Raw genomic sequence first — 71,404 nt, 5'->3', positions numbered from 1 at the left:
TTTCATTTCTTATTTTGTTTATTTGGGTCCTTTCTCGTTTCTTCTTGGTGAGCCTGGCTAGAGGTTGTCAATTTTGCTTATCTTTTCAAAAAAGAACAGCTCTTGGTTTTATTGATTTTTTAATCTCTTATTTATTTCCTCTCTGGTCTTTATTATTTCCTTCCTTCTGCTGACTTTGGGTTTTGTTTGTTTTTCTTTTTCTAATTCTTTTAGGTGGTAGGTTAGGTTGTTTATTTGAGATTTTTCTTGTTTCTTAAAGAAGGTCTGTGGCACTATGAACTTCCCACTTAGAAATGCTTTTGCTACAGCCCATAGCTTTTGTAAAGTTATGTTTTCATTTTTGTTTGTCTTGAAGTATTTTCTGATTTCTTCTTTGATTTCATCATTGTCCCATTGGTTTTTTAGTAGCATGTTGTTTAGTCTCCATGTGTTTGTTCTTTTCCCGTTTTACTTCCTGTGTTTGATTTCTAGTTTCATACCATTGTGGTCAGAAAAGATGCTTGAAATTTTCTATTCTCTTAAATTTGTTGAGATTTGTTTTGTGACCTAGCACGTGATCTATCCTAGAGAATGTTCCATGCATGCTTGAAAAGAATGTGTATTCTGGGGGTTTTTTCTTTTTGGTTGTAGTGTTCTGTAGATATCAGTTAAGTCCAACCAGTCATTTAGGACCACAGTTGCCTTATTGATTTTCTGTCTGGATGATCTGTCCATTGATGTCAGTGCAGTGTTAAAATCTCCTACGATTATTGTGTCATTGTCAGTTTCTCCCTTTATGTCTCTTAGTGTTTGCTGTGTATATTTAGGTGCTTCTGTATGGGGTACATATATGTTGATGTGTGTAATATCATCTTCTTGTATTGATTCCTTTATCATTACATAATGCCATTCTTTGTCTTTCTTTATGGCCTTTGTTTTAAGTCTACTTTGTCTGATATGAGTATTGTTACCCTCGCTTTTTTGTCATTTCTATTTCCATGAAATGTGTTTTTCCATCCCCTCACTTTCAGTCTGTGTGTGTCTTTCACCCTGAATTGAGTCTCTTGTAGGCAGCATATTGCAGATTCTTGTTTTTTCATCCAGTCTGCCACTCTGTGTCTTTTGATCTGAGCATTTAGTCCATTGACATTTAAAATACTTATTGATAGGTATATACTTATTGCCATTTAAATCTTTGTGTTCCAGTTGTTTTTGTAGTTCTTCTTTGTTCATTTCTTCTTCTTTTTGTTTTTCCTTTTGTGGTTTGATGATATTCTTTTGTAGTATGCTTGAGTTCCTTTCTTTTTGGTTTTTGTGATTCTCTTGTATGTTTCTGATCTGTGGTTACCATGGAGTTCAAGTATATTGACCCATAACTGTATCTACTTGCTTTAAACTGATAGTCATTCAAATTCAAACACATTCTAAAAGATCTACATTTTTATACTCTTCTCCCCACATTTTGTGATTTTGACATCCTATTTTACAACTTCATGCTTATCCTTTTACTGTTTATTGTAGTTATAAACACTTTTACAAATTTTTAATTGTTTTTAAATCTATGTACTGTCTTATTTAAGTGATCTTCAATTCTTACTATATATTTGCCTTTCTTATTGTGGTTTTCCCTTTCCTATAGATCCTTGCTTCTTCTCTATTTAGAGAAGACCCTTCAGTGTTTCTTTTAGGGTAGCTTTAGTATTGTTGAGTTCTTTTAGTTTTTGCTTGTCTGAGAAATTCATTTTCTTTCCTTCTATTCTAAATGATAATCGTGCTGGGTAGAGTATCCTGAGTTGCAGGTTTTTCCCTTTCAAGACTTTGAATATATCATATCACTCCCTTCTGGCCTACTGAGTTTCTGGAGAGAAATCAACTGATAGCCTTATAGGGGTTCCCTTGTAACTGTCTCTTTGTTTTCCTCTTGCTGCTTTTATTTGTTTATTTGCCATGCTGCACGGCTTGTGGGATCTTAGTTCCCAGACCGGGGATTGAACCCAGGCCACAGCAGTGAAGGTGCCAAGTCCTAACCACTGGACCACCAGGGAATTCCCTCTCTTGCTGCTTTTAGAATTCTCTCTTTAACTTTTGCCATTTTAATTATGCTATGTTTTAGTGTGGGTCTATTTGGGTTCATTTTTTGGGGGATCCTCTGTGCTTCCTGTTCCTGGATATCTGTTTCCTTCTTTAGGTTTGGGAAGTTTTCAGCCATAATTTCTTCAAATACATTTTCAATCCCCTTTTCTCTCTCTTCTCATTCTGGAACCCTTATTATGTGTATGTTGGCATGTTTTATATTATCCCATAGATCTTGTATGTTGCTTTCATTGTTTTTTCATTTGTCTTTCTGTCTGCTGTTCTGACTGGGTGATTGCCATTTTTCTGTCTTCCAGATCACTTATTTGTTGTTCTATGTCATTTAGTCTGCTATTCACTGCTTCTAGATTGCTTTTTATCTCGGCAATTGAATTACCTATTTTTTATTGGTTCATCTTTGTAGTTTCTAGTTCCTTGTTACAATGATCTGTGTTTCTATCGATAATCTTTTTAAATTCTGTTAGCATTTTTATTACCACCTTTTTTAACTTGGGTCTGATAGACTGGTGAGCTCCGTTTCATTATTTGTTCTTTCAGGGGATTTCTCTTGCTCTTTTAATTGGGAGTAGTTCCTTTGCCTTTTCATTTTACTTAGTGTTCTCTGTCTCGAAGAATTTAGGAGGAACAGTTACCTACTGTGGTCTCGAATGGGTGTTTTTATGTGGGAGCATTCCTGCATAGACTGTGTGTGTCTCATGTCTTTGGTGGGAGGGCTGGTTTTGATATGGACGCCAACCACGTCTTTCTTCAGGGTGTGCTGGCTGTTATCCCCTTGATAGGGGGTGTGGTTGGCGTGGGGGGAATTAAAGCCTATGCAGGGTGTCCGGCAGGACTTCTTCTCTGCTCTGTAGCTGTTGCTGCCCTGTCAGGGGCAGGGTCTACTCCCCAGTTGTTGGAGTAGAGAACCTGAGGGTCAGGTTCAATCAGGCTCTGTTGTCCTTGAGTGCATGCCCTGGCCCAAATAAGGTAATTGCTGCGGCAAGTGAGGCCCATGTGCTCACGGTAGACCTATGCGCCACCTGTGTAGGCATCTGCGGCTCTGCTCAGAAGCAGCCCAAGGTCACATCCTGTCCCCTGTTTTGTTCGTCCCAGGTCTAGTGCAAGGCTGTGGTGTTGAGTAGGCTGGGGCCGCAGGGTCGGGGCATTGTGGCGCAGGAACTGAGGTGGCTGGGCTTCAGCCTGAGATCTGGGCTGCCTCTGTGGCAGTCTTCTCCCAGGACCTGTGTGTTCCGGATCCAGTGCTAAACTGCAGTGTGGAGTGGGTGGAGGCAGGGTGCTCTGGCTGGGACACTAACTCTGCTTGCTCCTGAGCTTGCTGACAATAGCGGTCGCCTCGCCACCCGGACCGCACCCTAGGCCCCCCAGGCTGTCTGTGCGTAGCTAGATCCACTCATTTCCCAGGGCCTGGTTGGCCCAGATCTTCAAGCTGCGGTGTAGAGTGAGCAGGGCTGGGGTGTTTGCCCCATCAGATCGGGGAGTGTGGCCAGGCGGCAGCCACCAGCGCAAGGCTTTTTCTGCCCTGATTGTTGGAAAGCCGTCATGTGCGCACTCCTCTCAAGTACAGTCTAGGCTTCTCCAGCCCTTCTGTCTGCCCATTGGTCCTCTCAGCAGCCAAGGGGGTGTGTCTCCTCCATGCAGGACCCCAGGCGTGGGATGCCCAGATTGTGGCTCGACCTGCTTGCTCTCCAGGGTGACGGTCCACCCATGTAGACCTTCTCTTCCTTTCTGATCCCTCCCGGGAGTGCAGGTCCCAAACCAGTACCTTTTTTCCATCCTACCCAGTTACGTGGAGATTTTTCTTACAGTTTGGTTGTATAGGAGTTCTTCTGCCAGTTTCCAGTTAGTTTTCTGTGAGAGCTATTCCACATGTAGATGTATTTTTGATGTTTTTGTGGGAGGAGGTGCGCTCCACGTCCTCCTACTCCATCTTGAGCCCCCTCGTAATCTCCCTTTCTTAAAGTCAACCATGCAGTGTGGTACAACCTAATCATTACAATGATAGGTCACCATATTCATAAGTCCCTCCCACACTCAAGGAGAGGGGATTCTACTGACTGAGGAACCCTGGGGGCCATCCCAGAATTCTGCCTATTGCAGGAAGTATACTGGAATAGCATTCTCCCCACTGTAGTGAGGTTTTTCTTGACCACTCATTTTGAGAGTTCTATGCCTATCCAGGGTCTTGGAGAAAAAGACATATACCACTATAAAATCTGCCTAAAGGGATGCTTTTGGGCTGAGACATTATAGCTCTCCTGTTGAGATTGTAGAATGTGTTTGCTCATTATAGCAAAGATTTGTAATATAACTGGGGGTCCTGTTTGTTCATTGCAGATTTTGATAGCCTGAGTTTCTTAAAAGAATCATTCACCAGAAATAAACCAGTCACAAGACGACAAATTCTGTATGATTTTACTTTTTTGAGGTATCTGGAGTAGTCAAATTCATAGAAGCAGAAAGTAGAATGGTGGTTGCCAGGGCCTGGGGGGAGGGGGAATGAGGAGTTATTGTTTGTTTGATGAGTATGTAGTTCCAGTTTTACAAGATGAAAACATTCTGGAGCTCTGTTACATAACAATGTGAATATATTTGACACTACTGAACTGTACACTTATAAAAGGTTATGATAGTAAACTTTACGTTATGTGGAGGGTTTTTTTTAACCATGGTTACAAATAAAAATAAATTTTAAAAAAATCATTCACCAAAGCTTTTTGTGATCTGAAGTATGAAAGAGCTTTTTTTTTTTTTTTTTTTTTTGCGGTACGCGGGCCTCTCACTGTTGTGGCCTCTCCCGTTGCGGAGCACAGGCTCCGGACGCGCAGGCTCAGCGGCCATGGCTCACGGGCCCAGCCGCTCCGCGGCATGTAGGATCTTCCCGGACCGGGGCACGAACCAACGTCCCCTGCATCGGCAGGCGGACTCTCAACCACTGCGCCACCAGGAAAGCCCTGGAAGAGCTCTTAAAAGCAGCCTTGGGATCAGGAAAAGTTACTAGAATGTCATAGTGCTTATGGAGGATTTGTGTTCTCGACATTCATCCTACCCTCCTTTTCTGTGCCTTCCTGTACTGCAGGGTGTGGGAAGCTAGTGTGCCGAGTGTGAATTGGATTCTAGCCGTTTGATACTCTTGTGGGTTACTTGGAGGGTGGGAGTGAGGCTGAGACGACGTTCCATTGACAAGCATGGTCGTAGGGCAAGTAAGTTCCTGCAGTCGTTTTCCAGTGCCCAACACTAACCCCATGCGTGTCAGTTGGCAGTTGTGGCAACAGCATACGAGTCTTCCTGACCCCTGGATCGCAGCTAAAGCATCACGCTCTTGAAACCACCAGTCCCTATACAGCCTTCAACCTTTCTGGCTGAGGTCAAGGTAGAGTAGCTCCCCTGGCAGGCCAGTCGTTCTGTGGTATCATTCTGAGAGTCAGTCCTGGAGGGCCAGCCCAAAGCCTGAACCTCCCATTCTTTTTTTTTTTTTTTTTTTTTTTGCTGGGCCAGGTCTTAGTTGCGGCACACGGGCTCTTAGTTGCATCTAGTTCCCTGACCAGGGATCGAACCCGGGCCGCCTGCATTGGGAGTGCAGAGTCTTAACCACTGGACCACCAGGGAAGTCCCGATCCTCCCATTCTTACAACAATTTTGCAAATACCCAATACCCTGAATTAAATCCCTTTCTGCTTAAAATGGCTGGAGTGATTTCTTTTCCTGCAACTGAACCGTAAGTGTTCGTGATACGTGACGATCAGGCCAGTGGATGTTTTGGAATTTGATCATGCCATCATGTGAAGGTTTGGTGGTACCTGATGGAGGCCTTCTATGTAAATGGGGCTTTGGCGGTTATTCCCATCTGCCCCGCTTTCGCCCTGCTCCCTTACGCTGGGCCTCAAACCCAGCTGGACCTCTGCTGCTGCTGGGCAATGCTTTATTTCTGTCCTTTCCCTTTTGTAGCTACTGGAAAACTTTTTTCCTCTTGTCCATCCGCCTACCTGATTGTAGCAGACTCTAAGGCTCTCCACCCAAGGCGTTTCCCCCCACCTGTTCCCTGCTAACAGAATCCAATTTTGTTTGGGCATTAGGCAAAGATCTCTTAATTTTAGGTAATATGTTTTATGATGGGTTTGTGACACAGTCTTGGCTAATAAGGGGAAGTCTCCTGGGAAGCTTCTGAAGAGAATGTTTCTTCCTGACAAGAGACGAGAGTGAAAGAGTTTTCTCATTGCCTGACTGTCTGTGACTCTCTCTCCTAAAATAAACACTTGATGCCTGGAGCTACGGCAGACATGTTGACACTACAAGGTAGCAAGCATGGGGAGAAAAAGTCAATAACTGAGGATGGCAGGGCAGAGTGGCTGATAGAATCGGTACCTCCATACAATCAATGAACCATGGACACACCTTGAAACTGCCCACCTCCAGACTTCTGCCTGCTAAGCAGTAAAGGCCTTTGGGATATAAGCCACTATTAGTTGGATTTGGGGGTACTTGAAGCCAAAATCCTTCCTAACTGATACCTCCAGCCCCTTCCTGATAACTCTCAGCAGATGCCCTTGCCTTTGAGTTTATAGAGAAAATGAAGTCCCCTTCCGGCCCACCCCCACCCCCTGACATACAAGATTTCTTCCCCTGCTCTTGTCTCATAGCCAAGGGCCTCTTATCTGATCTGAGGCTAATCTCTCCCTTGTGTTGCGGACACCAGCTCCTCTGCAGGGACCTGGGCAGTCGTCTTTCTCTCCTGCATCTTCCATCTCCTGCTCTCCCGTGGCCCCTTTCCAACTGTGGACTTGAGTAAGTACCCAAGGCTGTGTGTACTGGACTGGGTGGACATGTCTCATCCTAACCACCAGGTAACTGCTTCTCAAGGGCCCCTTCCTGGTCCCCTGGGTGAGGCCCCGGAGGTGGGCTTGGAACTGTTCTCTGACCCCAGAGTGAGCGGCTGCCCAGCTCTGGGGATGGACTGTGGGGTACTCAGGCCAATGCCTGCTTGCCACTGCAAGGCGCTTTTTTTCCTTCTGCCTTTTCTCCTGATGTTTATTGAGAGCATATTTTCTTTATCTTTAAGGCTTTTACAGCTTTGTATTTTTGCCTCTGTTGTTATGATTTATGCTACTTTTACTGGCTCTTTACCCTCAGCACATAAACATGTTTAAGTTTTCCACAGCTTAAAAAAATAAAATAAAAAACCCTTCCTTGACCCCGCATTCTCATCGAGTTTCAGCGTCCTCTCTCTCTCTCTCTCTCCCCCCGCCCCCTTCTCTTCGTCGTGAGCTCTTTGGGAATCCTCTGCACGCACGGTGTTTCTTCACATCCCACTCAATCCTTAACTCTCATCTCCAAGACAGGAAACTCAGCCCAGCCTTGCTTAGCACAATGGGGGTTTTATTGGCAGGATGCTAGGAATCTTGCACGACTGTGGGAAGAAAAGAAGGAAAGGGATGCAGCTGGGCCACCAGATCCCCTGGGACATTTTTCTGTGGCCCTCACACTCTCTCTCCTCCCAGCTTCTTTTGGAATGATGTCATTCTTTCCTCCACGTTATGCCCAACTGCTCCAGACCCTTCTACCCCACGGCTCCCTTTAACTCCAGTTTGAAAATCTCAGGGAAGGATTCTGATTGGTCCAACCTGAGTCAGGTATCTTCCCATGGATCAATCAGCCATGGCCCCAGGAGGCAGAGTCCCATAGCTGAGACAAAACCTCAGAGGAGGGGGATTGTGAGGTAGCTTCTCAGCTGGCTTCTCCCTTACCAGCAGCATTTGCTTGAAACTCCTCTCATGCACCTCTTGGTGCCCCACCCACGTGGTACAGGCCTTACCTCTTCATCCCACTGCTGACATCCCGCTTCATGCCTGAAGCCATGAGCTCTGCTCTGCCCGTATATGAAACAGGTCAGCAATGCTGAGAGATTATGGTACCTCTGGCTGGCTCAATCATGACCCTCGGGTGTAGAAACAGCCCAGCTTCCTCGAGAGGGCAAATGTGGGGGCCATAGAGATGTGCCCCCAGGTCCCCTTCAGGGAGGGACTTGTGGCCCCGTTGTCAGCAGAAAACCACCTCTCCCCAAAGGCACCTTCCTGGGGTAGCCGGCATCCAATGATTGGTTATTTCATCCACCGTGGGACAACTCTGACAGGCTCTACACGCTTCCGCATGTCCCATAGGGTCTGTCCAGGTTTGCCAGGCCAGCTTTGCAGTTCAAGCCCTCGCCCGTCCCAGTCCCGCTTTCTCCCCCTCCTTTCACCGATGGCGGTCCTAGGAACTATCTCACATGCCAAACTCCGTTTCGGTTTCTGCCTCCAGAGAACCTAACCTGTGATAGATACCCCTGAGCTATGTGTCTCACACCATCTCCCAGGGGTCCCTGTGGGATTGAGCACCAGTTGCCCACAGTGGGAACCAGCTTGCTGATGTTCCCTTTATTGGCCACCTTCCCTTTCCCATCCCACTTCCCCACTGCCCATAGTCTCTAAATCTCCTAAAATCTACTTGCTCTCAAGTCCTTGTCTCAGGGACAACCCACACTCAGACACCAGGATTATTGTAAAGTTTTTGCTAAACACAAGAATCCCAGCCTTTATCTGCAACGTGTATCACTGTGACCATGAGCTCTTCTTGAAGTGCTTTTCTCCCTCAGCTTGCTGGGTTTCTTGACCCCTTGCTGCCCACTGCTTTGCCCACCCTTCTTCCTCTGGCCACCCCAGAATTACAGCTTGGCTTCCTCCTAACACCCAACACATCCCAAGGGAATTCAGACAGTCCCCTGAAGTCGACCATCACTACACAGGGATGACCCACCCTGTCTGTCTCCTGCCCAGATCTCTCTCTCGAGCTCTGGACTCAGATATCCAACTGCCTCCAGGCCATCTCCACGTGGCTGTCCCACAAGTGCTTCAAATCAACATGGCAGAAGTAAATTCATCACCTTTTTAAAAGCCAGCTTCCCCTCCTTACATTCCCCTTTTCATCAAAAAACATCACTGTTTTTTTGTCCCCAAAGCCAGCTATCTGGGAGTCACCCAACCTCCTACCCATCTTCCCACTGCCCCATTAGCACTTGTCCTGGTGCCAACCAACCTCCCACCTTCAGTCAGTCTCCCCATTCCCAGGCTCTGCCCTCCATTAGCATGTGACCTCGAATAACTCATCAAATCTCTCTTAGCCTCAGTTTCTACATCTGTAAAATGGGCTATTGATACTAGTACCTATTCTTTTAGAGTTGCTGCGAGGTTTAAAAGGTATTGCACGTACAAAATGCTTAGAAAAGTATATGGCACATAGTAAATACTCGATGAGTGTTAGCTTTTTATTATTGTTTTTGTTTATCCTTCTAAAGGCCTCATCAGTTTTCATCTTGTACTGTAGCCACTTACATGCCATCTTGAAATACCCTATCGGTTTGCGAGATTCTTGGGGGCAGTGCTATATCTTATTCATCTATCTATCTGTCTATGACCAATTTCCCTCTCCTCCTACTTCCTGTCAGCCACACTTCCCCTCATATCTGGTAGTGTTGGAGCAGCTAGGGGAATTTATTCTTATATCCAGCTAAGAGGAAGTTGAGTGGGGGGATGTATTTAATTAGGGTTCAGTGGGATATTTTGTGTGTACAGTCGATCTTTGAACAACATGAGTTTGAACTGCAAGGATCCACTTATACACAGATTCTTTTCATGCTCCTACATTTGCTATCTGAGGTTGGTTGAATCTGCACATGTGGAATCCACAGATAGGGAGGGCCGACTCTGGGACTAGAGCGTACATGGATTTTAATATCCTCTGCTGGCCCTGGAACCAATCCTCAGAGAATGCCTTGGGCCGGCTGTATTTTTAAGATATCACTAGCCATCCCAGTGTAAGAATAGCTTCCAGAGACAGTCTCACCACTCGCTGGATTGACTCCCCAGGTGATGTAACATGAAGACTCAGGCCCAGAGGTTGTATCTCAATGTAAACGTGTCCTATGGTTCGCAGAACCAGAAGCATACAGGTAGTGGCGGAGAAACAAGGTTCAAAAGGCGTGGAATCAGAAGCTACTCTGTGGAAAACTCTTCCAATCATCAGACGAAAAATTCTAAGCAGGGGCAAGTTCGTTCTTATCCCTAGATAAAAGAAATTCTCTCCTGTCGGGAAAATATTCAGCAAGGCAATGGATACAATGACGAATGTACCATATATTCCTTTTTCCTTTCTCATGGAATATATGCGGAAGAGAATTTATCAGAATTCTTGCAGGGGACAACCCTATAGCAGTACAACAAGCAGCGAGTAGGTCTTTGTGTGAAGTCGCATGTTTTATCCACCCCAGTGATTTGGCCCACATCTTAGAGTATCTGATGCCTCTTGTTCTGATGAAGCCTGGCAATTCCAGATGAAACGTCAGGCAAAATTGCCGCTGACACAGCAAAATACCCTAAAGAAACGTATTTATCAATGAGTCAATTTTTATCCCAGAAGAGTAATTCGATTACATAATTATGGAGCCCAATACAATGTAGTGGCAATTTAAGAAGGCATTTGAATTGTTCTTGTGTGTCCTAAATTTCAGATTAACTTTATGTATTTTTTCAGAATTATTGATCAAACCCCAAATCGATCAACAAGTATGCAGCCCAAAACTGTCAGATAAAAAGTACTACAGGGCTTGCCTGGTGGCGCAGTGGTCGAGAGTCCGCCTGCCGATGCGGGGGACACGGGTTCGTGCCCCGGTCCGGGAAGATCCCACATGCCGCGGAGCGGCTGGGCCCGTGAGCCATGGCCGCTGAGCCTGCGCGTCCGGAGCCTGTGCTCCGCAGCGGGAGAGGCCGCAACAGTGAGAGGCCCGCGTACCGCAAAGCAAAAAAAAAAAAAAAGAACTACAGAGGTGTATTAGGCAGTTAATAAAAATATTATGTTACACTGTCTGGGTTTTGTGAGGTTTAGGTGGTAGTCTACTCTTTAAAATGCAGAATTTCCTGTGATTTCTTGTCATACCTAATTTTGTACCTGTCATCTTATATACTTTTACTTAAAGAGGGATCCCAGGATTGTGAGTGTCAGGCCTCACAAAGCCTGGGTCATCTTCTGGTTTCACCCCACGACCTTACACATGTGTGTACCATCACCCCTGTTCTGGTACCCACCACACACCACGGGCATTTCCACAGCCAGGCATGCTGGGAGGTATCTTTTGACAGAGGGAAGAACGAGCCAAGTAAAAAGGGCTTTGGTTCTATCATGTAATAGAGCTGGGACTTGAAAACCACAGAGGTGAAACGGTGGGGCAAATTCAATCAGCCAACTCCCACTTTGGGGACTGAGGCACGGGAATGTTTGGCAAATAGAAAAACGGGCGGGGCGGGGTGAGGGAGAGACCCAGAAGAGGCTGCGGTTCTGGGCTTGACCACAAGATGGAGGTAAAAGAGTGGTCCCTCCATTCAGTCAAAAACTCATTAAGAGCTAATCAAGGTAAAGTGGGTCTTTCGTGTTCCCTACCTGTGCCTTCTCACCTTTGCCAAGCCTCACTGAACTTACTATTTTTCCATTCTTTTTGGTTAAAGTCGTCACAAATCTGCGTTTTTGTTTGTTAACTCAACTGTAGCCTGCACATCGTCTTCTAGACATCTTCCCCTGCTTCTTATGGTTAAGGATTATGTTCTTATTAACTGTTATTAGAAGAATTTTCTGACTCAGAAGTTTCAGGACTTAAAGCTATAGTCTTAGTTCAATAATTGCCTGATTATTTGCTGCTATGCTTGGAACTTTCATTACCTGGCTTCTAATTTGCATGCACTTCTCCACACCCCCAAGTCGGGGCTCTGAACAGAGCGCTATCTGCAACACCAGCCCTCATTCCCGTCTGTCTGAGAGAGATATGGTTCCATCTATTTTTTACTGGGGCCCTGTGAAGGCTGAATGACTCCTATGTTAACCATAAAAAAACCCGGAGCAACTTGCCTAAGAAAGACAATGATAGAAATAGAGTCAGGCTTCCTGGATCCAATTCTGCATTTTCCAAGCTGGCGGTGGCCGCTATCAGCCCCTTCCCCTGTAAGATTTTGGCAGTCCTCTAGCCCTTTAGGCCAACACCATTAGCTCAGAACACATCACACAGAAAGCATGGGACAGTGACCAGAATTCACCACCTTCTTGATTTCTTTTGAGAGCTTTGCCGTTGCTGAGGGCTCTTGACCCAAACGTGTACTTGGCGTATTGGTGAGGGCTCTTGCTGGAAAACGATGCTAACGATGAGAGGGTGAAGAGTACAACTGAAGAGCCGCCATGCTGTCATCCTGAGTGCCCAGATGTGTGCGCTTCTCCAGTAGTTGAGGCTACAGTGTTTGTCTTTGATGAGTCGTAAGCTTTCCTTATAGTGACGACGCTGCTGGCTGAGATTGGAGATGACATCTGTGTGAGAGGACACAGCAGATCTGACTGGCCCAGAGCCACAGCAGCTCTCGGCGGCACCTTTAGTAAATCCCCTCGTTCCTTGACTGCCCCAGGATTGACAGATCCCGTGGGACAACAGGCGCTTTTTCAAAGCAGGTGGAGGGAGCAGGATCAGAAACATCCTGGCAGGTTTCCCCTGCAAAGTGCCTTTCTGGCTCTAGATCGTGGTGGTTCTGTTTTGCCTCGTAGAAGTAGCCCGCTCTGGACAGCAGCTTGGTTCTCTGGTTGGGCAGAACAGGTGAACCAGCTCTAGACAAGGAATTAGGGGACCTATGTTCAGATGCCAGCTGTGTGACTGCGGCATCCCCCTTCAGGAATGAAGGACTTCTTCCTCCCAGCTGAGAGAGCCCCTCCAGCCAAGGCCACACTTTTCCCAGGTAGCCTAGCTCCAATGACTGATTGCCAAGGGGGCACGAAGGCTCAGCCCTCTCGCCCCACCTTCAGAAGGCGCCAAGTCTCATTCTATCTTTCAAACCCCCTGTAGAGTCGCCTAAGGCTTCCCTGAAGCCTGCATCGCAGCTCAATTTCTCCGTCTGGCCGCTCTTGCCTTCTCCCCTCCCTTCCTCAGGGCTAGATCCCAAGGGCTCTCCCTAGTAAACCTCCTGCACATGAAACTCCATCTCTGAGTCCTCCTCGTGGGGAACCCAGCATGAGGCAGTGACCTTGGGGAAGGCAAACACCCTTTCTGTACTGTGTTAGGAGGTTATCCGAAAACCCCGGAGCTATGTTCAGTGCCACTCCCAGGGTTCCCTTGGTGGTCATTTTCGCAGCTGCCCGCTACAGCTCCCACCAGCTCTTGGCAACTAGACCCACCAAAGAACCCAAAGTTTCAGAAGCCTGAGAACCCGAGCACATATGGAAGCGGCTGCTCATCGAGGCAGGTTAGCGGGCAATGCTGGGATCCTGTAGCTCTCAGCCCCAATTCAAAAAGCGCTGCTGGGCTTCCCTGGTGGCGCAGTGGTTGAGAGTCCGCCTGCCGATGCAGGGGACGCGGGTTCGTGCCCCGGTCCGGGAAGATCCCACATGCCGCGGAGCGGCTGGGCCCGTGAGCCATGGCCGCTGACCCTGCGCGTCCAGAGCCTGTGCTCCGCGGTGGGAGAGGCCACGGCGGTGAGACGCCCGCGTACCGCAAAAAAAAAAAAAAAAGCGCTACTATATGATATAACTAAGGGATAATTTCCCCATTTTGTCCCTCCAACCTGGAGACAGGCCTGGGAGGTTCTCCACTCTCATTGGAGGTTGTCCATGTTGACCTTTGCTCTCTTTCTTCCTCTAGGGCGCCCTGCCCAATAGAAATCAAATTCAAGTTACATCGGGAATCTTCCATTTTCTAGGAGCCACACACACAAAAGGAAAAAGAAACAGACAAAACTGATTGCAGTCATATACTTAAGCCAATATATCCAAAAGATCATTTCAACATATAATCAATCCAAAAATAATTATTGAGGTATTTTTAGTCCTTCTTGTTCATACTGAAGTCTTTGAACTTTGGTGCCTATGTGACATAGCACCTCTCAGTTTGGACCGGTCACATTGTAAGCATCCGGTAGCCACGGTGGTGACAGTATTGGTCACAGATTATAAGTGACGGGGGTTGCAGAAGAAGGCGGATGAGGATCTGGGATTTCGAAACTGAGCGCTTCTGCTTCTAAGGCTGATGAGTTTCTGAACTCGAAGGTTCTTACTGGCCTTCACTTCTTATTGCTCCATAAATTAGGGATCATGCTATATCTGCCTCCTAATGTAGGGGTGAGACTTTATTTAACAAGCTAGCATCCCTAAAGCACCTGGCATGCCTGTACATTATTCAGAAACAATGGGCTTCTTATGGCCCCCTCAACCTCCGCCTGCAATTAGCAATACCAGCCAGGACGGACACTCGTGTTTGAAAGCAATAATACGTAAGACATCTTTATTTTGAGTTTCATTTGTGCACCTCATACAAAGTTTTGACCAGTTTTCTAATCCCAATCAGGAAAAGAAGCATTTGGAGAGAGGTAAAAATGTAAAACGTTTAATTAGCTGCCAAGGATTGAAACTCTTGATTCAGAGCCCGAAATGGCTAATAAGGTTTTATTGTTGCTATTACTTAGAGGTTTTATAGAACTATAGGCTTGCAGAGAGCTTTTCAATCACTTGAGAGAATCTAAGTTTGTTAACAGTGAGATGAAAAAACGTTCTATTCATCAGGAGAGACAACATACATAATATCTTAAGTATTTAAGAATTACGACCCTGCTATGAGAACTCCTGAAATTACTTCTACGTGGGTGCAAGAGATTCTCGTTAGAGGTACAGGACATTAATGCAGATACCAATGTTATTACCCTGCTGAGTCTGCAAGGGTGAACTTTTGCAAGTCAGGAAATAGAGATGTTTCTAGAACAAACATTAGCTGGCTCTAGTTACACATAGGGAGTTTTTTGCCCACGCGTGATTTTTGAACATTTTTCTAAAGGAGCTCTTAAGGTTTTATGGGTGATTATATTATAAAATCGTACATAGTTCCAATATGGCCTAATTTATGATTGCTCTGAGTCACCAAAATCTCCCAGGATTCCACTGTTGAGGCTGCTGCAGTTGGAGACAAATTTGCACCAATTCCTCTATAAACGTTATCAGTGGGGCAGCCTGGGCTGGAAAGTATGTGAAAAATGGATCTCCCCGTCCTGTGTGTACCGAAGGCAAATTCAGGCCCTCTAGACTTTTGACTATATCAGTGAGCTTCTTCTACAGCAACGCCACCTAACAACTCAAAGCTCAGTACTTAATGCAACCAGATGGCTGGCTAGGTAGCTCTGCTGATCTCAGCCGGACTCACTCATGGCTAGCTGGAGGCTGATCGCGGCTGGCTGGCCTCAGTTCCTCTCCACTCCACATGTTTCTCATGGTCCAGCAGGCTAGCTCGGGCATATTGTCATGGAGATGACACATACCCAAGAGAGAGCAAGCTCCAATGGATGGGCCATTTTGAGCCTCTGTGACATGCCTGCTAACAGCCCATTGGCCTAAGCCAGTCACATGGCTGAGCCCAGCACCCAGAGATGGGGTAGATCCAGCCACCCACTGTGGGAAGGCACGGCAAAGTCACATGGCCAAGGGCCTGGAGGAAAGGAGGGGTGAGGATTGTGGCCGTGTGAGCTACCACAGATGAGAATGGATTCGAATCATTTTCTTGGAAAGAGAAGGCCAAAACAGTAAATGGCGCCAATGTATACCTCCATTTTGAGAGGAAAGGTTTTCAACTGGCAATACCAAGCTATGCCAACCTACTCCCCATCCCTACCTCTTGGAACAGGCCTAGGCCAGAGGCCATGGGAAATTTTTGACTAAGCTCTAACGGGTAACTTGCTTTCAAGTGTACTTCTTCCTAGAGGACACATAGGTGAGTAGCCCTCAGCACCCCGTGCCTGTTTCCTTATGGTCACTTGCACTTCCGGCCCCAAGCACTGTGCAGAATTCCACGTCAGAACGCAAGAGAACGGGAGTTACAGGCCCCTGCGGCCCTGCGTTGACCAGGTTTGGGTGGTCGCCACACATGCTGAGGAGAGACCCTGCTCTCTGCCATTAGGCGGGGCGTCAGCTGGCCCCGTGCCAGGCTAGCGTTCATGCCCATCTGTCAGGGTGGCACCTGGCCCTCTTCTAGAAACAGATGGTTTCAATTGATCTTTCCTTGCCAGTCTTTCCTGCATGAACACTCCAAACGTGCCCTGCTTTATCCTGGAACTTAATGGGATCCTCACATGCTCTAGTTTCCTGTATCGTTTCCCTGGGAGCCAAATTGTTTTTCTTTTTTTCAATCTCTTTTTTTTTCCTTCAGTTTTTACTTTTCTGCAATAGTAGGATTATAAATGGATTTGTATATACAGAGGGGAAAATCAATAACCTGTATTTTCTGGGACAAAATGTAACCTCGCAGCAAAGCACCGACAATTGTAAAAAACTCATTTGTTTTTCCATTTCACTGATCTTGACACACACAGCTCACCTCGTATTCCTAGGCCGAACTGACTTGGCCTCCCTGGATGTCAGAGGCTTGGCCTGACAAAACCTTTTGACATGAGACAGAAAATATGCAGGCGCATACCCGCCACACCCTCAGGCTGACAATTTAGTGGCCCAAGGACAACACGGGATTTAAATTTGATTTTGTTTTTAAAGGAAAGGCGTGAGTTAGGGCAGCTAAATATTACAGATCTTCCAAAGGCAAGATTGCATCTTGGCCCTGAGGCTCTAGCCTGGGAGGGGACACTTGCCCCTGGTGACCTGGCCCAAGGGCAGCAGGGAACTTCCCCCAGTGCTTTGGCCTTCTGATCTCGCCTGCAACCCAGCCCGCAGACGTTTAGCTTTAGCCAGTGGAGCTGCCCAGCCACACCCAGCAATGTACAAATCACAGCCGTGGTCGGGTGCTTCTCCTGCCACATGCCTGAGATGCCACCATTTGGGTTAAATAAAAGGGGGCGGAAGGCCTTTTAAGCAAACACTTCAGTATGCATGGAACAGCTGTAGTCAATAGAAGTAGAGTGCAAGCCACAGAGATAACTCAAAATCTTCTAGTACAGCGATCCCCAACCTTTTTGGTACCAGGGACCAGTTTAGTGGAAGACAATTTTTCCACGGAAGGGACGGGGTGGTGGGGTGTTTCAGGCGGTAATGCGAGCGATGGGGAGCGGCTGTAGATACAGATGAAGCTTTGCTCGCTCGCCTGCCGCTCACCTCCTGCTGTGCGGCCTGGTTCCTAACAGGCCATTACCGGTCTGCGGCCCAGGGGTTGGGGAGCCCTGTTCTAGTAGACACATTGAAAAGAAAGAAGAAACAGGTAAAATGAATTTTAATAAGATATTTATTTAGCCCAGTATATCAAAATATCATTTCAACATCTAATCCGTAGGAACAGTTGTTTATGAGACATTTTACATTCTATGTTGTGTTTTAAGTCTTCGAAATCTAGGGTGTATGTTACACTGATAGCACATCTCAATTCGAAATAGCTGCATTTCACATGCTCAGTAGTCACATGTGGCTGGTGGCCACCATATTGGGCAGTGCAGGTTAACAGTTAATTCTCAGAAGAGAATTAAGGGACTGGGGGATAGAGACGGCCACCTTACTTTCACCCGTAAACCCTTTTGCACTGCTTGAATGACGTGCCAAGTATGTGGACCACATATTTTTTTAAAAAGACAGCATACCCTGATATTTTTTTGATTGATAACTCAATGTCGGCAAGCAAAAGGAAAAAAAGACACATTCCTACACAGTTGGTGGGACTGTAAGCCCATACCACTGTTCTTGGGGGGAATGGTTAGGGTCAATGTTAGGGTTTCCAGAGAAACAGAACCAATAGGAGGAGAATATATATATATATATATTCATTCGATAGTCATTGAAATTACATTTAAATGTGTTTTTATCATATCAGCACTGTGCTAATTGCTTTTAATCTTCACAGAAACCTCAGGGTAGAAAGTGTTGGGGATTCCGTTTTACAACATGGAAACTAGCTAAGGCTCTGAGAGGTTCAGAAACTGGGGGCTAGTAAGAGGTGGGACTTGAGTTGGAACTGATTCTCTCTGACTTCAAAGGTAGTGGACAAAGATAGGGAGAATGAACACACAGGGGCCAGTAAAAGAGATTTACTATAAGGAACTGGCTCACATGATTCTGAGGCCGAGAAGTCCCATGGTGTAAGCCCCAATCCCACGGTAGAAGACCGATGTTTCAGCTCACATCAGGCAGAGAGCCAGGCTCTCCCTTCCTCTCTTTTTTTTTTTTTTGTTCTACTCAGGCCCTCAATGGAGTGGATGAGGCCCACCCACATTGCAGGGAGAGATGGGTCCTGCTTTACTCAGTCTACCAATTCAAATGCCAGTCTTATTTGGAAACACCGTCACAGAAACACCCAGAAACATTGTTTAACCAAATATCCAGGCCCTTCCAGGGCCCAGTCAAGTTGACACATGAGATGAACCATCACATCTACTTCTAGAAATGTATCCTAAAGAAATGACTGGCCAAGAGGGCCCCTGTATTATGGGCCAGGATGTACATCTCAGCGTCTGAGTTCTTACTGGAACGTTGAAAACATCCTGAATGTTGTAAACAGATGTGCAGTGAAATTGCACCCTCTGGAGGAGGTGACTTCTAAAGACAGGCAATGAGAGAAAATCACCAATAGACAAAATCGCCCTTGAAAATAACTTGGACGGCAACATACTGGAATCTCAACGCTAAATCCTCCACAGCAAGGTCCCTGTTTCTCGTGGTGAGTTCCTGCTATAGTAGTTCGCTAGCGTGTCGGGGCCATACAGTGTGAAAAAGAGGTACCCTCGACACTAGTATCACTTAACAAGATTGGAGAGGCACATTTGAATTGAAAGCAACTGAGGAAATAGATTTGTGGCTTCCATGTGAAGTTCATTCTTTGAGTGAACTCGTGGACCAAATCGTCTCTATTTTTTTTATACTATATGATTCTATTTATATAAACTTTGAAAATAGGCAAAACTATATCAATGGCATTAGAAATCAGGAGATTGGTTACTCCCAGAAGCATTAGGGGAGGAGACTTCTGGGGTGCTGGTAATTTTCTGTTAATCTTCGCCTCTGTTATTGGAACCGTTTTCTCTTGCTCTGGGAAGGTATAGCGTTCAGCTGACATACTTTAAAGGGGTCTAGGTGACTCTGTTGCATATTGACGTGAAAATATAAAGAATGAAGTATGTAAGGGGATGCCCCCAAATGTCATGTTTTTATCTCTAGGTGTCAGGATAGCAAATTACTTTTGTCTTTTTCTTCTCATGCGTGCGTGTGCACGCATGTACGTAATACACTTATCTGTATTTTTACCTTTTTCTCCGATGGCCAGACTGAAGGTGAATTTCGTATGAGTTCGTAATAGAAAAATAATAATTTTGTAAGCCAGTGCTAGCCCACCACGGGGTGATCACCCAGGCCAGAAGAGTCGCAGGCCCCTCTGGAGTCCCCTGCCCTCTAGGACCTCCTAAGAGGAGGCCGTGATGTGCTCTGCTTGAAGCGCAAGGTGACATTCTCGTGGCTGCCACATTCAAAGGGATTGGGGATGCTTAGAGCCGGCGCTGGTGCTTACAGATGCCCCCGATCCTGCTGGGCCCCCTGAGGAACAGAGCTCCCCTGCCCTAACTCCAGACCACTACTGCCTGGGGCTCAAAAGAAATTAGAAATGTCTCTTGCAGAGACGGCTCCCCACCCCGGGGACCCAGCTTCCCTGTCCCCTCCCTTCAGGCTGTGGTGGCGCTTTGGCGGCCACCTTGTAGCTTGTCAGCCACTGTGGAATGTCACACCCCCAAGTGAGCTCGCGCAGCTGAACCAGCAGCCTTAGCACAGCAGGAGGGACTCAGGCAACCACAGGGCATGTTACCGGAGGAACACGCGTAGCCTGGCAGCCCTCACTTAGGTACAGGTTTAAAGCATGAGACGATCCCCTTGCAGGAGCTGGCTGTCATTTCCCGCCAGCGGGCTCCAGCCTCGAAACATGGTAATGAGAGTCACTCCCAGGTCCTGGCGGCTCCTTGCCCCGCCCCGAACAGGACCAGGACGGCGAGGCAGTGTCTCATCTAATCTGCGTAATCAACCTCCAAGCAGGCAGTGCCACAGCTACATGGAAGATGAAGGAAGCCAGGCGAGGGGGGGTAAATTAACTCACCTAAGTGTTGGGCATTGGGTTCCCAGGAAGGAGACGCTGAGGCAGAGGTGAGCACATGGGATGTTTGTTAAGTCTCCTGGAAAAGGAGGAGAAGGAAGCCGGGGAGGGAGGCCAGAGGCCGAAGTCAGCTGTGATGCAGGCCCCGTGGCAGCCTCAGCCACCCCCACGGGAAGCTCTGGAGCGAGAATGGCCCTTCAGAGTTGCCCCAAGATGGCCGGACTTTTCTACTCCAGCAGCCGTCAGTCAGTGGATGGGGACCGCCCCAGCAGGCCGTGAAAGGCTGAGGGCTGTCTGCCAATAGCGCTGCAGATACAGCTGGGGTGACACATCCTTCCTTGAAGGGGGACCTGGACCCCTTCACATCACCGTGCCCACCACACCAAGGCCACCCAGCTAATGGGGGACAGAGCTGCCACTGAAAGCAAGCGATCCGATATCTGCCGTTTCTGCCCGGCTACTGAGCTAAATGGCCTCCTCTGGGCTCACACAGCCCTGGTCCTCTGCCTGGACTGGGTCTTCTCTTAGACCTTCTAGAAAAGAGTGAGCCCCTTCTGGAATTTAGGTAACAAGGCTGTTCTAGCAGCTCCTGCCTCCCCCGCCTCCACCCCTTCCAACCACTCCGTTACTAAGGCCATGGGATCTTTCCATTTTTTCCCCAGCTAAGTCAGACAGTGCAAGGTCCTATCCATTTGGGGCCATTCTGCCCTCTGCCGTCCCCATCACCACCTGCAGCCCCGCTACATTCTTTAGCAGTTTTCAGATGGGCTGTAATTATCCAAAGGAATTCTATCAAAACCTAAGGAGATTCTCAAGGGAAACGAAGAGCGTTTGAAGTGCATAGTGACCCTAGAAAGTGTGGTTTCCTCATCTTGTGATAGCTTACCAGGCATCAGGAAGCCAAAGCAAAATCCTGCTTCACCGTCTTCCCTTTTCCCGTCTCAGATTTTTACTCACCCCCCCTTCCCCCCCCTTCCCCCTAAACCCCCAGCCACACTAGGGCAGAGGCTACTAAGCTACTCAGTCCTGTAGCCCATCTGGAGGTGAGTGACACAGAGGACAGCCCACATAGGTAAGGCCCAGACAACCACACTCTCTCCCGCCCCTCCTTGGGGAAGGGCTGCTCTTTGCTCTGGAGAGAGCAGGATTCTGGGATCCAGACACACACACAGCAGTGTTTCGGGAACGGTGGTCTTGCTGGCTAGAGGCTGGACAGAGAGGAGTGGCTGGGGGAGAACACTCATGTAGGAGCTGATGGACAAAGGGCACAGGAGAAGAGGCAGAAATGGATCCCAGGTGGAGAGTGATGATAACAGCCATTGTCAGAATCCCACTCTGTCCAGCCTGGTGTTTTCGTTTGCTAGGGCTGCTGTAACAAAGGACTACACGCTGAGTGACTTGAACAGCAGAAATGTATTGTCTCACCATTCTGGAGGCCAGAAGTCCAAGATCAAGGTGTTGGCAGGGCTGGTTCCTTCTGAGGGTGAGAGGGAGAATCTGTTCCAGGCCTCTCCCCTAGCTTCTGGTGCTTTGCTGACGGTCTTTGACGTTCCTTGGTTTGTAGAAACATCACCTCCCTCTCTGCCTTCATTTTCACATGGCCAGCTGCCTATAATGCATGTTTCCATGTCCAAATTTCCCCTTTCTTTAAGGACACCAGTCATATTCTTTTTTTTTAATAAGTTTCTTTTCTTTTTAAATTTATTTTGGTTGTTTTAGGTCTTCGTTGTTACGCCTGGGCCTTCTCTAGTTGCGGCGAGCGGGGGCTACTCTTCGTTGCGATACGTGGGCTTCTCATTGCAGTGGCTTCTCTTGTGGAACACGGGCTCCAGGTGTGTGGGCTTCAGTAGTTGCAGCACATGGGCTCAGTTGTTGTGGCACGCTGGGCCCTAGAGCACACAGGCTTCAGTAGTTGTGGCACAAGGGCTCTAGAGCGCAGGCTCAGTAGTTGTGGCACACGGGCTTAGTTGCTCCACGGCACGTGGGATCTTCCCGGACCAGGGATCAAACCTGTGTCCCCTGCATTGACAGGCAGATTCTTAACCACTGCGCCACCAGGGAAGTCCCCACCAGTCATATTTGATTAAGGCCCACCCTAGTGACCTCATTTTAACCTGATTACTTCTATAAAGATTCTATCTCCAAATAAGGTCACATTCTGAGGTTCTGGAGGTTAGGACACCAATATATCTTTTGGGGTGAGGGGGACACAATTCAAACCATAACACTTTCATTTATTTATTTGTTTGTTTGTTTATATATATATATTTGGCTGTGCCAGGTCTTAGTTGCGGCACGGGGGATCTTCGTTATGGCATGTGGAATCTTTACTTGAGGCATTCAGGAACTAGTTCCTTGACTAGGGTTCGAACCTGGGCCCCCTGTATTGGGAGCATGGACTCTTAACCACTGGACCACCAGGGAAGTCCCCACAACACTTCCTAATTCCAAACTTAGGGACTTCCCTGGTGGTCCAGTGGTAAGGAGTCCGCTTTACAATGCAGGGGACGCAGGTTTGATCCCTGGTCAGGGAACTAAGATCCCACATGCTGCAGGGCAACTAAAGCCCACGTGCCACAGCTACTGAGCTCGCGTGCCTCAGCTAGAGCCCGCGTGCCACAACTAGAGCCCACGTGCCGCAAACTACAGAGCCCTCACGCTCCGGAACACATGCGCCACAACTACAGAGCCCACGCACCCTAGAGCCGGTGCACCACAACCAAAGAAGAAAAAACCCGCATGCCACAACTAGCGAGAAGCCCGCACACCACAATGAAGAGCCCGCGCACCGCAATAAAAGATCCCACGTGCTGCAACTAACACCCAACACAGCCAAAAATAAGTAAAATAAATAAATAAATGGTAAATAAATCTTAAAAAATAAATTCCAAACTTAGACTGAGCATCTCTGGGTTTTGTCTGCACAGCATGCCTGGCCATCTTCTTCTGGTAACAGCATTTCTCTTCCTTATGAGTGAACCCTTCCTTTCCATGCGGCTGCCAATGATGTGACTTTGTCCTCTCATTACAGGAATGGACATATGACCCAAGCTGGCCAATCAGCAGAATCTCTCTCTCCTTCTCTGTCTTTCTATGTTTTGTAATTTTTTTTGTTTTTGCCACACCATGTGGCATGTGGGATCTTATTTCCCTGACCAGGGATCGAACCCATGCCCCCTGCAGTGGAAGCATGGAGTCCTAACTACTGGACCTCCAGGGAATTCCCTGTTTTGTAATTATTTAAGTGAGTTAGGAGAGAGAGAGAGGGAGAGAGAAAGAGAAAGAGAAAGAAAGAGAAATTGGGGATGTTCCTAAAAATTAACCCAGGCTCAGTCTGTTCATTGTATTTGCTCTTTCAGAGAAGTCCTCCTGATAACATGCCTGAACTGTGACAAACCTAAGGCTGCTGTGGCTAAGGAAACAGTCTGGCTTTGAAGCTTGAACCCCAACCTCCTCATTAGCTAGCTGGGGGACTGAGGAGTTTTCCATGTCTCAGTTTCCTCATGTATAAAACATGGTGACAACAATGCTATCTATCTCAGAGTATTCTGGCAAAGATCACATATGTGAGAATATTTTGCATGAAGCAAATTTCTATACAAATGTTTGTCATTGTTAGAAAGGTAGAAATCTAGGACTAGGGGAGCCAAAGAATAAGAATTTGTTAGTGTTTAATCAGTCCTGACTTAGAGCGCTGGCATCGCACTTGCCTGCCACCCCTCTCCCCTCGGTCTTGCAGTTGGGCAGGGCCCACTGAGTTGTGAGCTGAAATTGACAGGTGTCACTTCCCAGCCCAGAGTCCATGTGTGAGAGACTACACAAGGGCATGAATACAGTGGGGTGAGGTTCATTAGGCATCACCAAATGGCAGTCTACCACAATGGTCAAACAGTCATTCATGCATTCATTCATTCGTTCATCAAATCCTTTTTGAGCACCTTGCTTGAGCCCAGCACTGTGCTAGGCCCTGGGGATGAAAAGACAAATAAGCAGGGTCATTATCCTCAAGGTGCTTGCTCCAGATGTCAAAGGGGAGGTAGGTGCAAGCAAATAATTGCAATATAGTGTGTTCATTCCTTTAAGAGAGAGGAGCACTGTCTGGAGGAGGCCAGAGAGGGCTTCCTGGAAGAAGTGACATATGAGCTAGCTCTTAAAAGGCAAGTAAGTGATTACCAGGCAGACAGGGTGCTGAAGAGTTTTTCAGGCAGAGGAAGCCACATCTCCAAGGACACCAAAGGTTGTAGAGGTTGTGGAGAGAGGTTCAGAGTGGCTGGAGCATAGGGTGTGTGCAATGTGAGTGCCCGTCTGAGGCGTTTTGATTTGATGCCAAAGCCTGGGGAACCAAAGGAGGTTTTCCAACAGAGAAGCAGCATGAGACAAAGTCTTTCTAGGAGAATGACTCTCGTGGGAGGGTGGAAGATGAAGCAGCAGGGGAAAGATTGGAGGCAGGCCAAGGAGAAGGCCACTGCATGAGTCCTAGAAAGGGATGATGAGGCTCAAACCAAGGTATGGGTGTGAGGATTGAGGGAAGAGACCAGATTCAAGCAGAATTCTGGGATATAAGAAATTAGATATTGAGATGGGAGATATTAGATATTAGATATTAGATATTGAGATGACTAATTCTGGATGATTGGTCTGAGTTCTTTAGACAGAGGTCTGGTGTGAAGAATACCAGTCTATCGGGCCTCCGTAGCTTGATGGGAATTTGTTTATTCTAATTCTCTGCTTCCCAAACAGTTCTCTGGTCTGTAGTTTGGTCTACTGAGGAGATAGACCCCTCCTGCAACCCCAGAAGAATGTCCTATGCAGATCAAAGGTTTGTGTTCAGGACCCAGAGAGGAATATCTAGTCAAAAACAGAGCTTTCTCTTAACCTCCAGTTCTGCTGCTAAGAAATTAGGTCTCAATTTCACTTTTTGGCTGATGCCGTTCCTTCTGAAACAGATGGGTGCATTTTCTCCTCCACATATAAGATTGTATATGGGGTGTGAGGGAAAGAGCAAAGGGGAAGGTAACACCAGGCTTTGGGTTTGAGCAACTAGAAAAATGGAATTGCCATTTATCGAGATGGGGAAGCCTGAGGGAGGAGCAGATTGGGGAAGGTAGGAATTTAGTTTTGGATGTGCTATAGTTGAGATGCTATTAGGCATGCAAGTGAGAAAGCAGTTGAAGTTATTAATACAAACTTGCAAGACATTACCCAGAATGCAGCAAAGAAAGAAGAAAAATATGAAAGAGGGGTTACTAGATATGGAGGACAGAATGAGGCAGTCTCATAAATGTTTGATTGGAGTCTCAGAAGGAAAAAAATAGAAGAAAGGCAATATTTGAGGGGATAACAGTTGACAATTTTCCAAAATTAATGGAAGATATGAATCTTCAGATCCAGAGGGCCCAACAAATTCAAATAGGATAAAAAGAAATCCACATTGAGACATATTACAGTGAAACTGTAGAACCAAAAAAAAACCAAAAAAAACCCAAAAAGATTCTAAAAGTGGCCTGGGTGGAGGGGAGGACAATTACCTATAAAAAAAACGACAATTGGAATATCAGCATAGTTTCCAACAGCAATAGTAGAAACCAGAAGACTGTAAAATGCTCCTTTAAAAAAAAATGTATATAGGGGCTTCCCTGATGGCACAGTGGTTAAGAATCCACCTGCCAATGCAGGGGACACGGGTTCGAGCCCTGGTCCGGGAAGATCCCACATGCCGTGGAACAACTAAGCCCGTGCACCACAACTACTGAGCCTGCACTCTAGAGCCTGCGAGCCACAACTACAGAGCCCATGTGCCGCAACTACTGAAGCCCGCATGCCTAGAACCCGTGCTCTGCAACAAGAGAAGCCACCGCAGTGAGAAGCCCGTGCACTACAATGAAGAGTAGCCCCTGCTCGCCTCAACTAGAGAAAGCCCACATGCAGCAATAAAGACCCAACGCAGCCAAAAAAAATGAATAAATAAAATAAATAAATTTTTAAAAATATTTTAAAAATTAAAATTTTATATATATATATCACATACCATGTAATTCATTCTTTCAAAGTGTGCAATTAAATGGTTTTTGTATATTCATAAAATTGTGCAACCATCACCACTAATTCCAGAACATTTTCATCACCTTAAAAAGAAACGCACTGGGGGCTTCCCTGGTGGCGCAGTGGTTGAGAGTCCGCCTGTTAATGCAGGGGACACGGGTTCGTGCCCTGGTCCGGGAGGATCCCACATGCCGCGGAGCGGCTGGGCCCGTGAGCCATGGCCGCTGAGCCTGCGCGTCCGGAGCCTGTGCTCCAAAACGGGAGAGGCCACAACAGTGAGAGGCCCGTGTACCGCAAAAAAAAAGAAAAAGAAACCCATTGAGAATTCCCTGGCGGTCCAGTGGTTAAGACTCCATGCTTCCAATGCAAGGGGTCAGGGTTCAATCCCTGGTTGGGGAACTAAGATCCCATATGCTGCACTGTCCAGCCAAAAAATTTAAAAAAAAAACAAAAAAAGCTCACTGCCCATTGGTAGTCACTCCCTATTCCCCTCTCCCCACAGCTCCTGGCAAGCACTAACGTACTTTCTATCTCTATATATTTGCCTATTCTGAACGTTTCATATGTATGGAATCATACAATATGTGGTCCTTGGGGACTGGCTTCTTTAACTTAGCATAATATTTTAAAGGTTCATCCACATTGTAACATGTATCAGCGCCTCATTCCTTTTTATGGCCAAATAATATTCCATTGCACGGATATTCTACATTTTATTTATCCACTTGTCCGTTGGTGGACATTTGAATTGTTTCTACCTTTTGGCTGTTAGGAATAATGCTGCTATAAACGTTCATGTGCAAGTTTTTGTGTGGACATATGTTTTCATTTCTCTTGGGAATCTACCCAGGAGTGGAATTGCTGGGTCACAGAGTAACTCTTGTTTAACATTTTGGGGAGCTGCCAAACTGTTTTCCAAAGCAGCTACACCATTTTCCATTCCCACTAGCAATGTATAAGAGTTCTAATTTGTGTTCACTTCAGCAGCACACACACTGAAATTGGAATGATTCAGAGATTAGCATGACCCCTGTGCAAGGACGACATGAAAATTCATGAAATATTCCTTTTTTTTTTTGACCACACAGCTTGTGGAATCTTAGTTCCCCAACCAGGGACTGAGCCCAGGCCCTTGGCAGGAAAGTGCAGAGTCCTAACCACTGGACCACCAGGGAATTCCCTATTCTATATTTTTAAAAAAGAGTTCCAATTTCTCCATATCCTTGTCAACACTTGTTTTTTTAATATTTATTTATTCACTTATTTATTTTGGCTGCACTGGGTCACTTGCGGCACGCGGGATCTTTGTTGCAGCATGCAGAATCTTCAGTTGCGGCATGCGGACTCTTAACTGTGGCATGCATGCAGGAGCTAGTTCCCCAACCAGGGATTGAATCCGGGCCCCCTGCATTGGGAGCATGGAGTCTTACCCACTGGACCCACAGGGAAATCCAACACTTATTATTATCTTTTTAAATTATAGCCATGCTTGTGGGTGTGAAGTAATATTTCATTGTGGCTTTGACCTGCATTTCCCTCATGGCTAATGACGTTGAGCACCTTTTCATGTGTTTATTGATCATTTGTATATATTCTTTGGAGTTGTGTCTCTCTAAATACTTTGCCTGTTTTTTTTTAACGTTTTTATTGGAGTATAATTGCTTTACAATGTGTGTTCGTTTCTGCTTTATAACAAAGTGAATCAGTTATACATATACATATATCCCCATATCTCCTCCCTCTTGCGTGTCCCTCCCTCCCACCCTCCCTATCCCACCCTTCTAGCTGGTCACAAAGCACCGAGCTGATCTCCCTGTGCTATGTGACTGCTTCCCAATAGCTATCTGTTTTACCTTTGGTAGTGTATATATGGACATATATACACTACCACTCTCTCACTTTGTCCCAGCTTACCCTTACCCCTCTCCGTGTCCTCAAGTCCATTCTCTAGTAGGTCTGTGTCTTTATTCCTGTCTTGCCCCTAGGTTCTTCATGACCATTTTTTTTATTCCATATATATGTGTTAGGTTTTTTTTTAACATCTTTATCGGGGTATAATTGCTTTACAATGGTGTGTTGGTTTCTGCTTTATAACAAAGTGAGTCAGTTATACATGTACATATGTTCCCATATCTCTTCCCTCTTGCGTCTCCCTCTCTCCCACCCTCCCTATCCCACCCCTCCAGGCGGTCACAAAGCACCTAGCTGATATCCCTGTGCTATGCACTTTGCCTGTTTTTAATCAGGTTGTCTTTTTATTGAGTTGTAAGAGTTCTTTATAGATTCTTGATACTAGACCCATATGAGGTATATGTTTTTCAAATATTTTATCCCATTCTACAGGATTTTTCACTTCACTGATGGTGTTCTTTGAAGCACAAAAGTTTCTAACTTTAGTGAAGTCCGATTTACCTATTTTTTCTTTTGCTACTCATGCTTTTGCTTTCATATCAAAGAATCCATCACCAAGTCCAAGGTCATGCAGAATTACCACTATATTTTTTTTCTAAGAGCTTTATAGCTTTAATTCTTCCAGTTAGTCTTTTGATTCATTTTGAGAGAATTTTTGTATATGGTGTGAGGTAGCGGTCCAACTTCATTCTTTTGCGTGTGGGTATACAGTTGTTCCAGCACCATTTGTTGAAAAGATGCTTCTTTCCCCATTGAATTTTCTTTGTACCGAATGCTGTCTTTAAAGTGCTGAGAGAAAATAACCATCAACTTGGAATATTATGCCAAGATAAATTATAATTCCAGAAGAAAGGTGAAAAAATGATACTTTTAGAAAACAAAAACGGAGACGTTTTACCAGCAACTGACCTTCACTTAAGGAACTCCTTAAGGGATGTACTTCTGCAGGAAGGAAGGAAGGTCTGAGACTCGAGAAGGAATATTTTAGCAGCAGCATCTGTCATGCTAGAAGAGCAACCCACATCCGCAGCCACGGCATCCTGAAACCCACCAGACAGTCACCCCCAGAGCCAGGTTCTCTGTGGCAAGATTCAGGCTCTCTTTTTGTGCTGCACGTATTCCTGGGTAATAACAGAAAACTCGAATGACCCCTGGCTAGCACGCTAAGGGATCACAAGGAGGGTGGCTTGCAGAGGAAGCCTGCCAAAGCCCAGCTAGCAAATTGCTTATCTCCAGGGACGCGAGAGAAACAGATCAATCAGAACCCACAATCAGAGATGAGTGGTGGGTGGTCTGTCCATCTGTGAAAGTACACCCTGTGAGCCCTGTGAGTTGTAAGGAGATGGCATCTCTCCCTTCTCCAAGCTGCCCTGGGATGCTTGGAATCAAGCCCCGTTTCCACTTCTAGGTGGTAAAGCCCTAATCAGGCACAAACCCTGTGTCTGTCACTCCCTCTCCTCCCGTCCCTTCCTCCCACCTTACTGTTTTCTTCCTCGTTTATAATGCAACACTAGATCTACTCTGATCACAGACTGAGTCACCTTTCTAAAATATTTCCTACACAATCCAGTGGTATTTAATACCAGTAGAACGGACCTTATGTGCTCTGATCACAAATCAGACAACCATGTGAGATTTCCAGAATTCGGTTGAATATCATTTTAATATCCGGAAGTATTGAGTGGTCCTGATACCATGAAAGAATGCAGAATTCCTGTAAAGTTCAAAGGTCTTTACACCTAGGCAGGAAAATATGAACGTACCTTTTAAGAGTTCAAGAAACAAAGACTCTAGTGGGGTACTCAGCCTAGGGGGGTGCTTGCTGAATTAGGTGAGAAAACGGAAGAATTAGGTAATGTCAGGGACCCATGACCACCCCTTGGAGTTATAGAATCATTGACATAGCAGCTCTAAATGTCAGTGCAGATTCTTTTTGCAACCTCAAACATGCTGAGAAGATGATATAATGGTTTCCTTAGTGGATGTGAGAGGAATTGCCCTGCTCTCTGCCTTGCCAGAGCTCATGTGTGGCCAAAATTTCTGGTCAAAAGTAACTTAATTTCACTGGGATGATAACCTTGTTCCTTAGCGGATAACATCTTTTGACCCAGCAAAGATTTCTAATTAACTTTAGAAATGTTTAAAAGTAGCCCATATTTTCTTATAAAGAATCTTGGCAAATCAGGCATTTTCTGTACTTGTAATGTTTAAGAAGATTTAGCCTATTCAAGTAAAAGCCATGTGATTCTAACTTAAAATATGTAACTGAGGTAGACTTAGAATTTTAAGTTGAAATTGTACAGTCTTTGTATGGTACTAGAATATCCGGGAAATTTTTAAGTTCATTGGCTTTGAAAGTTTAATTTGTTTAATTTGATTTATGTTATTTAATACATCTAAAAGAGTCATGTACCACAGTGTTCATTGCAGCACTATTTACAATAGCCAGGACATGGAAGCAACCTAAGTGTCTATTGATAGATGAATGGATAAAGAAGATGTGGCACATGTATACAATGGAATATTACTCAGCCATAAAAAGAGATGAAATTGAGTTATTTGTAGTGAGGCGGATGGACCTAGAGTCTGTCATACAGAGTGAAGTAAGTCAGAAAGAGAAAAACAAATACCGTATGCTAACACATATATATGGAATCTAAAAAAAGTATATGATTCTGAAGAACCTAGGGGCAGGACAGAAATAAAGATGCAGATGTAGAGAATGGACTTGAGGACATGGGGAGGGGGAAGGGTAAGCTGGGACGAAGTGAGAGAGTAGCATTGACATATATACACTACCAAATGTAAAATAGATAGCTAGTGGGAAGCAGCCGCATAGCACAGGGAGATCAGTTCGGTGCTGTGTGACCACCTAGAGGGGTGGGATAGGGAGGGTGGGAGGGAGACGCAAGAGCGAGGGTATATGTATACATACAGCTGATCCACTTTGCTATACAGCAGAAACTAACACAATATTGTAAAGCAATTATGCCAGTAAAAATGTTTAAAAAATCTATTAATATTTGAGAATGTTCTGTTCATTCATACAGGTGAAGTACTTTAAAAGGAAAAAGAATATATTAAGTTTTGATGCAAGTCTCAAGGGGCAGGTTATGACTATCATTATTGGTCTCTTACCCCAGAGCCATTCTCTTACAAAATCCAGATTTTTTTCATTTATGGAAGGCTTTTCGACTCAGGAAAAGCTGGGCCCCTCCCCATCCCAGGAGTGGAGCTGGGGGTGAATCCTGGCTAATTGCAGTAATTCCATTCCCCTTGCCTGGCATTGGTTCAGGAAAGGAAGTGTGATGCAATTTTGACCAAAGATTAAGATGGAGAAGTCTGCTGGGAGGCTTTCCTTTCAAAGAGGAGCACAAAGAAAGAGATAAGACTCCTCCCTTCTGGCCTTGGAATGTTGTGTGAGGATGTGATGCCTGGAGCTGATACAACCATTTTGTGAGCATGAGGGGAGGCACTGACAACTGAGGATGACAGAGTGGAAATGTGGAAAGAGGCTTGGTCGCTGAGCCTCCAAATTAACCAACCATCATAGAGTATTTAAAAAATACTTCTCCTTACTTGTTTTTTAAAGTTTTCATTCAGTCCGTGTTTTAGTAACTCCTCTTCCTGTTTTAAGGATTCCCCTTCAGTTACCATTAATCTTGCATCTTCCCCTTCCTACATAAACATTTGCTTATTCTTGCTGATTTAGGTGAGGGAAAGGATATTTTCAAATCTCCAAAAGAGTATTTGGGCTGTTCTTTTTTTTTTTAAATTGAAGTATAGTTGATTTACAATGTTGTGTTAGGACCTATTTGTTCTTGTTACTTTCTAATTTTATTGTATTTTATGGTCAGATAATATGGCTTATATGATATCTTTTGGGAAATATATTCAGATTTTCTTTGAAAGCTAAGTCTCAGTTAATTTTTATAAATTTTCCACAGTTGTTTCAATAGAATATGTATTCTCTGTTGGGCACAATGCTTTATCTATGTCTATTAATTGTTGAGGCTGGGGACATCTTGAAGGCTTCTTTGCTTATATGTCCAATACCTGAACTGGGAAGACTTAGCACACCTGGCAGCTGGTACGGCTATGATCCTCGGGCATCCCTCTATCCCTATATGGTCTCTCTGCGTGGTGGTTTCAGGGTAACCGACTTCTTATATGGGGGCTCAGGACTCTAAAGACATGTGTTCCAAAAGGGATAGAATTAGGCAGAAGTCTTACAGGCTTTCGTGATCTAGCCTCAAAAGTCACGCAGCATCACTTCTGCCAAATTCTATTCATTAGAATCGAATCTCTAAGGCCAGCCCATGTTAAAAGAGAGGGGAATTAGATTCCATCTCTTAATGTGTCCAAGGATTTGTAAACCTATTTTAAAACCACACCACACCAGCCTAACATGTCTAAAGAGCAGAAAAGACGTGGACGTGTGTTTCTGGCCCCATCTCCAGCCCCTCGGCTTTTGTTTGTAATCTCGACTTGCCAGCATCTCCCAGGCTTCCGTGTCACTTCTTTTTTTTTTTAGTTTATTTATTTATATTTGGCTGCATTGGGTCTTCGTTGCTGCGTGTGGGCTTTCTCTAGTTGTGGTGAGCGGGGGCTACTCTTCGTTGCAGTGTGCGGGCTTCTCACTGCAGTGTCTTCTCTTGTTGCAGAGCATGGGCTCTAGGAGCACGAGCTTCAGTAGTTGTGGCACGAGGGCTCAGTAGTTGTGGCACGAGGGCTCAGTAGTTGTGGCTAGCGGGCTCTAGGGCGCAGGCTCAGTAGTTGTGGCGCACGGGCTTAGTTGCTCTGCGGCATGTGGGATCTTCCCGGACCAGGGCTCGAACCTGTGTCCCCTGCATTGGCAGGTGGATTCTTAACCACTGCGCCACCAGGGAAGTCCCCATGTCACTTCTGTAGCCAACTCTGCCCTCATTCCAAACTGTTGCCTCTCTATTGTCATGCTTGTACTGTGTAACCTTCCTACTTACCCCCCTTTTGCTGAGCCCTGTTAACCCCCAGAACCATGAGGAATAATATTAAAATGATTGTTATTTTTTTTTTTAACTGAGGCTCAGAGAGCTGAGCATTCTTTTCTTTTTTTAAAAATTTACTTATTTGGTTACGCCAAGTCTTAGTTGCAGCAGGCGGGCTCCTTAGTTGCGGCTCGCCAGCTCCTTAGTTGCGGCATGCACGTGGGACCTAGTTCTCTGACCAGGGATCGAACCCAGGCCCCCTGCATTGGGAGCACGGAGCCTTAACCAGTGCGCCACAGGGAAGTCCCAATTGTTATTTTAAGTCACTAAGTTTTGAGATGATTTGATAGGCAGCAGTAGGTCACAGAAAACCACTGTCTTATTTTGAAGGCTGGTTTCCTAGCACAAAGGTTAGAGGAGGGACGCTATCCTGGTCATTCGGAAGGGATGAGGTCCCAAGTGACTCCACCCCCTGTGAGGCTGTACATTCATTCCTTCAGCTGCAACATTTTGGCCAAGACTAAGAAAGCTTATGTTTGTGAAAGTATTTTCATGAGCCCAACACCTTTCTTGATGCTTACTGTAAAACTTAAGAATGAACAGACTTCTGCCTGGAAGCTTTGAAGTTGAGTCTCTTTTTTTAAATTGTGGTAGGAACACTTAACATGAGATATACAATGCTGTACAGCAGAGTTCTAGAACTTCATCTTTTTTTCTTTTTTTTTTTTAAGCTGTGCTGCGTGGCTTACGGGATCTTAGTTCCCCAACCAGGGATCGAACCCGGGCCCTCGGCAGTAAAAACGCCGAGTCCTAACCACTGGACTGCCAGTGAATTCCCTAGAACTTGTTCATCTTGTGTGACTGAAACTTTATATCCATTGATGGACAACTCTCTACCTCCCCCTCCTCCCAGAACTGAGTCTTAATTGAATTAATTTTTTAAATTAATAAAGCATAGGAAAAAGATATCCCCATTTTATGTTTAACAAGTATCTAATCTCAACAGTAAAGTAGCCAAATGTATAAACTTCACATTTCTCATTAAGAAATTCTTGAAGTTTGAGACTATAGAAGACCAAAAAGTATATGCTAAATAATACATTTTCACAATGAATTCTTCCGGATGCCCACTATTATTGCCAATAAGAGCCCAAAATAAATGTAAGTTAAACCACAAAAAAGGATGGCAAATTTTAACTAATTTCAAAGCTTTCTTTGAAGACTGAAGACATTAGAAAATATCGAATATGTTTTTAAAATTTTTTTAATTGAAGTATAGTTGATTTACAATGTTGTGTTTCAGGTGTACTGCAAAGCGATTCAATTGTACATATATATACATACGTATTCTTTTTCAGATTTTTATCCATTATAAGTTATTACAAGTATTGTAGATAATTCCCTGTGCTATTCGAATACATCTTTAAAAATAAGACAAATTACAAGATGATAGATTTGGTAATAATCCTGTCTCTCACTTGCCTTTATTCACCCAGGCATTCATATTTAATACATACTCTTTGAGTGCCTAATATTAATAATAATCAACATTTTTTTTTTTTGGCGGTATGCGGGCCTCTCACTGTTGTGGCCTCTCCCGTTGCGGAGCACAGGCTCTGGACGCGCAGGCTCAGCGGCCATGGCTCACCGGCCCAGCCGCTCCGCGGCATGTGGGATCTTCCCGGACCGGGGCACGAACCCGTGTCTCCTGCATTTGCAGGCGGACTCTCAACCACTGCGCCACCAGGGAAACCCAATAATCAACATTTTTGAGCCTTTTTATATATCAGGCATTATACTAAAACTCTGTATAGCATCTTGTTCTAATCCTTTTAACAGCCCGTGGGGTAGATTATTTTTATTCCTGTTGCACAGATGAGGAAACTGAGGCAGAGAGAAGCTAGGTAACTTGCCCAGTTACTAAATGGTTGGGCCCAGATGGGAGCTCTGGCCGTGTGCCCAGGACTCTTCCTTTAAACCTCTATCCTCTGCTGCCTCCATGTGCCCAGCGAGAAACTCAGGCGCTGAGCTGGAGAGCTGTTTAAACAAGCTCTTCACTTCAGGGAGCTGAGGAGATCAAAAAGTTCAACGTAGCCCAGGAACAAACAGTATAGATGCAAACTTGGTAGGACAGGTTTTACCAGTTTGGGGTTAAATAAGTTCACATGGCCTTTGTTTTTTTAACATTTTTTTTTAACATTTAACATTTTCAAACTTACACAAAAGGAGAGAGATTAGCAAGCACAATGAACCCCCAAGTACCCATCACCCAGCGTGATTAGTATCCATTTACGGCCAATCTTGCTTCATCTATACCCCACCCACTTTTTCCTTCCCCCACCTCCTCCCTACTGAATTTTTTTTGGCTTTATATATAAGCTATTGTATTTATTTTTTTAAGTTTATTATTTTTGGTCATGCTGTGTGGCTTGTGGAATCTTGGTTCCCCGACCAGGGATTGAACCGGGGTCCTCGGCAGTGAAAGTGCGGAATCCTAACCACTGGACTGCCAGGGAGTTCCCTAACCCATTTTACTTTTTAAAAAATTGAAGTATAGTTGATTTACAATGTCAGGTGTACAGCAAAGTGATTCAGATATATATATATATATACTTTTTCAGATTCTTTTCCCTTATAGGATCCTACTGAATTTTTTGAAGCAAATCCCAGCCATCATATTCTTTTATCCACAAATACTTCAAATCCACAAATACCTATCTTTTAAAGAGAAAGAATCCTTGTGAACATAACCGCAATACCAATATCACTCCCAAAATAACTAACAATGATACCTTATGATCATTCAGTCTGTAGGGGAGGAAAATCATTTTCCCTCTACCCTTCTGGGTTCTTGACTGAGGAACCCCCCTGTAATAAAAGGCAGATTAACAGGAGAAAAACACAGAGAAGTTTAGTAATATGCATACCTCCTGTGTACATAGGAGAGCCCCAGGAAAACTGAGTAACTCCCCAAAATGGCCCAAGACACCACCTTAAATCCCATCTCCAGCTAAAGACAAAGGCAGATGCTGAGGGGAGTCAGTTATGGGAGATTATCAGGAAAAGCACAGTCAGCAAGGGGAAGGGGACTTCCCTGGTGGTCCAGTGGTTAAGAATCCGCCTTCCAATGCAGGGAAGCAGGTTCCATCCCTGGTTGGGGAACTAAGATCCCACATGCAGTGGGGCAACTAAACCCACGTGAGAAAATTTCTTTCTAAAACTAGAGAGAAACCTGCAAAGAAGAGACCCGTGCGCCGCAACGAAGACCTAGCGCAGCCAAAAAAAAAAAAAAAGAAAAGAAAACAAGGGGAAGGTTGTTACCCGGATTTAGGTCCTTACCTTCTCCTTTGATAAGAGTTTGTAAAAATTTAGGCCATCCTTCTCTTGCTGGTACAGAGAAGGAGACACCCTTATACATGGGCATTTCCCTTATAAATATCTCTTACAAAAAGGTGACTTCTACTCTGTTTTCAGAGTTTTTCCTGTGACTGCTCTTTCTTAAAAATAATCAGTCTAGGGGCTTCCCTGGTGGCGCAGTGGTTGAGAGTCCGCCTGCCGATGCAGGGGACACGGGTTCGTGCCCCGGTCCGGGAAGATCCCACATGCCGCGGAGCGGCTGGGCCCGTGAGCCATGGCCGCTGGGCCTGCGCGTCCGGAGCCTGTGCTCCGCAACGGGAGAGGCCACAACAGTGAGAGGTCCGCGTACCGCAAAAAAAAAAAAATAATAATCAGTCTAAAATAATTTTTATGCCAAAGAGACATATTTTGGGGTGACAACTTCTGCTCCCCTTCAAGTCACTGATATATTCAAATTAACTGCTTGAGTGTTCACATACCCAGATTAATAAAAAGCCCAGTTTCTCTCTTGGGGCCCCTCTCCTGATAAATTGTCCAAGATGCCAGTCTGGTGCCGTCCTAGCCATGCTTCAATACCTGGAGGAGAAAGAACTAGAGAAATCTGAGCAGTCCCCCAGCAGGCACCATCTTTACTGCCATGGCTGCCCCTGAGTTTTGCTGATGAAAACCAGTGGTCTGGTTCAGTCCAACCACCCTAATTCACTGCGAGTCCAGCTCTTGTCCAGGCCGCAGTGGCTCTCCAAGGAAGGCCAACCCCCTCCCTTGGGGGGACCCTGGGATAAGATGCCAAGAACTGGATCCCATCATATGGCTCTTCACTTGCCCCTGACACACTCGGCCCTTGTTTCCACAACAGACCTGGGGGCCTGCAGGCCCAGCCCCACCCCTGACCAGAATCTACCTTCCCATGTCCCCTCCCCAGCCAGCCAGCCCCCCGCCCGGACCCTCTGAACCCATCAGAGAAGGAAGATTGCTCAAAAGTGAAGGACTCAAGCCAGTTCCCTATAATCTCAGGAATCTCTTGAGTGCCACACAGATTTGCTCTGGGATGGTCTCTGCATACCAAGGCCTCCTGGGAGAGGCCATATCCAGCCACAAAGAAAGGTCTTGTTATACCCCTCCCCTGAGCTATCTGTCACCACGCATCTACATAGCTAGGAGAGGTGGCTTGAGGACCCCTTGGAACCAAAGTCAACACCAAAGTGACCTGCTGCCTCCCCCTACACAGCCCGTGTTGTTTCACCTTCCTTTTGTTTGCTTTTTACTTTTCGTCTTGTTCATTTATTTTTCAAACAGCTCATACGTTTGCATGGTTCAAAATTCAAAAGCTATCAAAGGATATATAAGAGAAAGTCTTCATTCCACCCCTGTTCTCAGCCACCCAGATCCTCTGCCCAAAAGCAACCAATTTTATCAGTTTCTTGTGTTTCCTTCAGAAATATTTGTATGTCCATACAAGCCAATCTCTGTGTGTGTGTGTGTGTGTGTGTGTGTGTGTGTGTGTGTGTGTGTGTGTGTATATATTCCCCTCCTTTTTACATAAATGGTAGCATACAATACACAGTGTTCTGCTCCTTGATTTTTTTTTCACTTAACAGGATATCTTTTCCTTTTTTTTTTTCTTTTCACCTAACAGGATATCTTTACAATCAATCCATAGGGCTTTCTGGTCTTATTACAGCTGCAGAGTATTCCAAAGCATGAATGTACTGTAACTTATTTAACCGAAAGTCTTCTAATTGGTAGACTTTCAGGCTATTTGCAATCTTTTAAAATTACAAATAAAGCTGTACTGGATAAACTTATAAACAGGACCCAGACAGCTTTTAACAAGCAACTTCTCTTACCTGGAAACAAATTAAAATCCCAACCAAGGAAGCGCCTTGCTGTATAAGGTAAAGAATGATAAACTGCTCTGGAGGATCAGAAAAGATAGAACGTACTTTTGGCTGCCTTGGGCCAGGGGAGAAAAGGTTTGTGGAGTGGGAGGACGAACTCTGCAGGAGGGGAGATTACAGATGAATTCATTTTGAAAGAACTAAGTCCCATTGAACTGTGTATAGAATGTATGGTATAGAGGGGGGAGAGTTGTTATTTCAATTAAAAAAAAAAACTCCTCTAACTTAAAAACTCCTGTATTAGCATGGCGTTATAGGAATGTAAATATCAGGTACTCCAAAATAAATTACAGACATAATGCAAAATCTGACCCAGTTCTTAGGAACACAGACTATAAAACACTATAACAAAGGCCAAAATCCATAGCGAATCTCCATTGTCTCAGAAAACAGAATTTAAAGAAGTCCTTCCCTATTCATTCGTGTTATCACCGGTAAATGAGAATAATTATCTTCCTGCCCTTTGTCATTAATATATGCTTGCCACTTCTTGGCGAATGTCTCTGGTTTGCTTTTTGGTTGGTGGGTGAAAGGTGAGTGGAATGCAGTTAAGGTAGCAGATTTTCCCACAAACAGGCAGTGCAGACATAATATCTTTCCACACTGCACTTGATGCTCTGAATTATTAATTAGGACGTTAAATATATAGCTCAGTGCATGAGGTTATATTTAACTCCATATACTGACGATCTGAGCTTTGCACCTTCCTGGGTTTGAAAATTAGATTCTGTAACAACAGGATTTCTTATGTTTGTTCAGAAAATCATACCTGTAACAAGGGTGGGGAGTCACTTTAAGCAGACCCAGAGAGGTGAAAAGTCAATTGAGGTCCTGGATGGAATCCCCAAACAGGAACTGGGAAAAGAACAACGTCCATTATTAGCTCCTTGGCACTTTACTCCCAGGTTCCATCTTCCAGAAAATTCTGTTTCAAAGCATTAGAAAAGACCTGGGCTTCGATCAACCAGACCCAGGTTCTGATTTGGATTCTGCCAAAACCGAAGATACAAAAATAGGGGGTTAGATCAATAAATATGGGTGCATCCCCTCAATGAAATAGTATGCAATTATTATGTTAAAAAAATGTATGCAAACATTTTGTGAAGTGGATGGCACTGCAATGTTTAATGTAAAGGCAAAACATTAGAAGCATTGTAAATGTCTGTTGAAATGGGTTTGGAAAAATAAATTATGATCCATAATGTTGTGAACTGACCAAGGTCAATTTGGTCAGGTAGTCTTACGAGGCTCTCTTGTAACTGCCATTAGTCCAAGGTAGGTGAGGCCTACCTATTCCCCACCTAGCCACCAGGTTGTAACAAGAGCAGGTCTCAGGCCCAGATCAGCCAGGTGGAAATTAACAAGCAGGCCTAAGCAACAGTGGTACAACCTCTTCTGTGTACCCAAAGGAGTCCCAGCTCGGTCCTTGCATGCAAAATTCATTTAAGGTGGAGGCTACAGCACTCTAGAAGCAGGATTCTATTAGCCTTGAAGGCAGCATCAGGCGACCAGAATATCCAGATTCATGGTTGGACAAAGGCCCCCCTAGAGATCTAGCCAGACATGCCCCTGAGCACAAGCTACATGCCTGCCTAGATTCAACTGCCCTGTCTGTGCAAGTTCGGAGAGTGTCTCTAAAATAGTTCAGGCAAGCCATATACCTTGAATACTTCTCAGTTCAACAATAAGAGCCCATTGGGAATATCCATTGTACAGATTCACTTGAACAATCACTCTGCTAATTAGCAAAATCTAGTGTTGATGGGAGGTAAAAATAGATGAAGCTCGTGGAGGGTGACTTTTCTGATTAAGGTTGGCCGCCGCTCCTGGAGTGGGAATTCCTGTAAAGAGCAGCTCACTGGCCCTGAAAGCATAGCTTAAACTAAATAACACACTGCCCGTCCTTAAAGTAAATTAGAGACATCGTAACACAGACAACAGAATACTATGCACCAATTAAAAAGAGTATGACACATTGCTTCCTGCTACAGCAAGATAGCTAAACCATTTTAAAGTAAAATAAGCAAGAATATATAACATGATTTTTATTTTTTAAATTTATTTATTTATTTATTTTTGCGGTACGCTGGCCTCTCACTGTTGTGGCCTCTCCCTTTGCGGAGCACAGGCTCCGGACGCGCAGGCTCAGCGGCCATGGCTCACGGGCCCAGCCGCTCCGCGGCATGTGGGATCTTCCCGGACCGGGGCACGAACCCGCGTCCCCTGCATCGGCAGGCGGACTCTCAACCACTGCGCCACCAGGGAAGCCCTGATTTTTATTTTTATAAAAAAATAAAATCATATATATGATTAAATAGGTATAAAGGAAAGTCTAAACAGATATAAAATTTATTGTTACCCCTAGAGAATAATTAGCAGGAAGAGGAGGGGGGACCTTCCATTGTTTCTTTATGCATTTCTGCGTTTTGAATTTTTTATGAGTATGTATTACTTTGATAACATGAATTTTAAAACTTAAAGCTTGTTAGAAAAGGATGTTGGGGAAGAATAATTATGTGGAGAAATGTTTGTAATATATTCTTGGCTAAAATACATTAGATAGTGTTATATTAGATATGGCAGCCACTGTCTCCTCATCTGTGTGCAACCCCCCTGTTGGGGATTGTGTTTTCCAAAGATGGTCACGCCAATAAATATGCCAACGCACAAGCTCTTCTTCCGGTGTGACTTTGACAGGCCTCCGTTGACAGGTGGGGGTGGGGGTGCTGCGTTCCCTCCCCTTGAACCTGGGCACACCTTTCTTGCTTTTTTTTAATTAAAGTGTTAACAATTTTTTAGTTTTTCTTACTGTTTTATTTATTTATTTGTTTATTTATTTATGGCTGCGTTGGGTCTTCATTGCTGTGCGCGGGCTTTCTCTAGTTGTGGCGAGCGGGGGCTACTCTTCGTTGCGGTGCACGGGCTTCTCATTGCGGTGGCTTCTCTTGTTGCGGAGCATGGGCTCTAGGCGCGTGGGCTTCAGTAGTTGTGGCTCGTGGGCTCTAGAGCGCTGGCTCGGTAGTTGTGGCGCACGGGCTTATTTGGGCACCCGTGTGGGATCCTCCCGGACCAGGGCTCGAACCCACGACCCCTGCATTGGCAGGTGAACTCGTAACCACTGTGCCACCAGGGAAGTCCCTCTTTTTTTTTAAATTTTATTTTATATTATAGTTGATTTACAATGTTGTGTTAGTTTTAGGTGTACAGCAAAGTGATTCAGTTACACATATACATATGTCTGTTCTTTTTCAGATTCTTTTCCCATATAGGTTACTACAGAATATTCAGTAGAGTTCCCTGTGCTATACAGTAGATCCTTGTTGATTAACTATTTTACATATAGTAGTGTGTATATGTTAATCCCAAATTCCTAATTTATCCCTCCCCCCACCTTTCCCCTTTGGTAACCATAAATTTGTTTTCAGAGTCTGTGAGTCTGTTTCTGTTTTGTAAATAAGTTCATTTGTACCATTTTTTTAGATTCCACATATAAGTCATATCATATGATATTTGTTTTTCTCTGTCTGACTTACTTCACTTAATATGATAATCTCTAGGTCCACCCATGTTGCTGCAAGTGGCATTATTTCATTCTTTTTCATGGCTGAGTAATATTCCATTGTATATATGTACCACATCTTGTTTATCCGTTCCTCTGTTAATGGACATTTAGGTTGCTTCCATGTCCTGGCTATTGTAAATAGTGCTGCAGTGAACGCTGGGGTGCATGTATCGTTTCTAAATATATATATGCCCAGGAGAGGGATTGCTGGATCATATGGTAGTCTATTTTTAGTTTTTTAAGGAATCTCCATACTGTTCTCCATAGTGCTGTACCAATTTACATTCCCACCAACAGTGTAGGAGGGTCCCCTTTTCTCCACACCCTCTGCAGCATTTATTGTGTGTAGACATTTTGATGATGGCCATTCTGACCAGTGTGAGGTGATATCTCATTGTAGTTTTGATTTGCATTTCTCTAGTAAATAGTGATGTCGAGCATCTTTTCATGTGCTTTTTGGCCATCTGGGCAGATCTTTCTGTCTTCCTTGACCAAGCAAGTGATGTGATGAGCAAGTGAGCAAGGAAGTGATTGGTGCTCACTGACCTTCCAAGGCCCGGTCATAAAATGCAAAATGGCTGCCACCTGGCTTTCTCTCCCGCTTGGGACACACGCTTGAGCCTTTGGTGTCCTGAGCCATCATGTAAGACATCTGGTTACCCTGAAGCCACCATGCTGGAATGATCATGTAGACATCTTTTCATGTGGAATGATCATATAGACATCTTTTCATGTGGAAAGATCACGTATCAATAGAAATAGAGAGAGGAAGATACCCAGTATGCCCATCTGTGCCAACTCCCAGCTGTTTGAGTCTTCCCAGTTCAGGTGTCAGACACATGAGTGCAGAAGCCTTCAGAATGACCACACCTCCAGCCACCATCTGACGGCAGTGGCATGAGAGATCCCCAAGCCAGGACACCACCTAGCTGAGCTGCTCCCAAATTCCCGACGCAGAGAAACCCTAAGAGATTATAAAAGCTAATGATTTGAAGCCACTAAATTTGGGGGCTATTTGTGATGCAGCAGTAGATAACTATGACACCCCCTGAGAGAACCTGCCACTTCCTCAGTCTGGGAGGGGAAGCCCTAGGAATCCATTGGCTCCATATGGCCCTACACATACCACCAGTGACAGGACCCCTGGAGGCTGCCTTACCCCGGCGGGCCTTCTCTGTTTTTCTCTTCCGGAAATTTGCAACGTGAACACCAACATTGAGCCTCCTAGCTTGAAGGCACTAGGAACTTCAGCTTCAGTTTGTAGCCTGTGTCCCAATCTTCAGAGGACAGAAGAAGGAATCAAACACTTAGAGAAAAGCAGGAAAGAGAGAGACCTCGTAGCCTTAAAAAAGGAACCTCCTTTCCTGTTTTTCTGTCTTACTTCTGATGCTCTTCCTTGGTTCTTCCTTGAGACACCTTTATAACCATCATCATCTTCCCCTTTATTATTATGGCTAAGGATGACTGAATGCTCACACGCCAAGTTCTAAGTGCTATATGCATATTAACTTTTTTTTTAATTTTTAAAAATTATATATTTATTATTTATTTATTTTTGGCTGCATTGGGTCTTCGTTGCTGCGCAGGGCTTTCTGTGGTTGCAATGAGCCGGGGCTACTCTTCGTTGCGGTGCACGGGCTTCTCGTTGCGGTGGCTTCTCTTGTTGCAGAGCACAGGCTGTAGGCGCGCGGGCTTCAGTAGTTGTGGCACGCAGGCTCAGTAGTTGTGGCGCATGGGCTTAGTTGCTCCGTGGCATGTGGGATCTTCCCGGACCAGGGATTGAACCCATGTCCCCTGCATTGGCAGGCGGATTCTTAACCACTGCACCACCAGGGAAGCCCTATGCATATTAACTTCAATCGTCGCATGACCTATGGGGTTGACACCACAATTATCCACATTTACAGATGAGGAAACTGAGCCCTGAAAGGTCAAGTCACTCGTCCAAGATCACAGTCAGTTGGATAACAGGAACTCTTTATCCAACACTGTTGTTATATACCCTTACATCCTACCAATAAAGACTCCCTGTTTTTGTTAAGGTCACTTGCAAACAAATCACTTCTGATCAAGCCAAATATGTATGGAAGTGTTCCGGTTTGGTAAAACTTGATACAAATAGACTTAACAGGAGTCCAGAGGGAAGGATGCAGTGGTTGCAGGAGACAACGCGATAGCTCCAGATACAGGTGCAGGTCAGAACTGCAGGTCACTGGGGCTTCCAGGCTTGAGATTCAGCTGCTGGTTGAGATGCAGAGCACTGCGGCTGTGCAGGAGTGAAGTCAGGGTGGGGCTGCAGACCGAGACCATCCATGCTCAGGCCAAGGCAAATTTAGAAGACGATGGAAGGAAATGAATCAAAACTCCAGTTGGATTAGGTTAAAACTGAGGGAATCTGATTAAAGTATGGGCTTTAGTTCATCATAATGTGTTAATATTGGTTCAGTAGTTGTGACAAATATACACCAAACTAACATAAGAGGTTAACAATAGGGGAAACTGGGTGTGGGGTATGTGGGAACTCTCTGTGCTATCTTTGCAACTTTTCTGTACACCTCAAACTATTCTCAAATTTAAAATGTACTCAAACGAGCAAACCATCTGTAACTAGAAGGCCGAACCGGGCACCAAGAGACAGTCTGACAGTGAACAAAAGCGGAAGCAAAGGCCAGAGCAGGAGTCTGAACACCGGGTGGGTTAGGAACACGAGGCTGAGTCTGACCTGCCCTTCTCTCCCCAGCCCTGGGCATGCCATCCAGCGTGCACTGGTACTCAGGACGCTCAAAATGTGTGTGTGTGGGGGGGGGGATGGGGGGTGCATGCCTGAGGGCAGTGACGGTGCAAAGCCAGGCTCCCACGCTCCCCTCTCGGCTCTCACTAATCTCACTAACAACCGGGAGTGGGTCAGTGCAGGACGCCCCCACAGGCTGCTGTGTGCAGGGTTCCTGGTGTTGCCCTCTGAGGTTGAGGGAGGGTATCTGGAGACTGGACATTTTTCATTCATAACTCACCACGTTCATAAGGAAGGGGAAGTAGCTGCCAGAGGTGATGGGAGAAGAGGGAGCACAGTTGGTTTCCTGATGCTGGTAATGGATCGGTAATGACCAATGCACACTCCTGAGTCTAGACTCTTTCCCATTATGGGCAGCAGGATGGATGCCCAACAGCGGACTGGAGCTAGGGAGGGCGGGGAGGGGGGAGATAGGGGCTTGAAGACTTTTGCTGGAAGCTTTAAATAGTTATGGGGGTGGGGGAGGGAGAGAGGAGGCAGTGACTGGGTCAGGAGAAAGGATGATTGGGCAGGTTTTGGGGGCCCAGCTGAGAGCCAATCCCCAGAGGTAGGGAAATTTCCACAGCAACAGTCAGCAGCCCATTACAGGAAGAGAAGGCAAGCAGCCACATGATTCTGGGGTCTGGGTTGTGTCCAGTAGTTCCAAGAGAAGTCCTGAGAGGCAGGGAAATCAGGGCGTAGTGAAGAGAAAGAGTGAGGGGTAGTCCATGGGCCCAAAGCGGAATGAGCATGGCAGAAAAGATAGAAGGGGAGGGACTTCCGCGCTTCCACTGCAGGGGGCACGGGTTCGATCCCTGGTCAGGGAACTAAGATACTGCATGCTGTGCAGTGTGGCCAAAAAAAAAAAAAAAAAAAGACAGAAGGGGAGTCAGTGGGGGAAATAGAGGACCAAGGACCTGATCAGGTGACCAAGCATCCCAGCCAGCTCCTGTCAGCTTCAGAAGCTGTCTTGAAAACAGTTGTTGCCAAAGTATGGTCTTACCTTGTTCTTGCCTTTTGTAATTATCTGGAAAATGAACTTACTGTGATCACTTCACTAGCAGAAGATTCCCTTATACACTTTGTGTATGACTAGAAGCCATCATTTGTTAATTTGTTCATTCATTCATTCATCCATTCATATATCCAATGTTGAATGTTTACAATGCGCTCTGTCAACACTGGGCCCTGCTAACTTGGAGCCAAACCATATGAAAAGAAGCTTTTTCCCCTTTCCCCCTTCATATGGGATGTAAATTCTCAGGTTATTTATTCAGGGTTCATCTCCAAGTTAGCAGGACCCAGTGTTCACAGAGCACACTGCAAACACCCAACACTGGATATATGAATGAATGAGTGAATGAAAAAATTAAACAACTTCTATTCATGTTAGTTTAAATATACTCATCTACTAGGTACAATCTGAGAATACTCTTAAAATATTTTAGGTGTAATTTGCCTACTGTAAAATGCACGGATCTTAAGTGAACAGCTTGTTGTGTTTTCATCTATGTATATCTCCCATGTAACCACAGTCGAGATCAAGATACAGAATATTTCTATCACCCCAGAAAGTTCCCTTGTGCCCCTTCTCAGTCTCTCTCCCTCACCCTCAGATTACGAACATTCTGACTTCTGTCATCGTAAGTTCAGAGGACATGGTGCTTTGGGTTAGGTTTTTCAGGGGGGTTTGGAGAGAAACTAACCCAGTCACTGAAGTCAGTATCCAGTGGCTCAGTGAAATGAAATGCCCACTAAAACTTGGAAATAAGATTGCGCTCTGTCTCAGTCAGAGTTTAATCAGGAAAACAAATATGGCGAAGACCATGGAAGGGGGTTGGAAGCTCTTACGAATGGAGAGGTATGGTATGTGCAGTCAAACCCAAAGGGGGCTTATTACAGTGCCCTGTCAGTCTGACACAATTATCTAGTCTGCCCAGTGGGTGTGTTCCAGCTGCGGAGATGGGTACAACAGAGCCTGATTCGTTAACTATTTGCTGTGGCTTCATACTCACCAAGTTGATTTTGAGTAACTAGGATTCCTGTGTCACTTGCATTTTTGGAGAGAAAACACTGACCAGGTTGTCATGAATATGCAGACTACCACATACTTATATATGTCAAAATGCTATTTGTAACTTTAAGAACTTACGACTTTATTGTTTTGGGTCAATGTCACAGTGTCAGATTCCCTCTGGGACACTGACAGAACTGTTGTTCTCAGGCTGGGGGGCTGAAGCCTGGATTTTGCCCTGTGGTGAATTCCCGCAGTAGATACCATCTCTAAGATCTCTTGTAAGACAGCAGTTAACATGCCAACCGTAACTCTGGCCTTTCTTTGGAAACTTCCACCCTCATTGAACACATGTTGTGTAAACACAAGAATCTCCAAACGTAAGTTGAAATCGCATACAAATAATTCCTACCAAGTCAAAGGGAGATACGACTCCTCAAGATTCAAACGAGCAAACTAGATTTTAAAAACCTTTTTTATTGTAAAATATAAGACACAAACATACAACATCAATGTTCAAAATGTGGATAATAATGAAATGAACGCTAGTGTAACAACAGCCATCTAAGTCATTAAGAAATGACCAGCATCCCCAGATCTTCATGTCCCTTTTAGATGTATCCCCCTCTCTCTGCCGCCCCATAGGTAACTTCTATGACATTTTTATGGTAATCATTTCCTGGCCTTTCTTTATACTTTGACCACCAATGCTGCGTCTCTAAACAGCATACTTTCTTTTTGTGTGGTTTTGAACTTTATATAAATGGAATCATACTGTTCATTTCTTATTTCTATATAATATAATACAATATAAATATAAATGTGATATATAATACATAATCTGTTATTTATATTTATTCCTTTTCATTATGATATAATATGCCATTGTATGAAACATACAATACCACAATTTATTATCTAGCCTACTGTTAATGGATATTTCAATTGCTTCCAGTTTGGGGCTATTATGAACTGTGTTGTTATGAACATTCTTGTACGTGTATTCTGCCACATGTAAGTGCATATTCCTATAGTATTTCTTCCAAGGAATGGAACTGCTGGGTCACAGGGTATGTATATCTTCAGCTCTAATAGACAAGGCAATGTTTTCAAAAATCGTTGTACCAATTTATACTCCCACCAGCATGTTATGAGAGTTTCAGTTGATTCGCATCCTTGCCTACACTTGGCATGGTCAGACTTTTAGGCTTTTGCCAATCTAGTGGTGTGTCGTGGTATCTCGTGGTTTCAAATTTGCGTTTCCCGAACTACTAATGAAGTTGAGCATCTTTTTATATAGTTGCTGATCTTTCCTATTTCCTCTTCTGCAAAGTATCTATTCAAGTCAGTTGCCCATTTTTCTATCAGGTGGTGTCTTATTGATTTGTAGGAGTGATTTCCACTTTCTGGATATAATTGATCTTTTCCCATTTTGTGACTTGTATTTTCACTTACCTTATGGGTTTTTTTTAATCGACTTTATTTTTTAGAACGTTTTAGATTTAAAGAAAAATTGAGAAGATACTACAGAGAGTTCCCATATACCTCACACTCAGCTTTCCCTGTTAACAACAACTTACATTAGTACGGCACACATGTCAAAATTAATGAACCAATATTGATACATTATTCTTGACTAGAATCCATACTTTATTCAGATTTCCTTTTTCTGTTGCAGGATCCCGTCCCAGATCCCACATTACATTTAGTTGTCATGTCTACTTAGGCTCCTCTTGGCTGTGACAGTTCCTCAGACTTGCCTTGTTTTTGATGACCCTGATAGTTTTGAGGCACACCGGTCAGATATCTTGTAGGATGTCCCTCAATTGGGAGTTGTCTGATGTTTTTCTCATGATTAGACTGGGGTTATGGATTTGGGGAGGAAGGTCACAGAGATTGAGTGCCATTCTCATCCCATCATGTCAAGAGTATGTACTGTCAACATGGTTTGTCACTGTGGATGTTGACCTTGATCACCAGGCTGCAGCAGTGTTTGTCAGCTTCTCCTCTGTAAAGTTATTCTCTCCTTCTCTCTCACTTTTCCATTCTGTATATTGTGTCTTTTGAAAAGAAATCCTTAATTTTAATTTAGGAGCCCTCCACTGGGCTCCCTGATGGCTGATTTGCAGGGACCAGACCATCTCACAGTGGTCTCTCTGGGATCACTCAGAACTTACTGCTGGAATTAATAAGGGGTGGAGGGGGCAGAGTTGGGGAAGCAAACTATATTACATATTCTTTCAAATCTTCTATCTGGACCTCTCCTTTGGGAACTCAAGAACCAGGAATTTGACATTTTTGTTTTCTGGTTCTTCTCCAAGAGTCCTCCCCTCAGGGCAATGGATGGCTGGAGTCTTGGCTATTTGGCCTGGGAGGAGAGGTGTGGCAAGAGTCGGGGAGGAGGTTCTTTTAGGCTAACACATGGGTCATTACTTCAAATATTATCCTGCCACACACATATCCACCTTGAAATGCTTCAATGGAAAAGTTAACTGCACATCACCGGTTGTTTACTGAGCGCTAAAGATTGAATCAGAAGGGCTGTGTTCATAAAGCAGAACTGCTGACGATTCAGAAGGTGACCTTGAGTACGCATGCCCACCCCCAGGTTTCAATCTCTCAGTCTATGAAACAAGGAGAAAGCTTCCTACCGCGTTTATCCTGCTGCATTTCAAGGCTATAAGGAGCAGCAATGCCCCTTTGAGACCTCAGATGAAAAGGGGTCTTAGGTTTAAAGGACAAGCTGTTCACCCTTAGCTCAAAAATGGATGTTATTTCTCAAGACATAGAGTATGAAAGATTGTGAGATTTTGAGGTTTTCTTGGGCGGGGGGGAAGAGGCAGGATTTATTTTATGTTCCAGTCTATTTATAATATTTTTAGTCTACTTCAAATTAATAGAAATAAGAATGTCCTAGAACTCTTTCAAGAACAGAAAAATTCACTCCTTTCCCTGTTTCTTAGGCTGGATGAAATTGCAGGAGTTGTGCTCCACTTTTAGCTGATTATTTAGACAAACGTTTTCAGGGCCTTGGTCTAGAACCTGTTCTACAATACATAGCAAGAGGTACAAAGAATGAAATTTTAGTTGATGTGAAGAGAAATGATTCCATCGTGCTTGAAAATGAATTTTTAAAAAATGATTAAATTCTTATATTGATATCTATTTTTTTCAAGCCAGTCATTTTAGAGTTGTTTTGAACTTAGCTGCTTTAGATAGTTTTGGTAATCTAATAATTTCACATTCCTAATGAAAAAATATCCCTTCCCCCTTCAGATTTCTTTAAAATCACATTTGTGCAAATTCTCCTCCGAAAGAACGCCAATTCGAGAGTCCAAGGGTTTTCTGAAATTGAGCGAGGAAATCCAGATTCCATTCCCTAAACTGAGAGTGGCTTTGGTAAGCGTAGGCGTTCTAGACAGTTCAAACCTGAGTATTTTCCTAGGATACCTGAGAAACTGCTGGGGTCACTGCTTTCAACCCACTCTCCTTTTTTTCTCCCTCTATTAATCCCAAGAAGAAAATGGAGATTGGAAACTGAGGAAATAGTAGGGCATTTCCCCCCCAACAGTTTCGTCTCGCATTTGTGCACTGAACGGTGCTCAGACACCTTTCAGTGGCTCCCCATTTCCTACCAACTGAAGCGTGGTTCTTTTATGTAACATTCAACATCCTCAATAAACATGTCCCTAATTGAAATTTTTAGCACTTTGTGCCCCTCTTCTTTGGTTAAACTAAACATTTAATGCTTAACCTGATGGGTTTTCTCCCTGTCATAGCTTAGTTTTTGCTACCTGAAAGAACCTCCCCATCTCCTATCCTTGCGTACTGAAACCACATCCATCTTTCAAGGTCATTGGCTGGGACATCGTTTTCTGACCACAGATGATACACTGTCATTTCTTGCTTCATATCATAGGTTTAATAATAATAATAATAAAACCCCGTAAGATGTGAGAAGGGAGGATCCTGGTCAAATTATTATGTCTAGCCTTCGCCTAACACTGAGTGAATGGATGAAGGAAGTAATTAATGTAATTAACTCCTGGTAGATCAGAAAATCTTAGATAGGGTTGCCAGATTTAGCAAATCAAAATGCAGGACGCCCAGTTACATTTGAATTTCAGATAAACAACGGATACTTTTTTTTAGTATAAGTATGTCCCATGGAATATTCACGACATGTTTATGCTAAAAAGTATCGTTGTTTATCTGAAATTCAAACGTAACTGGGCGTCCTGTAGTTTATCTAGCACCCCTACTTGGAGTGCAGGGGTTTCCCGAAGCGCCTGGCTTCCTCCCAGCAGGTGCTCAGCATCTGTGTAATTGTCATAGCGAAACCCAAACCAGCCCTGCAGCTTCCACAGCTGCACCCGTAGCGGGGCGAGGCCACGCGACCGGGACAGACAGACACCCTGGTTGGAGACCGTCGCTCGAGACTGGCGAAAGGGTCCGCACCCGGGAGGCAGCCCCACCCTGTGGGCTCTCTGGACCCCTCGACAGGTTTCGTCATCCCCCCAGCCCCCGACCACCCGCCCTACCCTCCATCCCGTGACCGTTCGTCACGGGCCGGGAGAGGAACTCCCCGGCTCTTTGATCGCTGCCTGCCATTGGCAGGGCCTTCCATCCATCACGTTAGGCTCCGCCCATGACGCTAACGTTTCCCGGGCTTCGTCTCTTCCGCAGGCCGCGGCGTAGCTGGCGATTGGTGGAGAAGGCTGCGGCCGTCCCAGAGGAGGCGAGGACGGGGCGGGCTTAGGGGGTCGGGGCGAGCCCGAGCTCGTCAACCACTCGTGCGGCGGTGGTCGCTGGCGTCCCGCCGGCCAGCTCTGTGTCGCCCTGCACTGCTGCGGCCGCCGCGGAACCATGGCTGTGCTCGTCGTGCTCTTGTCCTTCTTGGTGGCGGGTAAGGCCCCGGGCCGCGGGACTCGGGGGCGGCCGCGGGTGGGCGGCAGTGGGGCGGATGCCGCAGTGCGGGCAGCTGGCGATGGCCTCGGCCCAGCCGCCTCCTTCTCCGCCTTCTGTCCGGGCCGGCCTGTGGCGGCGCGGCCTGGCGGGCTTGCTGGGGCCGGGCGGGGCTGGGCTGCGTGGGGGCACCTGAGCCGGCCTCCACCCTTTGCCTCTTCAAGAAAGGCGCGTCCGCCTGTCTTGCTCCAGCCTCTTCCGGCTCGGGAGGCGCTTCGGAGGACGGGGATGCATTTCTCAGTCAACTGTTGAACTGCAGCCCTCTGCGAAGAAGTGAAGGCAGACTTCTCAGTTGCCATTAGCTGCTGCTTTTCTTTGCATTTTTCTGGTGTCTTCATTTCTAGCGGTTATCATCAGTAATTGGTGAAATCTTCCCACTCCCCCCAGTGTTTCAGGATACGGAAGTTGGCGGTGGAGTAATTGTTTTTGTATGATTATTTCTCAAGGAGAATTTAAAGTTCCTCTCAGTAGTTTGCAATAGTTCCCAATTTTAAGGATTTGGAAACTAAGATGTGAGTCACGTTCTTAGGGTCACATGTCAAAAAATGGTAGTTTTCTCCGTGGAACCTAGGTTCCCTAGCATTCAACAAGGGGAATGCAAGTCAGCTCATAATTGGCCTCTTACCGTGCATCATGTAATTCGGTTAATTTTACACCAATCCTTAGAAGAGGATATCACCCTCGTTTTACAGAGTGGTCAAGCCTAGATAAATTACCCAAACAGCACACAAGTAGTAAGCCGCAAAGCTGGAATTGAACTCAGATCACCTGGTTCCAAAGTGTGGGCCTTTCCCATTATACATGTCGTGGTACAGGTGTGAGAATGTGGGAATGATGGGGGCAGGGACTGGGGGCACAGTGGTGAACAAGAGGCCGAGTTGAGAACAGTTTGGAGGAATGGGTCCCTGTTCCCCAGTGTGTCGATTCAAAAGCTAGACGTTAAAAATCTGTAGGATGCCTGTGCCGCTGCTCTGTGAGGTGCCGAGATGCCCCACTTTGGGAATGGTGGTTTAATTCTACATGAAGGTACAGACCTTTGATGTTTTTGAAACCTGCAGGTTTTCTCCATCCTTGGAGGTGCCCAGTGTTGTGTGTTGATGATAGTTACACTTACTTTAGTGACCCCCAGATTTTAAGGTTGTGTTGTACCTTTCGTCTCTGGCTCTGTCAAGGTCGTTCTGATCTATCTACTCAATTTCTTCGGGGGAATTTTTTAAGTTTTTAAATTCCGTTTTTGAAATTTAAAGATCTTCCTTCTGATACTGTGATTTAACTGAACATCTCGCTGAAATTCCATGTTTTAATGTTATGATTGATATTATTTTGATTCAGTGAGGTTTAGGGGTTTTTGTTAGGTTTTGGTCTGAGGCAAAATAATTGCTTCTGTATATGGTTTGAACCTGCTTTCCTAACTATAATAGTCTAGTTCATACAGATCAAGAATCTGATCCTGTCAGCTTCTGCACTGCATGCTCTTGTCAGATGAGGTGAAATTACTATTTTCCACAATGACTAAATGTGATTTAATGGAAAACATCTTTAAGAGATCTGACTTCTCTATTTGAGAAAAATATATATAAGTCCTTTACAATGGTGTTACCAAACCAGAGACCAGGGGAAGGGATCTAGGGTTATGAATACCAGGTCATGAGGAGTATTTGAAAACAATTCAGATGTTTAGCTTGGAGAGAAAAGGCCAAGGGTGAACACATGGAATTTGAAGGGATGTCACGTTGAAGAGGGATTCAGTTTGGTCACTGATGCCCCAGAGGTCAAAAGTAGGACCTGTTTATTTTTTCACTTGTTGATTCCATCCCCATTCATAGATGACAGCATAGTATGGTGGGGAGTTCCCAAAGAGGGGAAGGATTCTTAACCTCTCTCTCAGACTGGGGAGGCGGGGGGAAATTTCCCTCGGCAGGGTGCCTCACCGGCAAATGTGTGAAAGGTTGGGGTGGGAAGAAAAGCACAGAGGTGTGAGAGCAAAAGAGCGAATAGTTTGGTGGAGCTGAAACGCATAGGGGTTAAGTTGGGGAGATCCCAAAAGGAAGGGTGGTGAAGTGCTTTGGGTGTTACATTTTGGATTTTGTTTCAAAGGCTCCGGGCATCGAGTGAAGGTGGCTGAGCTGCAGGGTGAATGTTCAGATCTGTAGTTTGAAAAGGTGCTGGGAAGGCTGGATCTGAGAGTGGCATGACAGGTCATAAGGCGGCCAGTTCTGTCAAGCCTCGGGAGGGCCTGAAGTGGGGAGGGCCTGATGAGGACCCTGGGCATGGAGGGGAAAGGGTTGTGAGATAAGAAGAAGAACAAAAGATGGACAGAATTCATTGGTTGATTAGCTGTGGTGCTGAGGAAGGATTTAAAGATGACTAATTCAAGCAGCTGGGTGGAAGGTGGTGTCATCCTTTGATACAGAGAATGTAGGAGGCGTGTATGGAAAAATGGTGAATTCAGTTCTGAACCTGTTGAGTTTGAAGGACCCGTGGGACTTAGAAGGAAACGCTCAGCTGACTGTGGGGTATGCAGGCCTAAGGTTCAAGGGAAATCTAAGCTGAATATAAAAATCTGGGAGCCATTAGTGTGTTTTTGGTGCTTGCAGTCTTAAGGAGTAGATGGGCTCAGCCAGGGGGAGACTCCATTGTAGAACAGTGTAGAATAGAAAGCAGTGAGGGTCAGAAATGGAGCTGCAGATCTCCAAAGTGGAGTGTGCCCAGTGATATTGGGATGCCAGAAGAATGTACTGGAAATTCCATTTGTCTTTTATTTTCTCTCTCTTTCTTTTTTTTTATAGTAATGGTCAGATATTTTTGTAGACTGTCCCTCAATTTGGGCTTGTCTGCTATTTTCTCATGATTAAATTGGGAAGAATACTAAGGTGTGTCATCCTTTTAAAAAATTTCTATTTATTTTGTGTGTTCTGTAATATATTATGAATATATATTTTATACTAGAAATGTATACTTTATAAGTAAATATATGTATATTGGGAATACTTTCAAACTTTATACTGAAAGGGTTGAAATCTCAAAAGTTTGGACGTCACTGCTTTAAAGGATGGGAAGGGGAAGAAACTGAGGAGAAAAGTAGCCGGAGGGATTGGAAGGAAAACCAGGGGCCCGGGCTTATGGAGGCCAAGGCAGGAGAGTTTCAAGGAAGGGGTTGTCAGTATCAGTTGCTTTGGGAAGTTACATACATTGAGGGCTGAAAATTGTCTTTGGGATTTGGTGAGTCATTTCAGTGGCATGGTGGGGTCAGAAGCTGTGGGTTAGGTAGCAAACAGGAGATGAAGAAGTAGCAGAGCCAGTGATGGCTGACAACTCTTCCAGGATTCTTCGTCTGAAGGGAAGCAGAAGTAGGTGGAGGCTGGTAGGACCAAAGGAAGGGTTTTGTGGTTTGGATTTTAGAATGGGAGCACCCTACGCGTATTTTTATGCTGAAGCGAAAGAGCCAGTTGAGAGGGGAAACGGCTAGTGCAACATGTGGCTTCATTCATTCAATCAACAAGTATCTATTGAGCACCGGTGTGCCAGGCACCGTTTCAGCCCTGGGGATATTGTGTGAACAAGATAGACTGAAACCTCTGCCCTCGTGGAGCTCTTTTGTACAGGGCCAGCTTCGTATGCCCCAAACCATATAGCCACCTAACTCCTGATACATCCTCTCTTCCAGAATACAGACTTAATAAACCCTGAATGAATAATTCAGTAGGTGAATGAATGAAGGTCCCTTGAAGGCTGAACTGTGGGATATTTTCAACCGGAGGAGGGACATCCCTGCCAGCACCTGGAAGGAGAGGAGATAAGGATAGGGGCTTGTGCAGATAAACCTGTGATGGGGAGAGGAAGCAGGAAGCTGGAGGAATTCCTGTGCTTTCTCTTGAAGCTGGAGATGAGGTTATCTGGTGAGACTGAGTTGGGAGTGATAAAACTGGAAGTTGAGAGAAGTTGGGAAGCCAACTTCTTAAACTTTTTAAAGGGTTAGAATGTTGGGACAATGGAGATGATTGCTGGCAAACGTGGCGCTGAGGTGGCATCCCCATTCACTGGTCACATTCAGGTAGAGGATGGGTGACTTTCTTTCAGGTATCCCGGAGATGCCTGCGTGAAGCAGCAGTTTCTCAGTATAGGAGTCCTTGTAAGGTTTTCTGAAGCTCTAGGCTGCTGAAGGACTGTTGTACAGGTGTGGAAGTGGATTCTAACTATAAAGTTGAGGCAAAGTAATTTAGTAGAGCTCTGCTGGGGTCGAGTGAGTAGGGCTGCATCTCAAACAAGGCAATCTCCAGATCCAGATATTGTTCTTTAAGTGCGTATGGTATTCAGAAAGTATGCCTTCCTTGCTGCCCCATTTTCCTTAGAGTTTGCAGTTAACTACTACTTCAGCGAAGCAAGATGTCTGTCATTTACAAACTGCCATTCCATCCTGCTAATTTTTGTCTGCCTTCGGGTAGAGCAGTTTGGAAATTCCTGCTCTAGTGGCTGTGCTGAATGAAACTCGTAACTCTTCCTGTTGTATCAGCACCATCCTGAGGCCTTTTATTTACTGTCAATACTGCAACACCAAAACATTTACTGTTGCTTCCAACGTTATTCCCATAGCCTGTAAGTGGTACTTTCCTTAGGTCAAGAGAGTAACAGTGATGCTTTGTTAAAGTCTAATTTTCCTGTACTAGGCATGACCAAGATTTGTTTTGGACTTGGAACTAATCTTTTCATAGGAACTCGAAAGTTTCCATTAGTTACTTGTCCTTGTGTAATCTAGACATCATTGGGTTAACTCACGATGGGTGAAGAAGCAAGATACCTACCTCATCCTTAGCCTTGGAGGGCCTATAACATAGTCAGTCCCTTGATTCTCATTCTCACCTCTTAATCCCAGGCCCCATACCCCTAGACTAGTTGATTTTATTATTACAGAATACCTTTTCTCAGCCTCTTGATATGTGCCTTGGAAAAACTATGTCCTGGACTTTGTTTCTAGAGTCTGAAGTATTTTACATTCTGACTGGTAACGTGGACCCCCCATTTGACAGTACTCATTTCAATAGCTTTGCCTGTGGGACATAAGGGAAGCTATGATCTATCCTAAGATATACTAACCTGCTGAAGTTTTGGCGTGATATACTAGGAATTTTATGAATTTGCATTTTCAAGAGAGGATCGATGGTAGAAATATTTATTTGTTTATTTATGGCTGTGTTGGGTCTTCGTGGCTGTGCGCGGGCTTTCTCTAGTTGCGGTGAGTGGGGTCTACTCCTCGTTGTGGTGTGTGGGCTTCTCGATGCAATGGCTTCTCTTGTTGCGGAGCACGGGCTCTAGGCACGCAGGCTACAGCAGTTGTGGCACGTGGGCTCAGTAGTTGCGGCTCGTGGGCTCTAGAGCGCAGGCTCAGTCGCTCCACGGCATGTGGGATCCTCCTGGACCAGGGCTCGAGCCCGTGTCCCCTGCATTGGCAGGCGGATTCCTAACCACTGAGCCATCAGGGAAGCCCTCGATGGTAGAAATAATTTACAGATTTCAAGTTTCTTTTCTTCCTTTCTGGTCTGGGCCAAGGTTTTGGTTTTGGTTCTTTAAAAATGTGGAGAAATGCTGCTGATTTCTAATTCTTGCCAAATTGCCACATGCCCCTGTTTAAGGGCCATCTGTAGGAAGGCACCTAGATCATTAGGAGAATCTTGTTTCATAGTTGTAACTTTGTTACAGCAGAATGTATGGACTTAAATTCTTACAGTGATACTTTGAAAAAGAATTTGTTGATGTTTAGGTTTTAGCATTTTGTCCAATCAAAATTTAGTATGCTAAAGTCAATGGAGAATGGGAAAGTATGTATTATATTTAATAATTTTCAATGTGGGTACAAAAGATTTATGATGGTGATCATTTATTAATCTGTTTTCCTTTCAGGTGTCTTAGGGAACGAGTTCAGTATATTAAGATCACCAGGGTCTGTTGTTTTCCGGGATGGAAATTGGCCCATACCAGGAGAGCGAATCCCAGACGTGGCTGCATTGTCCATGGGCTTCTCTGTGAAAGAAGTATGTGTATTTTAAAAAAATATTTGGAGCTGCTTGTGCAAGCATTTTTGTTGATTTCTGCTAATATGCCAGGAAAGCAACGGGCAAACATAGGTCCAGGTCACAAAAGGAAAAAGCTTATTTGTAGTCAGGGAGATTTTGGATAAGTGTTCGAAGCTCGGTTATGAAAACAAATCATTATAAAAGATTAACCATGTAATCGTTTATTCATAGTAGTGACGTTCTTTGTTATATAAGAGAATGCATCTGTCCTACTATTAATAGGATGTATAATTTTATTGTGTTTTTCCAGTACACGTGATAGATTTGTGTCTTGGTTCAGGCTGCTATTACAAAGTACCATAGACTGGCTGCTTTATAAACATTTATTTCTCACAGTTCCAGGGGCTGGAAGTCTGCCATCAGGGTGCCAGCATGGTAGGGTTCTGGTGAAGGCCCTCTCTGGGTTGCAGACTGCCAACTTCTTGTCGTACCCTCACATGGTGGAGAGAGCCGGAGAGAGCCCTCTGGGGTCCCCTCTATAAGGGCGCTCTAAGCTCATTCACGAGGATTCCGTCCTCATAATGTAGTTACCTCCCTAAGGCCCCTACTCCTAATACCGTCATACTGGAGGGATTAGGATTTTGCAATATGAATTTTGAGGAGACACGTACATTCAGTCCACTGCAATTTTTTATGAATGATAAAATGTATATGCATCTTACCTGAATTTAGGAAAATAGTGTGGTCAGTAGCCATAACCTTTTGTAATAACTGGCTGCTTACATGATTGTTGCGTAGGGGGCCTAGGTCCCGTCAGTATGAGACATTTTATAAAGCTCAGGGCTGGAAGAAAGGAGATGGAGTTTGCTTTATCTTCCTGTCTCCTCCCACTTTAAACTTTGGTGCTTTTGAGGTGGTCTCTAGATGTCATCAATCACTCAAAGGAACATTCTTCCTAGGTCCTGAGTGCCCTTGAAACCAGAAGCAATGCATGGGAGCTGCCTCTGCTGGGCCTTTGGGTGGAGCCCCCGCGTTCCTTGCGTGAACCTGATGGGTTGTTCACATTTAAGGATGAAATTTGTACCTAGTTCTTTACAAACTTAATTTTGACTACAAATGGCTGTCAAAGTAACCTTTAGAAATAATTACTAATCAACTACTGAGAGTTACTTTCAGCAGGAATTTTATTTAGAAAGCACTTAGTCTAAAGAGAATGTTGTAATGGTAGCCTTGCTGTGTCACTGTGAAAGAAAAGTGATGCTGTAGGTAAGGGCAAAGAATGATGTGAGGGAAGAAAATGTCCATGGTTATATGGAAAAGAGAATGTTTTGTAATCTGGAATTTGAAAAGTACCTACATTTTGTTTATTTGCCTGCTTTTTTCCACAGAAGGTTTGAGATGACTTATTATTAGACTTTATTGTTTCAAGTCTGTAGAAGTTTAAGAAAACGAAGAAGGTAGAAACCAGCATCCTCAATTAGGAGATTGCAACTACTGCTTTAAATAAGACATTTGCTGTCCGTGTGAGTTTTCATTGCCAGTGTCATCCCAGTACCCCGTAATTCTGCTTGTTAGATGTTATTAGGGAAATGGTTTCCTGAGTTGATAATTGGGACAGTTTCACACTTTTCAATGTGTAGGACCTTTCTTGGCCGGGACTCGCAGTGGGTAACCTATTCCACCGTCCTCGGGCTACCGTTATGGTGATGGTGAAGGGAGTGGACAAGCTTGCTCTACCCCCAGGCAGTGTCATTTCGTACCCTTTGGAAAATGTGAGTATTTATTATAAAGAATTAAAGGGATGCATTTAAAATTTTGTTTTGTCAGCTGTCATTATGGATTGTGTTCTAAGCACTCGTGTTGTTTTTTTAATGCACTGATAGTCTTTTTTTAATTATATGATGGTTGTAACTTTATTGAGACTTGGCTGTTTGCCATGGATGAGAATACTTTCTAAGGTAACAGAGACATTGGCCCACTCTCAGAATAGTCAGAGGCTCAAAAAAGAGAAACCAGTTGAGGGTGTAACCTGCTGACATTTTCTAGGGCATTATTTTGTCACCTTCCCTTCAGAATTTTATCATTTTTGTGTAAGAAGGAGACTGGAGGCAGTTTTGCTGGCTCACTTATCCCTTCACTGGCCTTTCAGGCAACATGGCTGACTGAGCTGTTGTGAGAGGCCGTCCTTCTACTGTAAGCATATAGAAGTCACCAAACATCTTTACATGTATCACTAAACTCGAAAGCAAGCAAGGGGTACACACAGGTGCCAGATATGAATAGAGAATTCAAAAGCCACAGTGGTGAGCAGGAGCTGGAGGTGAAATTGTGTTCCCTACAGAAAGCCTGGGGCTATAAAATGCTGTCTTGTTCTTGAAAGGAGGACTATTAAAACCCCAGCTGCCCCAGGGCTACCATGAAGGAGCTGGGTTGCCACCCTTAGCTGTGGGGCCCAAAGAGCCCCCCTAAGGGAAATCGGAACTATGGGCTTGTGCTGTGCAGTCACATGCTCCAGATTCACACAATCCACCCCACACAGACACCTCCCCAGCCCAGGGCTCCTCCGGTAAAAAAGAATCGAAGAGGAGTTGAATTTCCCAAACACTTGAAGGAAAAAAACGCCATGAGAAAGTCAGCAGGTGTGACAAACAGAATTCATCCCCCTAGAACTACTGCAGATAACAGACCAGCCTCAAAAAGAGATTTAAAAATACGTACATTAAAATTGTGAAAGAGTTAAAGGAAGGGATAGAAACCAGAGGCAGTTGAAAGATATTTTTGATATGTGGTGCTTTCATTTTCACTTAAAAATATTTTGTAATTTATACTGATATACTGATTTCTTTAACCCATGAGTTATTTAGAAGTGTTGTAACATATGGGTTCTTTCAAAATAAGTTTTGATTTTTCAGTTTCTAATTTCACTGCATTGTAACACTGGTCTGTATGATGTTGATTTTGGTGGTGGGGCATGTTTCACACTTTTCCTGTGGTCTAGTATAGATTATCTCCAGGCACACATGACATGCTTACAAAAAATGACCATGTACTAGGCCACAAGGCAAACCTCAATGGATAATAACCAGTATCATATAAACCACCCTCTCTGACCACAATGCAGTTAAATCTGAATACAGTAACAAATGATACCTTAAAAAATGCTTGGAAATGGTAGAAACAAACACAAGAACGACTCCTCAGGTTTAGAGCACACTGAGGTAGACTAAAGCCAAATCAACACCTAAGTATAGTGAAATTGAAGAACTGTCAAGGACGCGGACGCTAATGATGTTGCCAGAGAGAAAAGACGCTGTCATGACAAAGGAATGAGAGCAGAATGGTAGCAGATTTCTCATCATTGCCATTAGGGACCAGAAGCGCAAGAAAGGAAAAGCAGGAATTGCATAGTATGAAGCTAGGCTGAGAATATTGTTTAAGTAGTTATAATAAAATGATACAGAAATGAAAATTATAACTATTGGGAGGGTGGAGAGAGAGAGTGCTTGTAAGGGGATAGGGCTGTGGTTGGTAATGTGGGAGAGCTAGATCCTCATTTTCTATAATGGCCGATAAATACATAATGCCTAAAATTAAAAAATCAAGATGGAGTAGTATAAACATTTAGAGGTGGTGGTAAAAAGAAAAGGAAACAAAAGATTTGAAGGTGAGTGCTATAAATAGGTACTAAGGATGTAATGTTCAGTCAGCATGATGACTGTAGTTAACACCGCTGTGTGATACATGTGAAAGTTGTCAAGAGGGTAAATTCTAAGTTATCACAAGGAAAAAAATTTTCTTTTTTGCTTTCTCTTTTTTTTGTATCTGTATGAGATGATGGATGTTCACTAAACTTATTGCAGTAATCATTTCACAGTATATGTAAGTCAAACCATCATGTTGTATACCTTAAAACTTACACAGTGATGTATGTTAACGGTATCTCAGTAAAACTGGAAAAACTAACTCGAAGTGAGGAAGAAAAAAGACGGGGGAGGAAAGAAAGTACCTCATAGAAATAGGAAGTGGATGCGCAAACTTATCTTCCATAGAAAGTCTTAGATAATTGTCTCTTTAAACCGCATGTATATATATAACTCTTAAAAATTAATTTTTAAAAAGCCAACAAGAAAAGATAGCTGGAATAGACACAGTCCTAAATAATTCATTGGTTGAGGAGAAAATTATGGTGGAAGTGCTGAAATTATTTGGAACTGAATATCACAAATGTGCCATATATTTAAAAATTGTGGGGCACAGCTAAAGTGGTAAGAAGCAGGAAAATTTATAACCCTACAGGCACATGTTAGATAATTTAAAAGATTGGAAATTAATGAGCTAAAGAAACCAGAAGAATTTCAGAGTAAATGGAAGGAAGGGAACAATAAAAATGCAAGACGTGAAAAAGATACTTTTAGTCTTCGCAAAGATTATTAAGTAGCTTGTTATGTGATTTCTGTGAAAATCACTGTAGAAGATCTCTTTTAAAACCATATATATGGGGGCTTCCCTGGTGGCGCAGTGGTTGAGAGTCTGCCTGCCGATGCAGGGGACACGGGTTCGTGCCCCAGTCCGGGAGGATCCCACATGCCGCGGAGCGGCTGGGCCTGTGAGCCATGGCCGCTGAGCCTGCGCTCCGCAGCGGGAGAGGCCACAGCGGTGAGAGGCCTGCGTACCGCAAAAAAGGGAAACAAAACAAAACAAAATGTATATATGGGACGTCCCTGGTCCAGTGGTTAAGACGCCGCGCTTCCACTGCAGGGGGCACAGGTTCCATCCGTGGTCAGGAAACTACGATCCCATAGGCCACACAGCACAGCCAAAAAATAAAGTATATTAAAAATCCAATATGCCATTAAGATTTTCATTAGCCTACAATCCAAAACTAAACATTTAAAAAGAGGTCATGTTATTGCTTGACCCTGACTGACTGCTTCTAATCCTTTTAGTGGCAGTAGGTGGAAAGATATAAAGCTCTGAGGGAAAAATCACCCCCCAAAAAAAGGAAAAGCCTTAGAATTCCACTTAAAGCTTCTATTTGATTAGCTAGCTGTTATCATTAGATTTCAAGTCCTGTAGATACAGAATTTACATTTTTCCCAGGACAAACGTGTATCCTTATAATGTAGTAGAAGAAAACAGTCATGGGATTTTAAGCGTGACCTTTTTTCCTTTTATAGCATAGCAGTCTATATAATTTTTTCTTTTCCTTCACAGTTTGGCGCTCACCTGACTCAGTAGCTTCTCCAATTTGATTGCTAGGGACACGTTACCTTTAATCTTCAACTTTCCTGCTGTGTGTGCCACTGAGGTGAAATGAGGCTGGAGAGTTTGTTACATGTTCTCGTATTCCTTCCAAAGCCCAAGGAAGTGAAGTGTGTGCTTGCAAAAGGAGGAGCGCTTGTGGCTGACTCAGGGAGCTTGTAACGGGATGCTTTTGCAAGCTGGAACTCTTCCCCTTCTTCAGTTACTCATTAACTTATTTTAAGAGAATTTGGGGAAGAGTTAATATGCATCTTGTGTAAGAGTAAAAGCAGATTACACTTCACGTTTATTAATCACATTTATTTCTGCCTGGCCCACGTTAACGAGCTACTTATACACATGAACCTTTTAATAATAGTAAAGGCAATTACTGGGGGAAAAAAATCACTGTACGAAATCTCCATTAAAACAAAAACATTACTACTGTACTGCTTGTTGTAATAATATTAAGAATAAAATAAGTTTTTGAGGGGAAAATTACCATAAAATAATGTGGGGCAAAAACAGGTCTATGGGAATAGACGTCAGAATTTTGGTTACCCCTGGGGGTGGAGGGAGTGGGGAGAGAGGCTTGTAGGGCGCTGATGTTTTGTTTTGCTCTGGTTGGCTTATATGAGCATATCCATTTGTAAATATTCCTTGAGCTTTGACTCCAAGATCTGTGCACCATATTATGTGTATGTTTCACTTTAATAATAAATTCACGGAAAAAAGTACATTTTTATCACAATTAGCTATTTCGGTTTATTAATATCATGTGTTCCCAAGATAAATTTCACATTCAGAATTCTTGTGACATACTTTATGCCTTGCCTGAGTCTTCAGTCTATCTGAAGACCAAACCCTACATCTTATAAACATTTTTAAAATTCTGAAATGAAAAATGGTCTCTTTCAATTATATTCAAGTCTTCAAATTCCTTTGACCTTCTCTTAAATGCAAGTTAATACATTATCATTATTGTAGAATATACATTCATTGTGGCACATTTTATCAATATTGAAACCAGATGTATTGCTGCTTAAAATACCTGAATGACCACCAGAAAATGGTCGTTTGTGGAAGGTAATGTTTTGTCCTTTATTTTGCACGTTTTTTCTTATATAGGCACATTTGGAGACACGAACTCATTGGCCCACTAGGGGGCTGTTTAATCTTCTTGTGCCCTCAAAAGGGCTCTTTGTGTTTGGATATGATTTTTTGATTTCCATAGAAAATGCTAGTACATTTTTTTTAAGGCTCTTTTTTTAATACTATGTAAATGATTTTTCTTCCCATTTTGGTTCTGATAATAATTAAGATCTCACTATTAAATTTCAGGCAGTTCCTTTTAGTCTTGACAGCGTTGCAAATTCCATTCACTCCTTATTTTCTGAAGAAACTCCTGTAGTTTTACAGTTGGCTCCCAGTGAGGAAGTAAGTGTGATACAGTTTTTATTTTAAATGCTTTAAAAAATAAGCTTTCTTTATTTAATGAAAATTTATGAAAAATGCTGACAGACCTCTGTATATTGGAATTATTCTGTAGAATGTAACAAAATTTTTGGATTCTTGCAGAGAGTGTACATGGTGGGGAAGGCAAACTCGGTTTTTGAAGATCTCTCAGTAACACTAAGACAGCTCCGCAATCGACTGTTTCAAGAAAACTCTGTTCTCAGTTCACTTCCCCTCAATTCTCTGAGTAGGAACAATGAAGTAAGTAGTACAGTTATTGAATGAATAAATGAACATCATTAGTAATTTCCCATTTCTTATGCTCCTGACTTTAGAGCAAACTTGACCTTTTAGAAAATGAAAAGTTTTGCAAGTTTATTGCTTGGAGTAGATTCTTTTTTCCTTTAGTGTAATTTTTAAAAAATGAATCTCATGAATGAATTGACTCTGTTTGTGAGCTGATCTGTAGTAATAAATAGCACTACGTTCTAGCGCAAGGGTTGCCACCAATTGATCCTGACAGGCCAGAAATCACAGTAACTAGTTGGTAGAGCTGTGTGGACCTGGTAATGTGGGAGCCATTATTCACTGCCACTTTTGATGTGTTGCCTCATTTTTCTAATTCATTCTTGACTGTACAGTGGAGGGCACCACCCTTACTTTTGACTCCTGTATGCCAGCTTCACCACCTGTTCATGCACCCTCTTAACCACATGGCGTGCCACCTTTGTGGTAGCCTCCCTTCTTCACCTACTCTGGATGACCAGGACCACCATCTTCTATTCTTCAAGGGATGTGAGCAAAGTAGGCTATTGGCAGGACCTCGTTGCAGTGCGCCAGAATGTTCTGATGTCCTGAGGGAAAACCAGTTTAGAGTTTAGATGCTTTATCACAGCTTTATCAAAAATAAAGCTGTTGGGCTTCCCTGGTGGCGCAGTGGTTGGGAGTCCGCCTGCCGATGCAGGGGACGCGGGTTCGTGGCCCGGTCTGGGAAGATCCCACATGCCGTGGAGCGGCTGGGCCCGTGAGCCATGGCCGCTGAGCCTGCACGTCCGGATCCTGTGCTCCGCAACGGGAGAGGCCACAACAGTGAGAGGCCCGTGTACCGCAAAAAAATAAATTAAATAAATAAATAAATAAAATAAAATAAAATAATGCTCATTTCTTTCTGCTCTCTGCAGGTTGATCTGCTTTTTCTTTCTGAACTGCAAGTGCTACATGATATTTCAAGTCTGGTAAGTAGGCTTCTCTAATTTTTCAGTTCCATTTATTCTGGTTCCGGAAGACATTTCTAGAGAGTCCTTGAATGATAGTTGAATGATAGTGAAACCAGTCAAAAAGTTTATGTGCCCTAGATTTATGATTCCATGGAAGTTGAGAAATCAGCGGTGGTGTTGGGAAGTTTGAACTCATCGCATGTTAACAAATTACTTTGCATTTCTACCTTTAGGAGGGATAGTATTAATATATCTTCCAAGAACACAGGCTTCTGACCTGTTGATTTCTTGTCAGACATCAAGACTCAGACATCAAGACTTAAACAGTTTGGACTAATAATGCAGTCGACCAAGTCAGGAAGGGAATATATATGCCTGTAGTGTGTGTGTGTATATATATGTGTGTATATATATATATATTTTTTTTTTTTTGGTGATTTTGGTGAATGACTTTTTTAAAAAAACCCTCCTATGATGAAATAGAAAATCTTACCCGTGTGCCGTCTTCTGAAGTTGTTGCCCAAACTCTCAGTGGGGTTGGTTTGGGGAGTGTGGAAGTGTAGTGCTGGTGGTGTGGGAGGTGACTGCTCTGTGAGCACTGATGGCTCGTCTCTTCTGGGATCAGTCTGGTCCAACCATCTGCTCTTTCATACCCTGGCCCGTACCTGAGGTTTTTAAACTAAGAAATTTTTAATTTTTAAAAGAGCTTTTATTATAACTGCTCCTAAAAATGAGATTTGTGTTGGATTTGTTTTATCAGAAACTCCCATTTAAACCAGTTCTGTTTGCCACCGTTCTAGACTATTGTGGTACCCTGGGGTGTTTCTGCCTAGTTTAGTTAGGTGTAAAACTCCAACTGGCTGTGTTTGACAATACTTCATCTATTTCCTTTTGTTTGTTCTCCTAAGTTGTCTCGACATAAGCATCTAGCCAAGGATCATTCTCCTGATTTATACTCACTGGAGCTGGCAGGTTTGGACGAAATTGGGAAACGTTACGGGGAAGACTCTGAACAATTTAGAGATGCTTCTAAGATCCTTGTTGATGCTCTACAAAAGGTAAACCATCAGTGAATGGGGTGTGAGCAGTTAGAGCACTTGACTTTTAGGGAAAAATCTGCTTAGTGAAATTATTGATTGAAGTCTTTTTACTCACCTTCTTTGAGGGGCCCTCTAATTTCAGTGACCGAGGATGGAGTAGGTCACAGGTGTATGTTGGGATGTCTGTCTTTCGTCTTTTTTTTGGCCTTGCCGAGCGGCTTGCAGGATCTTAGTTCCTCGACCAGGGATCGAACCCGGGCCCCGGCAGTGAAAGTGCCAAGTCCTAACCACTGGACCACCAGGGAAATCCCAGGGATGTCTCTGGTAAAATATATCTAACATAAATTTACCATTTAACCATTTCTAAGTATATACAGCTCTGTGGCACTAAGTACATTCACATTGTTGGGCAACTGTACCACCATCCATCGCCAGAACTTTCAGCTTCCCCGAAACTCTGTCCCCGTTAATCCCCATGAAATAACCGAAGGAGAACACTTAGCACAGTACCAGACATTTAGCAGATACTAGTAAATGCTAGTTTTCTTCTGCCCTTGACGTTATTCACCTGCAGCTCTTCAGTGAGGCTTCATAGTTAAATCTTTGTAGATGTTTGCAATCAACCAGAGACAACAAAGATTTCATTTTTCCTACTTCCCTGCCCCCAACTTATACACCAACAAATTCAGTGACTACTCCTTTCTGGAAGTAATTTTATTTTGAACGTTTATAGAATCTTAACACTTCTCTGAATATTTAAACCTTTAAGACTTGCCTATTTTAAGACACACTGTATTTCATGACCCAGTAGGTATTTGTATTTTTTCTTGTAGTGCACAGAAGCTTTACAAAAATTTTAAATAAGTATGTGTTTTGAGATTCATAGTAACGTCAATAACTCTTCAGTTTGCAGATGACATGTACAATCTCTACGGTGGGAATGCAGTGGTAGAGTTAGTGACTGTCAGATCGTTCGACACATCCCTTGCGAGGAAGACTAGGACTATCCTCGAGGCAAAACAAGCGGTGAGTACGTTTTTAGATTAACTCTAAAAGCCCCACTAAATCCTGTATCACTCGTGGGCAGTATGAATGAGCAGTCAGTAAATCGTAGGTTTCTTATTCACGTAGTTATTCACGTAGGTATGTGTGTTTTGCCAGTGATGCTCAGTTCTTTGGGGTTGTAGTCAGATAATGCAAGACTTTGTTAGGGATAAAAGCAAATGTGTCAGAGCCCATAAGGTAATTCAAATATGGGTATTACAAGGAGACCTCAGAAGTTAACATGAGGGAGTGGTGTGGTGCTCTCAACTTGTGGAGTCTGCTTTTCTCAGAGGTACATTGTCTTTGTGGTACAGTCTCCCATTTTCCGGCTACGTACACTCTCTATTAATACAATTTTGACCTGGATCTTGCTTTGATTTTTAAGCATTTAGAGGACATAGGCAAGGGTGCCAGCCCTAGTAAAACAAGCGTGTGTGTGCGCACGGCCAAGAACATTACTTACAGCTGGCTTCATCTCTCAGAGCAGGCGGATTCCCAGTCGTTTATGGACGCTCTCCTTTGGTTGCAGCCCGCACTCTCCTCTGTTTTACCAATCGCTGTGTGGGACTTAGAGTGAGATGCTCAAAAATAATGAATGTGTTCAAGATAATCTAGATGTGACTGGTTTGCGATTGTTTCGGAGTGGAAAGACCTCTGTTTAAAACAGCATGGCAGGCTAGACAAACCGAAATTTTCCGACTACAGAGCTAGAAATAGTGGATAAAAAGTAAACACCCTCTTGAATGCACAGTTTAACTAACTCTCAAAAAAGTAAAGGAAACTCTTAAGGAGCAACTAAGAAAGGGAACTGGAGAACTGTGTTAGGCTGTCCTGGGAACATTTCCAGTTGGGTTACTGAGCAACTGGGCTCTCTGTGGCAACTGGGCTCTCTGTGGGGAGTTGGAACTGACGCCTCCCCGTGAAGCTGGGACCCTGATGGGACCCTGAAAGGGCTGTGCCCGCAGTGAGGGCAGACTAGAAAACAGCCTGCCTGCCAGCAGAAGGAGACAGGAAGGCAGCTTGGGGGCTGTGCAGTCGGGGTATGTGCTGGGGGTGGAATGTCTCCTAGGGAATCCTTAACCACAGGGCCACCTTTATGTGGGTTTGAGGCTCAAATTTATACTATCCGCAAGTTCTAGGAAGCCCCAGGCCAAGAAACTGACACAAACCTCAGCCCCAGGCTGGTAAGACCGGTGGCCTCCAGCAGAAGCAAATGTAAAGCCTCCCTGGCAGGACACACCTTCCACACACAGCATACAAAGTATGTAACATGTAATACTAGTGAAGAATTCTAAAAATTAACGTTATAAAGCTGAAGAGAATACTTGTTCTTCTGAAGCTCCCTCTTGTCTTATTCCTTTACCCTCCCCATCTAGAGGTAATTGCTCTCCTGAATATTATGTTAACCATTCCCTGGCTAACCATTCCCTGGCTTTTTCTTTACAGTTTTAATACATATGTATTTATCCTTAAATAATGTTTGGTTTTGCCTGTCTAGAATCATACTATATGTATTTTACTCTGAGCAAAGGCTCAGTATTGTTTTTAAGAGCCATGCAAGTTGATAAATAAAGCAGTAAAATGACCTGAACTACTCTATGTTCCACGGGATGTGCCACAATTATCCATCCCGTTGATGGATATCCTTGCACATGTCTTGGTACACATCTACATCTACAAGTGTGTTCCCCAGGGCATGAACTGGCTGGATCACAGTATACTTACAGTCACGTTATCGGCGTTGCAAGCAGTTGGAGCACTATATATACCTCCACCAAACAGTGTGCTTACCTTCTCTGTGAAGGCTCCCCTTCTTGGTTCCTCCTAATATAAAAGGAGCTCTTATGCCACTTATTAATATAGTTTGTTAGATAAATGAATCATAGCTAGCAAACTGGGATAATTTCCTAACTTAACATTCTTCCCTCTTGATTTCTTTATTGTAGAAGGACCCATCAAGTACCTATAACCTCGCATATAAGTATAATTTTGAATATCCAGTGGTTTTCAACATGATACTTTGGATAATGATCGCCTTGGCCTTGGCTGTGATTATCACCTCTTACAATATTTGGAACATGGATCCTGGATATGATAGCATCATTTATAGGATGACAAACCAGAAGATTCGAATGGATTGAACTTTCCTTATGCCAACTTAGAAAAGGGGTTTGGAAATTTTCGTTATAATAAATCTTTTAGTGTGTAAAGTAGATAGTATAAAAAAGCAGATTTGTGTTCTCTATTTTGTGTGCCTGTGATGATGCTCTTTTAGAGCGAATTATAGCTGTGTGATATAGATGCTCAAATACTATGATTGATATAACCATTTAATACAATTAATTTCATTCCATTTAATATTTGGAAACATGCACTGAAATAAATATTTATTTCATATAGGACAGTTTGTGTTGGGAAAATGCACTGAATTTGAAATGCTTAAAATGCTTAACTTACTTCCTTACACAGGACAGGTGAAAGTGATAATTGGACTGTCATATACTATGAACATGAACGTCTTAATGTAAATACCTCTGAAACGAGTAAAGGTTTTTAACTTCAAGCAGCTCTAAACTATGTATGTGCTTATATAGTCACTTAGATTTGGACTTCCATCTGATTGACTGACAGACTACAGCTGTTTTTTAACCTCTTCTGAAAGTTTGGTGATCCGAATGGTCAGGTGTGGATATTAAAGATAGATACTACATTGATGTAAACAGGAACTAGCTTTGTGGAGTTATAGATGCTTGTAATTACACACACAAAAACATGTGGGGGACATCGTGGGGCATGATTTCAGTAATTTTTCCCCTTTTGTAAGTTACTCTGGTTATTCTATAGAATGCTAAGTGGAAGTAGATGCTCCCTACTTTTCATGTGGAAGTGGACCAATAATAAAGAGTGGCAAATAAAGTTAATAATGATTCCAAATTTGTGTCATTTCAATATTAGATCTATTTTATATTGTAAAAACCTAACTGAAAAGGGTTTTAATCTAATCAAAATTGGCTGTAATCTAATCAGAATTGGCTGTTTTGTTACACAAACGGTTTATTCTCACTGCCTCCTGAGATTCATTACCAATATGAGGAAGACATTTCAATTACTATGCTTGTTACTGAATTTATACAGAATATGTGATAAATTCACACTTATTTAGACTTCAGGTAGGGAAGGCTTAAATTTCCTTCCCAGGAGCAGGGCAGCACAACTCTCATACTGAAGTAACTTAGCTACATAATCCTGAAGTTTAAAAATCTAATTGGGTAAGCTATAAGAATTTAAAACGGTATCCCTTAAGCCTTTACCTTATTAGTTCTTTACCTTATTCGTTCTTCATACTCTACAATCAATTAGTTGTAATATTCACCTTTTTGAACCCTACTTGGGTTTAGTATTAGCTCTGTCTGCCTCTTCTTTGCAAAGAACATCAAATCAATAACCTGAGAAGACAGAGTCTATTTAGCTGCGTTTTCTACCACTACTGCAGGATACCGCTGACAGTTACAGTGTTAAATTTCTACCACTACTGCAGGATACCGCTGACAGTTACAGTGTTAAACTTCCATAGAGTGGAGGAAATTTTTGTTTTCTTTTTGCCTCTCACTGAACTATAAATAGTGAAGCTGATAACTCCACAGGAAAGAAAAACTAATGGCCCTAAAATCATTCAAGTGTTCTCCACCACTACCCCCTGCCAGGTTTATGAGGGTGAGGGCATTTTCCGCAAA

The 71,404-nt window shown here is 44.0% G+C and overlaps 1 protein-coding gene, 1 long non-coding RNA gene and 2 other non-coding genes across 5 annotated transcripts; 2 read left to right on the top strand and 2 right to left on the bottom strand.

The window, feature by feature from the left end:
• Positions 1-5,606: 5,606 nt before the first annotated feature.
• Positions 5,607-5,679, bottom strand: TRNAG-CCC (transfer RNA glycine (anticodon CCC)). The gene has a single exon. It is a non-coding gene; the product is annotated as a tRNA-Gly (tRNA).
• Positions 5,680-27,189: 21,510 nt separating this feature from the next.
• LOC117310443 (U6 spliceosomal RNA) lies at positions 27,190-27,293 on the top strand. The gene has a single exon (XR_004524597.1). It is a non-coding gene; the product is annotated as a U6 spliceosomal RNA (small nuclear RNA).
• Positions 27,294-51,445: 24,152 nt separating this feature from the next.
• On the top strand, positions 51,446-70,604 carry ATP6AP2 (ATPase H+ transporting accessory protein 2). Of its 2 annotated transcripts, XM_019943610.2 has the most exons (9): positions 51,447-51,603; positions 57,561-57,691; positions 59,314-59,445; positions 64,256-64,351; positions 64,493-64,630; positions 65,551-65,604; positions 66,495-66,644; positions 67,533-67,652; positions 69,617-70,604. In XM_019943610.2, exons 1-9 carry the CDS (start codon positions 51,564-51,566, stop codon positions 69,809-69,811), a joined length of 1,056 nt encoding a protein of 351 aa, XP_019799169.1. In that variant the 5' UTR covers positions 51,447-51,563; the 3' UTR covers positions 69,812-70,604. The 2 variants fall into 2 exon arrangements, with proteins under 2 accessions (XP_019799170.1, XP_019799169.1); XM_019943611.3 differs by lacking the exon at positions 59,314-59,445 and having other exon boundaries at positions 51,446-51,603.
• Positions 63,607-66,500, bottom strand: LOC141277559 (uncharacterized). The gene is made up of 2 exons (XR_012329170.1): positions 66,080-66,500; positions 63,607-65,223 (listed from the first exon to the last, which is right to left on the bottom strand). It is a non-coding gene; the product is annotated as an uncharacterized lncRNA (long non-coding RNA).
• Positions 70,605-71,404: the final 800 nt, after the last annotated feature.

Source organism: Tursiops truncatus, chromosome X (genome assembly GCF_011762595.2).
Source record: "Tursiops truncatus isolate mTurTru1 chromosome X, mTurTru1.mat.Y, whole genome shotgun sequence".
Taxonomy (NCBI): Eukaryota; Metazoa; Chordata; class Mammalia; order Artiodactyla; family Delphinidae; genus Tursiops; species Tursiops truncatus.
This window is presented reverse-complemented; position numbering and strand designations above follow the sequence as displayed.

Bases quoted from the DNA above. Each gene is read 5' to 3' on its own strand.
- ATP6AP2 (XM_019943610.2), top strand. From the start codon at position 51,564: ATGGCTGTGCTCGTCGTGCTCTTGTCCTTCTTGGTGGCGG. The intron at 51,604-57,560 runs GTAAGGCCCCGG...TTTTCCTTTCAG, and splicing joins CTTGTCCTTCTTGGTGGCGG to GTGTCTTAGGGAACGAGTTC. The intron at 59,446-64,255 runs GTGAGTATTTAT...ATTAAATTTCAG, and splicing joins TTTCGTACCCTTTGGAAAAT to GCAGTTCCTTTTAGTCTTGA.